At 40.3% G+C, this 72,089-nt stretch overlaps 3 protein-coding genes and 1 long non-coding RNA gene across 4 annotated transcripts; 2 read left to right on the top strand and 2 right to left on the bottom strand.

Annotated features, from left to right (window-relative positions):
* The first annotated feature begins 11,615 nt into the window (after positions 1–11,615).
* LOC110493874 (charged multivesicular body protein 4b) lies at positions 11,616–26,754 on the top strand. Its single transcript, XM_021568434.2, has 5 exons — positions 11,616–12,001; positions 21,581–21,758; positions 24,273–24,387; positions 24,921–25,050; positions 25,369–26,754. The coding sequence occupies exons 1-5, from the start codon at positions 11,818–11,820 to the stop codon at positions 25,422–25,424; spliced, it is 663 nt and encodes a 220-aa protein (XP_021424109.1). The 5' UTR covers positions 11,616–11,817; the 3' UTR covers positions 25,425–26,754.
* LOC110493876 lies at positions 15,680–21,141 on the bottom strand. Its single transcript, XR_005036979.1, has 2 exons — positions 20,670–21,141; positions 15,680–16,094 (listed from the first exon to the last, which is right to left on the bottom strand). It is a non-coding gene; the product is annotated as an uncharacterized LOC110493876 (long non-coding RNA).
* Positions 26,755–32,435: 5,681 nt separating the features above from the next.
* On the top strand, positions 32,436–51,138 carry ahcy (adenosylhomocysteinase). Its single transcript, XM_036948393.1, is given in 11 exon segments — positions 32,436–32,581; positions 32,983–33,071; positions 39,650–39,793; positions 40,577–40,680; positions 40,881–40,951; positions 40,953–40,974; positions 41,113–41,320; positions 41,611–41,698; positions 45,314–45,431; positions 45,551–45,738; positions 48,160–51,138. Coding segments are annotated over 11 exon segments (1,230 nt in total). The 3' UTR covers positions 48,212–51,138.
* A 6,305-nt stretch (positions 51,139–57,443) lies between these two features.
* On the bottom strand, positions 57,444–62,687 carry asip1 (agouti signaling protein). Its single transcript, NM_001184778.1, is given in 4 exon segments — positions 57,444–57,707; positions 58,281–58,324; positions 58,593–58,785; positions 62,634–62,687. Coding segments are annotated over 3 exon segments (369 nt in total). The 5' UTR covers positions 58,750–58,785; positions 62,634–62,687; the 3' UTR covers positions 57,444–57,539.
* Positions 62,688–72,089: the final 9,402 nt, after the last annotated feature.

The raw sequence follows: 72,089 nt of genomic DNA, 5'->3' as shown, positions 1-72,089 counted from the left end.
TAGAAAGGTGCCAGTTTCCGAATTGGATGACCATTCAAAATGATTTTCCCAGTCGGATCTTGTTTTTTTTTCAGTTCCCAGTTGTCTTGAATGCACTGAAGTCGGGAGTCCAAGATTTCTGTTCCGAGTTCCGAGTTGTTTTTAACTTGGCATTAAAGTCTCAGTGGAGGGAGGGAGAGAGCAGCAGAGGGTCTGCCTCTTACGGTCCCTGCTCTTTCCTTCCTTTCTTTCTTCCGGTGAGACCAGAAAGAGGGGATACATTCTTCCACCTTCCCTTCAGGCACAAATTTATGTTGTTCCGATAACCATAGAAAGTGAAATACTCCTCGATATTAAAGTAGACACCATGAGCTGCTAATAATAATCAAAACGCTGGTCTATTGATACACTTGGCTACTCATTCATTGCAGCTGCAGCGCGAGTGGAAGTAAAGAGAAGCACATTTTATGTTTTGTAAAAGTGTTGAATAAAAAACAGTGTTGACGGTGTTAAATTAAACTTAGACATGAACTCACTCATAAAAACATCAGCTCTTTGCTGTATTCTTTGACATTCTCTCATGTTTTTAAAAGTTATGAAATCTCAAGTAGGCTAGTATGAAACTTTTCTGTGTCATGGGTCGTGGAAGCTGTAGGTAGGCACGGTTATATGAGCTATCTGATTGGCCAGCGCAGTAGGCACACTTAATTTAACCACAGATCTCCCAGTCTACCGGGTAGGCAGAGTTTGTCTTTTCAGACAAATTAAATGGTTCAAACACTGACCCATAAACACGGGGCCTCACGTGGGTGTGTGCTTGGTTTCTTCCACGACTTGCATGGCCGTGCACGACTCCAACACCATCATTACGTTTTCACAGAGACAACGGTGGTTGGCCTGACCGCTGACGAGACAGCCTATAGGGAGGAAGTCAGAGACCTGGCAGTGTGGTGCCAGAAAAATAACCTCTCCTTCAACGTCAACAAAACGAAGGAGCAGATCGTAGACTTCAGGAAACAGCAGAGGGAGCATGCCCCACAGGTCACTTTAATAATGTTTTACCCACTTAATATGTATATAATGTATACTCGTCAAGGCCTATTCTATTTAACTATTGCTGTACATATAGTATTCTATCCTACGTATTCTTCAGATATACTACATATTCTATCCATATACTGTCCATACATCCCATCATATTGTAATGACCTGGCTAGATCATAAAGGAACAATTGTCCAGAATTGAATTGAGTTTACGAATTCACGGTTTATTAGCCCAACTCCACACAGGCTACTGTTGGCCGTAGCCCACGCCAAATAAATGAAAGATACCCGTATAAAACAACCATGACATTCTCTTGTGAAGACCAGATGTAAGAGAGTGAACAATGGCTAAACATGGTCTTGAACTTGCAATGCTCCATGGTCTTAAACTTGCAATGGCATGTCGGACCCTGCGAACACTGGGTACTGGTAAGTACAACACAACCAACTAACAGCATAACACACAGCTGTCTGTGTGGGTCACTACAATATATACAGTATCGTTCTAGGTTCCACTGCGCAAGAGGGGGTCCATGGAGTTTTATGAACATCAAGGCACACGTGAATTAAGATTTTTTTTTCAATGTTCTGATTAACCAAAGGGGTCAAACCTCTGACGAGCGTTCGCAGTGCACACACATAGCCTACAGTTCTTATCATTCTCACCACTGCCAGAGAGAAGACTGGGAAGAAACCACCATTTACCTACCTCTACACTGCTCTACATATTTATTTGGTTTGACATTCTATCGTTTTTCATGGAATTTTTGGGGAATTTTTGTGATAATTAACTAGAATTTATTTAGAATTTATCTGAATAAATGTTTCCAGAAATAGTTTTACCAGCTCCATGTATTCTCAAATTGAAAAAGGTGAGGGAGTGCTGCTCCCCTGCACTCCGGCAGCACTACAACCCTGACCATGAGCAAACCTGTAGGAAACTTTATGCTGAAGGACTGAAATTCCCACAAAAGAACATTATTTGTTATGTTCTCTGAACAATTTGAGAATCATGACTTTAAAAAGAACCAATAGGAAACCTCTAGGAAACGTGTTGCTGAAATACTGAAATTCCCACAGAAGAACTTTGTTTCTTAACATCTCTGAACTATTTGAGAACATTCCCAATGTCAACCCAGTTGGAGAACATTCCCATAACATTACCAAAATGTAAACTAAATGTAACCATGTTTGAACTTTTAGGAAATGTTCTGTTAAAACCTGTTATGGATGATGCAAATTTTTGCAGCTTTTTGTTAAAAATCGCGCAACATTTCAAAGTCCTGCTACTCATGCCAGGAATATAGTATATGCATATGATAAGTATGTGTGGATAGAAAACACTCTGAAGTTTCTAAAACTGGTTAAATCGGGTCTGTGGCTATAACAGAACGTGTTTAGGAGTAAAAATCCCTGGTAAAACTGTTTACCAAAAACAAAACAAAAAATATTCGTCCGCCATTCAATTAATTGTTTAAGACGAGAGAATATATATATATATATATGCGAACCCCCTGTAAACGCCTACAGCTTCCACACGATGTCACCATTGCTATCAATATCAGAATCATTTATCCTTGGTTACAACACGAATAGACCCCTCCCTTCTTGTGGCGCACCACAGTATGTTGTGAAACTGAAAAAATGGACGATGTTTTCCAGACTTGCTGCTATCGAATACAGATCGCCCCGTGATCAATTTGATACATCATTAACGTTTATTAATACCTAAAGTTGGTTTAGAAACGTCGTTTGAAGTGATTTGTAAAAGTTTATAGGCGACTTTTGTAATTTTAAAAAGTGACGTTGCGTCTTGTAAATTGACTTTTTGCAGCATCAGACTGGCCTTCAGCAAATGACATTTTGGGTATACAATGACGGATTTAATCGGGAAAAAGACCCAATTGTGATGTTTATGGGACATATAGGAGTGCCAACAAAGAAGCTCGTCCAAGGTAATGAATGTTTTATATTTTATTTATGCGTTTTGGGTAGCGCCGGCTACCGCAAAATCTGTTGTTTACGTGTCGTGCTGGTATTTTGGGGGGTGCATGCTATCAGATAATAGCTTCTCATGCTTTCGCCGAAAAGCATTTTACAAATCTGACTTGGTGGCTAGATTCACAACGAGTGTAGCTTTAATTCAGTACCTTGCATGTGTATTTTTATGAAAGTTTGAGATTTAACGAGTACTAAGTAAAGTACTATAGGTGGCGCTCTGAAATTTCCGCTGAGCGGTCCCTGTACAGGGACCACCTCAATATTAAAGTAATGAAACACCAAGAAAATTGTTTTTTTTTGGTCAAGTTCCTTAAATGTGCTGAGAATGTTCCAAAGCCAAGCAAATATCCTACACCATTCCCAGAAAGTTGTGTATTCAAAAAAAAACATACGATCACCACACTGCAGGATGGTACTGCAGGGTGTCCGCAAATGTATTATTATTATTATTCTCATCATCATCATCATTATTATTATTATGTTGTTTTATGAATATTGCTAACTGCAAAATAATACCACCGTGGATACCATTGTTATGTCTCTGCATCCAGTATGAAGGCAGTTAGAGGTAGATTCATGAGCCAATGCTAACTAGCGTTAGCACAAGGATTGGAAGTCTACAGGAACAGTTAGAATGCTTGCTGTCCCTGTTCATCTGTCTCTGCGGAAGTACATAAATGGCTTCAATGCCAAAATCTCAAACTATTCCTTTTAATATGGAGGAAATAGCACAAATTACAGTTCTTTTTTCTGTATATAAAATTGTTAGGTGGGCCTTCTAAGTGGCAATTTTCAGTTCTGTATCTATGGACATTTTCATTCTAAATGTTCCATTGCCATACTGGCTGGCAACATTCCTAACTCTTGCTGTAAACGCGACCCAGTCGTTCAGTCTATTTGTTCTGTATCTATGGACACGACCAAGTGGTTCAGTCTTTTTGTTCTGCATCTATAGGCACGACCCAGTCGTTCGTTCTAAATGTTCCATTGCCGTACTGGCTGGCAATATTCTTATATCTTGCTTGCTAGCTAGCCAGAATAACAGCAAAGTAGCGGCATTTGCATTTGTTTAAGTTGTTTTCTAGTGAAATTTATTTTTAATACATCCATAACAATGAGCTAATGAGGCACGATTTCGCATGGCATAGAACATGTGCTCACTCGTCAGGACACTGTTGTTCAGAGGAGCTAGCCAACAACACAGCTACAGTAACACAATCACTTCAAATTGAAGCTGGAAAGACTGCAAATTAGCTGCATTTTGTTTGACCTTTTTCAAAATATAAAATATATATATATATCCATAGAAATGATGCCAGCTGATTCAGAATTTTGTCTGGCTGAGAAACGCTGCCTGTCTGTCTCGTCCCAACTCGACAACTCAACAGCAGGAGATCGAATTTGAATATTGAAACAGTGTTGCAAATGTCAGAGAGACAGACAGCAAGGTTTATACAAATCTCTGCTATTGAAAACGAAATGCTAGTCTAAAAGAAATGTGAGATAATGTGTAGATGCTTTTTATAGTGGAGATCAAGTTTATAAATTGCCTGGCTGGGCTGATGAGACAGTGGATTGCGCAGTCAGATGGAACAGACTAAATAGATTTAGCCGGTGGCAATTTGTGGAATAGACGCCGGCTAGAATGCGGTTTTAACCAATCAGCATTCAGGATTAGACCCACCCCTTGTATACTTTTAAATAATACCATCTTTGACAACTAACAATCAGATATTGTTTGTCGTGATGTACAAAAGTACCAAAAAAATTATCCCACTTGAGGCCTTTTGCTTCTTGCTAGGTTGTCATTGTAAATAAGAATTTGTTCTTAATTGATTTACCTGGTTAAATAAAAGGTTAAATAAAACTAGATAGTCAGGGAGTATCTAAAATTCCAAAAACCGGACATTCAACGCACATGCCCATTGATTTTGTTATGAAGTTTGAGCAGAGGAACATAGAATTAGACATGACAAAATGCATAGAATTGCAGAAAATTAGTATTAAAACTGCAACATTTTCTCTCAGCTCAATTATTTATTTTTTTAGCAACTTTTTTTCTACGCCGCCAAGATACCTTTGTAGCTAATAGACTTAGATTTTACACTACAAAATCTATTCATTTTAAAATGTTGATTACTTCTACTTGCCATTATTATTCACTTGATGATAAGACAATATGTGAAATTAATTATTTTGCTAACATATGGTGGTCCCTGGGCAAGAAAAGTTTGAAAACTCCTGCTCTATGAAACAAATGGTTCTCAGAATGTTATGTCCTAGTCCTGTCCTCCAAATGTATTTCCCTATTCTCGCTTCACTTGCTATATATTATGCACATTGATAGCTTGCTAGCAAACCTCCTCGCCTATTAATGTATCATAGTAGCAGGTTAACAGGAGGCAGCAGTAATCTGAAAGATCAGACCGAGACGTGATGAAGTGATCGGGTGAAATAAGAAGCGAGTGAACGGAGACATGACAAAGCCTGAACATTTCAGCTATATTTCTCATTGATTTAGCCCACTATTTCCTACAGGTGTGATACAGATGAAGGCCTATATTTAATCTGGATTTGACAAATAATAGCCTGACTAGGAATCTTTGACTTCTCCATGTGCCATATGTGTTCCCAATTAGGGTAAATGTAGTCCTATTAATAATGTTTGAATGTTTTCCTAATTTGCATCGGCTAACCATTGTGATTAATGATATTGACTTAACAGGTATGGGTAACAAATAATAATTGGTTTCGGTGCTCCGCGTGGGCCCTTTGATTTTTCATTCGTTTTCCATAAATGGCTACTGTAGTGGAAGAATGAGAGGAGGTGATATTCTAACGACTGGCTGGCATGCGAGGCCGAGCGTGATGACTCAATCACGATTTATGACATTGTTTGGATGGCAGACAATCTGGGGGCTATCACAAGGTTCAAACATACCTTATTTGTGGCAAACTCTAATAAGAGAATTCAATTGTCATGTTTGGATTGTTTCAAGAGTTCATAAAGATACTTTTTATATATTTTATTGTACTGTAAGTGCTATGGATTTATTGTCACAGGGAAACTGTTATTCTATTCGTCGGACAGCAGATAGTTCAAAGATGGAGTGACTCAAGGGTGTGCTCCTAACATTTAAATTGAGTTGATTAGGTTATAATCTGGATGTGTTTTCCTGTCTTTTGTTTTAACTAGCAATATGCAAATACATGTTCATTCAGGTTGGGCGTGAGTTTCTGCTTGAATTTGGTTGAAAGGACAGTGAATTTGTTCATACTCTACTTTGAGAACTTGCTACCAAGCTCCTGCGTTCTGTGTGGTTCAGTTGGTAGAGCACAGCGCAAGTGTTGTGGGTTCAAAGATGCCCTAAAGGCCAACATAATCTCACACTCAATTTGTGCAAATATTTACAAAAGTATTTCAGATTTTGTATGTTTTTGTGTGGCTTAACTAGTGTGAATTTTCAAAACATTTTGTGCAACTTAATCCATAGGAAAAGACACATTTTTGTGTGACTTCATACATAGGAAAATACATTTTTGGGGTGCAAACTTTGGAACAATATTTCGAAAGTTATTGGAACAATGCATTTTGGGCAATAATGTTCTACACTGCCTTTTTAGTGTCCCACATTTATTAATCAACCAAGTTGTCCCCGAAATACTTATAATATAATAGTAGCCTTGCGTTTTTTATTTTATTTTATCAATGTCAATTCTGTTTTCTATGCTTGTTTTCACTTAATACTTTGGGATACAAGTGCTATGTCGGATTTTATGAGGGTTGCCAGATTGGAGAAAAAAAGCTGTATTTGTCAGTTTTTGTTGCTATATTGTTGAAGGTATTTGGATGGGGAATGGGGATACATTTTCCTGATGGTAAATTAGTTCCTCCATAAATGTGGAGACACAGAAGACCTGCAAAAAAAATATGTTTGTTTTAAATTCCCCTGGTGCAGCTGCATGGTATTTGCAACTATAATGAGCTTGGGCTATGATCAATTAAGCCATATCAGTGAAATTAACAAGCTAATGTAAAATAATGAATTATGTTGGCTTACACTTATGGCACCTCAAGATGATTATTACGGTCGTGCCAATCATGTTATATACTTAGGCCATCCTTTTTTAATTAAGGATCGGACCCTTTTTTCCCATTTTCGCCTAAAATGACATACCCAAATCTAACTGCCTGTAGCTCAGGACCTGAAGCAAGGATATGCATATTATTGATACCATTTGAAAGGAAACACTAAAGTTTGTGGAAATGTGACATTAATGTAGGAGAATATAACACATTAGAGCTGGTAAAAGATAATACAAAGAAAAAAACATGATTTTTTTTGTTTGTTTTTTGTACCATCATCTTTGAAATGCAAGAGAAAGGCCATAATGTATTATTCCAGCCCAGGTACAATTTAGATTTTGGCCACTAGATGGTAGCAGTGTATGTGCAAAGTTTTAGACTGATCCAATGAACCATTGCATATATGTTCAAAATGTTGTATCAAGACTGCCCAAATGTGCTTAATTGGTTTATTAATGCATTTTTCAAGTCCATAATTGTGCACTCTCCTCAAATAATAGCATGATATTATTTAACTGTAATAGCTACTGTAAATTGGACATTAGATTAACAAGAATTTAAGCTTTCTGCCCATATCAGATGTCTATGTCCTGGGAAATGTTTTTTGTTACTTACAACCTCATGCTAATCAAATTAGCCTTCGTTAGCTCAACCGTCCTGCAGGGGGGACACTGATCCCATAGAGGTTAATCATCCCCCACACTACTCCCACAGGTGTCACCCTTCCAATAGTGTCTCAGAGCCGACGCAAACATGACCTCTTTGCATGACAGATAGTTCGCCTCATCAGATCCTGGGCCTGTTTATACTGAATCAGATGTTGGAAGTTATGCATCCTTTTCAGTACTTTAAATGCCCTGTACTTTAAATGTCCATCCACCATGGGACTGATTTCCTCCTCCTCATCCTCCTCCCTGAACTCTTAGGTATAGCCACGGTAGCTGCCCCCACTAAAGCTGTTCTCTCACAGTTATTCATACTATTCACATCCTCTCTCATTTCCACCTGAGCCATCGCCTGCTCACTCAACTCTTGAAATTGGTCCCACTTTGCCCTTCCAAACACCAACCTGCCTCTTCCCTCTGGCCTACTGTGCATACTATGGGGTAATGACGTTGACTCCTCCCATACCTCCCACTCACAGATTCCTGCCATCGCATTAGATACCAGAGGGAGGTCCAAGGCAGACTCTTTCCCTGTGGCTACATCAATCCTGGTCCTTCGGCCATCATTCAGGCACACCAGAACTTTCAATTCTATCAGATTTTCTATCCTTGCCCTCCACTCTCTCCAGCGCAACCAGGTCCAAAGTCTGACAAGGATTATAGTAGTTCACTACCACTAAATCAAATCAAATCAAATCAAATTCAAATCAAATCTAATTTTATTTGTCACATACACATGGTTAGCAGATGTTAATGCGAGTGTATTGAAATGCTTGTGCTTCTAGTTCCGACAATGCAGTAATAACAAGTAATCTAACTAACAATTCCAAGACTACTGTCTTGTACACAGTGTAAGGGGATAAAGAATATGTACATAAGGATATATGAATGAGTGATGGTACAGAGCAGCATAGGCAAGATACAGTAGATGGTATCGAGTACAGTATATACATATGAGATGAGTATGTAAACAAAGTGGCATAGTTAAAGTGGCTAGTGATACATGTATTACATAAGAATACAGTCGATGATATAGAGTACAGTATTAGCACCCCTCCTCTCAACCACACCACCACCACCACATATTCCTGTTCAATACCTTTGCCTAGCATCTTGTAAGGAAGTCCTTGCTCTATGAAGGTGGCACCTCCCCCTCCCCCTCCATCTCTGTCACTACAAACCACTACATATCCCTGTGTGATAAACTCCAAAGTAGGTTTGAGCCATGTTTCCTGCATGCACATCACATCAGGCTTAACTGGCATATCCACAATGAACTGCTTGAACTCATGCCCATTCGCCAACAGGCTTCGAGCATTCCATTGTAGTATTACCACCATAACTAAGATCCAGTAATACATGACTCCAGCCTCGGCTGATTGAGGTCATCTCGAACCTCTTCCCATGTCAACCCTCTCATACTCAGATGTCTCCCAGCCGCTTTCACTATTAGCTGAATCCTCTCTGTTTTAGACTCTACTTTAGCAGTGCTATTGACAGCTCCTGTTATGAATGTCAACAACTTTCTCTTATCTATGTATACCATATCGCCGCCCACCTGCCCTGTAATCTCAGTTCTAGATGCTCCTACCCATCTCTACCTTGAACCTGTATCTCCCTGTACCTGGACCATCCTCACTGCCTCAGCATATGACACCCTTCTCTCCACTCTCACTTATTGCACCTCCACTGCCTGTTTCCTTGCATCGCACCTACCATATGCCACACCATGAGCCCCCCCATAAGCCCTCACATAATAACTCATATATTAATAATAACTTTATTTGGCAGTACACTGTCCTTGATGTGTAACAGAATAGCCTGGCTATCTACCCTAATCACATCCCTTGTTGCTTGCAATCTTCGAAAATGAACTAGAACGCCTCCTCTTAAGTTGTTGCTTACCTCTTTAGTGCTAACACTCACAGGCACTCCTGTTATCACCCTTTTAATCTACTACTTCCCTGCTTGATCAGTCCAGCTGCTCGACACCACCTTTCACTTCACTATTTGCTTCAATCAGAGATTTTCCCTCTGCACCATGTCCTTACAGAGCACTAAAAAGCTCCCATCTCTTAACACTTTACCATAGACAACTTCCCCGATCAACTCTTTTATCACAGCTGTCAACCTTATCGGACTCATCGCCCCATCTCCCCTTCCTCCCTAAACTTCAGAATCACTTTATGCTCCTCCTCACCTCCATGCTCCCCTCAAGACTTGTCTTGCCCTTCCTTGGCACTCTCTACCTCAGAACTGATGCTGGCATTGGAAACTATGTTGCTTTCCTCAAACTTCCTTTTCTTCATCACCGCCTCCATAAACCTCTCGCTCCCATTCAAACCCCTACTCCCTTTCTCTCCCACTTTCTTTTTCTCTTACCTACTCCCCCCTTGATTTGTATTGCTATGCCCTATACTTCACTTCCTTCTCCATCACTATCACCTAACATCTGTGACCCAACCACCACCACACCATGTAAAGTTTGATTGTATGCTTATCAACAACTGATACCAGAGCAAAATTAATAGTTAGTCACAAACAATAACTTGTAGATAGCCTAACCAGCTCTGATAGGGTGAGTAAAATGGTCAGAGTGAGACGTTCTATCATTTGTCTGGAAATAGCTAGCTAGCAAGCTAGCCAACTTCAGCAGGCAAGCTGCAGAAGGACGAGCCGGCTACAATTCCTCATTGTTTATCAGTGCAATTTTGACGGCCAACTAACTGAAAAAAGTTTAAGAGGGTTTATCTAATGTTCCTTCGTTAGATTTTAGCTCATCTTTCTCTGGCTAGCATTAGTTGTTGATCTTTTTGTTGTTGATGTGCATAACTGACGGGGAGAGACTACCTTTTCATGGTTGTTTGATCAATAGGACTGTAAAGTTCCCAAATGTAAGAGGACTCTCAAGTGGTATTGACATATTTGCAGAAATCCATTCTGGTGTATTTTTTGGCTAATGTGTTCTAATGATCTAAAGTCGCTCTGTTGCAACTGCCTGTAAACACACAATCCAGTTCAAAGTGAATGATGGCAGGCCTGTGTGGAAAATAAAGTCCTACTGTAGCTCTGATTGGCTATGGAACACCTGTCTGCGTAGACTGGATGAGACAGAAGTTCTTATTCAGTTTTATTTACTGCATTTAATTGTCAAAACGCATGTCCGCTTTCCCACTCTGAATTGCTATAGAACTTTCACAAACGCCTCAGTATAAGTAATTACCAAACATTTTAAGAATTTGTGAAAATGACCATATCTAAGTGCTCACTTGTCATCAAATGTTTTTTAAAACGTCATTCTTCCTGGGGGTGTATATGATCAGATCTGAATAAGATTGCATGTTGCTAAAATGCTGTCAGTTCTACTTTAAGTGATAATGTGCTCTGTTGAACTAATAGGAGCTGGCATATTACCCTAAAATAAGGCCTGTTTTTTTTGCAATTACTTCAAAAAGCAAGCAGTTGGGACATATTGGGACGTATTATGAAACTGGGCTTCATGGCAGATGCAATGAATAATAATAATCAGAAAAAGCGTGGTTTTCTATAAGGAATTCGAGCAGCACATTAAGACCATTATACATTATTCTAATACGAAAGCTGTTAAAACAATAAATATGTGAGCATCTTTTAAGGTCTTTGTAGAATCTGTCATTTGTTTATACCCCCTAGCGTATGTTATCGTTGTCTGTTTGTATCCTTCTTATATGTATACTGATTTTTCTCCAATAAAAAAAAATAAAAAAATAAAAAAAGACACAACACTCACTGCCCTCCACTTCTCTATGTGGCCGTCTGTCTTTCTATTTTGTCGTTCTGAGCCGGGCGTCAATTAAACTGCAGTACTAAAGCAAAACTGTAGGAGCAGTCGAAACCGTGCTTCTAGATCGGAATTCTCTCTAACACAGTATCTCTGGCCTGGTCAGAAAGATCAAGAACAAATATCAACAACATCAGTTCAGCTGTGCGAGTGAAAAGATACGAGACTAGTTTCTAACATTGCACTTGTAGTATAAATCATTGTTGTTATTTAGCGCAAATATGTCTTTGTTCGGGAAGTTATTTGGCACTGGAGGTAAAGGGGATAAAATGACTAGCCCTCAGGAGGCGATTCAGCGACTTCGAGACACAGAGGAAATGTTGACGAAGAAACAGGAATTTCTGGAGAAAAAGATTGACCAGGAACTCCTCACTGCGAAAAAGAATGGCACAAAAAATAAAAGAGGTGAGACCTATCAGAGATGCGCTCTTAGTGTATTAGCTGTCTGGCTCGCTTGTTTGCCAACAACTTGACAGGAAGAAGGAAGTTGATAGTTAGCGAGTTAGTTCGAGCTAAAGCTAGCTGCTAACTTAAAGCCTGTGTGTGAGCCTGTAGCTAGCTATTTAGCCGAGTATGGTAGGTTGCCAATTATTGAGCAATATGCCAGATGGTTAAATATCTTACTGATTTGATACCGTAAAAATATTGCTGTTTTATTTATAGGTTAGTAGCTAGCTAGCCTACGTTATATAGCTATGTAGCCTACTGTACTAGCTAGCTATACCCTTATCAGTGAAACTTGCAGGCTAACGTTACTTATCTAAATAGGCTGGACACAATGCCTTTTTCTGATTTAAAACAAAACTACTTAATTGCATCCGCCGCTGCTTGCCGTAGTTTTGAAGTAATCACGAAAAAACAGGCCTTATTTAAGGGTATTTTTCGCCATGCCAGCTCCTATTAGTTCTATTGAGTACAGTGGCACTAACTCGCCTTCCTTAGGTTCTATTCCCAGCCTATTGTGTCACGTCACACTGCTTGTTTTATTATTGTTGGCAATGAGACCTGCCCACGTTGCTGGTCGTTCAAATGTAAACAACAACAAAAAATGACTCATGGAACCCTGAATTCGTATTTTTGTTTCCTATAGGGAAAATAGGTATGTCTCTCTATTTTGCCAAATATCTTGCAATGTGTTTTATTTAGATTTTTTTTTTTTCAAACTGAACACTATTTTAATCATGATAATCTAAGTTTTCTAATTATGTAAGGCTGGGCAGCATATGTATCAAATGCTAGCCCCAAAATACCTTTTGCCATTGGAACGCTGAGCTCCCCCCATTGTTTTCCTATGAAGAGGCATGCTGGTATATTTGCCAAATATCTCACAATGTGTATATTTAGATTTTTTTTCAAGTCGGACACCATTTTTATCCGGATAATCTCCTTTTCCTAATTTACATAAGATTGGGCAGCGCACTCTCCTGTCATCGATCGCTAGACCAGAACTAGTCAACATTTTAAATTTTCCCCCTACTTTCTCGTTATGCAGACATAAGCACACTTGGCACCATAGAGGTGCGGATGTTTACCTTCAACACAAGTGCTTTTTTTTTCAGTTTTGTCCTAGGAACAGATTGTAGTGGTTAAATAAAAAGGCAAAAAAAAAAAAGTTGGTGCCATTTAGACAAAACAGGCTCTGCGAACATTAGATTCCATTCATTTGCTATGGGCTCGCGCCAGTGTTCCAGTTTAGCCAATGTTATTTTGCCATTTTTTTTTTATCCTTGGGTGAATTTTGACTCGTTCTATTGTCCAGCCTACTCTGAAGCCATTTCATGGCCCCTGATGTTGTACATCATGTCATGGACGACATGGTCCTAAGACTTTGTGCCTCTTCCTAAGTGACTTGTTACCTTAACTATTCTGAATATGTAACACACTGTTGTACAAACAAGCCTACAACCTGTCATGAAAGTGGCTGTTCCTGCAAGCCTTTCAGAGAGGAATGTTTGCTTTAGTTAAAACCTAAATGTATCATGTACTCTAACAACCCGATCAAAATTCAGAATAATTGACAACATAGTGTCGAGGTAGACACAAGGAATATTTGGCCATGGAAAGTATTCCCTGAACCAACTCTGAAGCACTTTTCAAACAGACAGTGGAACGCCGCTGAGTACCCCCACTTGTCTCTTGTCGTCTTTGTGGTTTATTGACAAGATGGCGCAGATAGAGATGGTCGCCTTGCTTCGAGTCCTTAGGAAACTATGCAGCATTTAGTTACAAGCATTTCCCTACACTCGCATTAACATCTGCTAACCTTGTGTATGTGCCCAATAAATTTGATTTGGCAGACTAAACTTACAAGGTGTGTTGCCGCCACCTACTGTTTAAATAATGCAAAATCAGTGTTGGAGAAGAAAGTAAAAGTGCAATATGTGCCATGTTTAAAAGCTAACGTTTTAAGTTCCTTGCTTAGAACATGAGAACCTATGAAAGCTGGTGGTTCCTTTTAACATGAGTCTTCAATATTCCCAGTTAAGAAGTTTTAGGTTGTTGTTATTATAGGACTATTTCTCTCTATACCATTTGTATTTCATATACCTTTGACTATTGGACTTTCTTATAGGCGCTATAGTATTGCCAGCCTAATCGCAGCAGTTGATAGGCTTAAACAGCGCTGAAGTCATAAAAAGCGCTGTGCTTCAAGCATTGGAAAGTGCTGTTTGAATGAATGCTTACGAGCCTGCTGCTGCCTACCACCGCTCAGTCAGACTGCTATATCAAATCATAGACTTAATTATAATATAACAAACACAGAAATGCGAGCCGTAGGTCATTAATATGGTAAAATCCAGAAACTATCATTTAGAAAACAAAATGTTTGTTCTTTCAGTGAAATACGTATTTTATCGAACGGGTGGCATCCATAAGTCTAAATATTGCTGTTACTTTGCACAACCTTCAATGTTAGGTCATAATTATGTAAAATTCTGGCAAATTAATTATGGTCTTTGTTAGGAAGAAATGGTCTTCACACAGTTTGCAATGAGCCAGGCGGCCCAAACTGCTGCATATACCCTGACTCTACTTACACAGAATGCCAGAGAAGTGACACAATTTCCCTAGTTAACATTGCCTGCTAATATGAATTTCTTTTAACTAAATATGCAGGTTTAAAAAATATATATACTTGTGTTTTGATTTTAAGAAAGGCATTGATGTTTTATGGTTAGGTGCATTGGTGCAATGATAGTGCTTTTTTTGCGAATGCGCTTGTTAAATCAACCTATTTGGTGAAGTAGGCTGTGATTCGATGATAAATTAACAGGCACCGCATTGATTATTTGCAACGCAGGACAAGCTAGTTAAACTAGTAATTTCATCAACCATGTATAGTTAGCTAGTGATTATGTTAAGATAAGTTCAATGCTAGCTAGCAACTTACCTTGGCTCCTTGCTGCACTCGCGTAACAGGTGGTCAGCCTGCCACGCAGTCTCCTCGTGCAGTGCAATGTAATCGGCGTCCAAAAATGCAGATTACCGATTTGTTATGAAAACTTGGAATCGCCCTAATTAATCGGTGGACCTCTACTACACAGGCTCGGGAACCTGGTAGGTCCCTGGATAGGAGACCAGATGCTGCTGAAGTGGTGTTTTTCTTTTTACAATTTTCTACACTGTAGAATAATAGTGAAGACATCAAAACTATGAAACAACACATGGAATCATGTACTAACCAAAAAGGTGTTAAACAAATCTAAATATATTTTATATTTGAGATTCTTCAAATGGCCACCCTTTGCCTTGATGACGGCTTTGCTCACTCTTGGCATTCTCTCAACCAGCTTCACCTGGAATGCTTTTCCAACAGTCTTGAAGGAGTTACCACATATGCTGAGCACTTGTTGGCTGCTTTTCCTTCTCTGTGGTTACTACATGATTGTATATGTTACTTCATTGTTTTGATGTCTTCACTATTATTCTACAATGTAGAAAATTGTAATTTTTTTAAAGAAAAACCCTTGAATGAGTAGGTGTTCTAAAACCTTTGACCGGTAGTGTGTGTATATATAGTGTGGCAGACCAGGGGGTTTGGTCAAAACGTTTAGACAGATCAGACATGGACAGAGTAGGATTAGCTCGGTTTCAAGAGTGTTTATTTAAATAATAAACCAAAAGAAAATAATAGGTCTCCCCCATGAAACCCTCTCCGGTATACCGTCTTCTGGGCTCTGGGTCTTGCTGTATCCTGTGGGGTACACAAAACTGAACTCCCTCCTTTTACCTCTGGAACAGTCCCCAACTATACGGGAATAACCTTTCTTCCCCCAGTCCCTTCTTCCGTGTGCTGCCCTTCTGGCAGCTTTATGGGACCCGTCCAGCTGGTGAGCAATCAGCCCTTGATTTACTCACAAACCACAATCAGCCCCAATTAGTCCTGGCCGGAGAGCCCGTCTAAACCTGGCACGTCCAGCAGAGGGAGCCATCGCCTCGTGATGTATACTCCGTCTGTAACCAGGCCTCGATGAGTCTCCCTCTGGTGGCTGACCTGCTGTATGTCACAATAGAGATTGTTTTTTAATATTCAACAAATACCCTACCAATTGAATATTGTATATGTATGTATATTACTGTAAATATTGATCATGTTCCTTGTTTATGATCATATGTTTTGATGCATTGAATGTTAATATTGTGAACCTCCTTTTTTTCTCCTGGTTCAGGAAGTGATGTCACTGTGTACTGCCCCTACATATAGGACCTTCCACCCCCACCAGGGATATGGATGCCTGAGGAAGACCTAAGGGTCGAGACATTGTTATAAATAATTATCACCTGGGGGCATGAGCAGCAGTGTACAGTGTTTTCCACCCCTAAAATGAACACTTACCATTACTTTCCCCAATGCTACACATTCCTTTGTCTCATGCCCTTCTGCACACTTCTCACATCTAGGAACCTCTCTCGTACACACTGCTGCCACATGCACATAAGCTTGACACCTGTAACAATGCAATATATTTGGAGCAAAAGCTCATACAGGATAACTTATAGAACATCAAAACTCAAAAGAACAGACGACTTCTGTTTCACCACTCATGCCACCCCGTCTGCATCGCACCAAACGACGAGCATCACAAACACCGGGAAACTTTCCCCTTCAGTTGGTCAACTTTCACATTTACCGCTACCTCCAGTAATCTATTTTCAATGGCACCCTTTTCTTGAGAGCAAAACAATTCACATCTCTTATCCGCATTCGTTTAACGTGATGTGCCTGCTCCCTCTGACCACTAGAAACACAAACAATTATCACCAGACCACTATTGGTTACCTTCACTGATTCCACAACAACAACTCTGTTTTTCCCACCCTGAAACCGCAATGGATCAGCCAAAAGGCAAGGGTACATTTAAAAAAAAAAAAAAAAAATGTCACAGGCTCGTCTTTATCCAGACCCTCGGTGCAAGACTCGTGTTTCGAGAACTTCACCACCAAACCTTCTGCCCTCACTCACTTCCATTTCTCCTCCCGTCTTCGATCCGGCGTACAGCTCACTCTACTTACACTTTCTACTATTCTTCTTTTAACAAACCATCTCCCTTTTTTTCACCATTTTAACTGATTTGAAGTACAGCCTTTTCCTCCCTCTCTTCAACCTCCTCTGCCTCCCTTTTTCCCCCCTCCATTCCTCCTCCATATTCCAAGAGTATGTTACAGCCTTATTCCAAAAGTGATTCAATACATTTTTTTCCCTAATCTACATGCAACACCCCATAATAACAAAGCAAGAACAGGTTTTTAAAAATCTTTGCAAATGTATGAAATAAAAAATAAAAAAAATAAAAATTGACATACGTTTTCAGACCCTGCATCCTGTTTCCATTGATCATCCTTGAGGTGATTCTACAACTTGATTGGAGTCCACCTGTGGTAAATTCAATTGATTGGACATGATTTGGAAAGAAACATACCTGTCTACATAAAGGTCCCACAGTGGACAGTGCATGTCAGAGCAAAAACCAAGCCATGAGGTTGAAGGAATTGTCCTTAGAGCTCCGAGTAGGGTCCAACAAAATGGCCTCCATTTTTAAATGGAAAAAATTGGAACCACCATGACTCTTCCTAGAGCCGGCCACCTGGACAAACTGAGCAATCGAGGGAGAAGGGCCTTTGATCAGGGAGTTGACCAAGAACCCGATGGTCACTCTGACAGAGCTCCAGAGTTTCTCTGTGGAGATGAGAGAACCTTCCAGAAGGACAACCATCTCTGCAGCACTCCACCAGTCAGGCCTTTATGGTAGGGGGCCAGATGGAAGCCACTCCTTAGTAAAAGGCACATCACTTGGAGTTTGCTACAAAGGCACCTAAAGACTCTCAAACCATGGGAAACAAGATTCTCTGGTCTAATGAAACCGAGATTGAACTCTTTGGCCTGAATGCCAAGCGGCACGTCTGGAGGAAACCTGGTACCATCCCTACTTTGAAGCCTGGTGGTAGCACGATCATGCTGTGGGGATGTTTTTCAGTGGCAGGGACTGGTTGACTAGTCATGACCGAGGGAAAGATGAACGGGGAGAGATTAGAGAGATCCTTGATGAGAACTGGGGCAAAGGTTGTTTTTTTTTTCTTCTAACAGGACAACGACCCTAAGCACACAGCCAAAACAACATGAGTGGCTTGGAGACAAGTCTCTGAATGTCCTTGTGGCATTCAGATGTGCCAAGCTTGTAGAACCCAAGAAGACTCTGTAATCGCTGCCAATGGTGCTTCAACAAAGTACTGAGTAAAGGGTAAATGTGATATTTCAGGTTTTTTTAAATACATTTTGCAAAGATAAAAAAAAATAAAAAAAAAACTGTTTGCTTTGTCATTATGGGGTATTGTGTGTTGATTTAAAAAATATATTTTTATTTCCATTTTAGAAAAAGTCTGTAACGTAACAAATTGGGTAAAGTCAAGGGGTCTGAATACACTGTACGTCTCCTTATGATAATACTGCACTTCTCCTGACATCCTGTTCTTGACTTCTCAAGGGATGCCATTTTCCTTCCTCCACTTGCCCTACTCCCTTCACAGAACAGTGCAAACTGGCTCTAACCAGAATAGAAAGAGGAGTGGGAGGCCACGGTGCACAACTGAGCAAGAGGACAAGGACATTAGCGTGTCTAGTTTGAGAAACATACGCCCCACAAGTCCTCAACTGGCAGCTTCATTAAATAGTACCCTTAAAACACCAGCCTCAACGTCAACAGTGAAGAGGCGACTCCGGGATGCTGGTCTTCTAGGCAGAGTTGCGAAGTAAAAGCCATATCTGGCATATAAAAATAAAAGATTAAGATGGGCAAAAGAACACACACTGGACAGAGGAACTCTGCTTAGAAGGCCAGCATCCCGGAGTCGCCTCTTCACTGTTGACATTGAGACTGGTCAACTAGTCTAAAGAAGGCCAGTTTGATTGCTTCTTTAATCAGAACAACAGTTTTCAGCTGTGCTAACATAATTGCAAAGGGTTTTCTAATGATCAATTAGCCTTTTAAAATGATAAACTTGGATTAGCTAACACAACGTGCCTTTGGAACACAGGAGTGATGATTGCTGATAATGGGCCTCTGTACGCCTATGTAGATAATCCATAAAAAAATCACCCATTTCCAGCTATTATAGTAATTTACAACATTAACAATGTCTACACTGTATTTCTGATACATTTTATGTTATTTTAATGGTCAAAAAATTGCTTTTCTTTCACAAACAAGGACATTTCTAAGTGACCCCAAACTTTTGAAATGTAGTGTATATTACACTAGATGACAAACAGGAGGCACTGTTTTGAAGCCACAGTGCCTCCACCTTGACACTCCCCCACCATCATGGAAGCTATAGAAATGCATTCATTAATGTCTACATTTGTTATTGCCACATTTATTCTATTACATACACCTTAATGCATACTTTAAAATTATATTATGTGAGTTTAACATAAAAATAAAAATAAATCCTTCAATTATCATGTTTAGCAAGTACTAATGTTACTGTCCCCACATATTCTTTTAAATATGTAATTTTGTCCTTAACATTTAATTATTCTAGAATCCTGATAGAGTACTGCTCTTTCCCAGGAGTGCCAATATTGATGACCGGTGGTTTCAAAGCCTATCATTGGCCATAAATAGCAATCGAAATCCAGGGTTTATATGTACATCATTGTTTAACGCATGAGCGACTACCGCCAGTGACCACGACGACAAAATTAACATTATCGACATGCAAAAAGTGAATCGTTATAACACCATAAGCATGCATAAAAACCAATTTACATGCAAGATAAATTATGAATCAAAATTTAGATTACAAAACAATGATTTTTATTGTTAAACGTGACTCTGTAAACTGATAGTTAGCCAGCTAGCTAGCTAGTGTGGGCAAGTTGGATGTACGTGCTGAGGTATCACCACACAGGCTACATTTTCTACTGTGATTTGGTCAAAGACGGCGCCGCCGCTTCAATAATAGAGAATAAACCAGATAGGTGCTTACAGATGGGCCGCAGTAAACGGCGAAGGTCTCATAAACTTCAATGGGAGGAGGGCGGCTACACGCAAGCAGTTTTGCAAGCGGTGCGGTTCGCCTCTGGCACAGGGCCTAAAGATTTAATTAGCGGAGTCTTAAGCGGCTGCAGCGCATGGTTGACCAATGAGCGGAGTTCATCTTGACATCCAATCAAACAATGTTTTAATGACCAACATTCGAGCTGACAACAAACGGGATCGTTGGTCTCTACACAATGTAGGCGTATTTTGTCGGGCTCAAAACCCGTACTATTTTCTCCGCCCTCAGCTGAGTGGCTTCCACAGACAGGAGCACCGCAGAGCCCCCCTGCCTAGGATTCATTAAATCAATGGGCCAACCCGCCCGCCGCTCTGCGTGCAACTTAAGGGGCACAATTGCAACTTTGGACCCTTTCCCCTCAGGCCAAACATTGTTGAGGTGTAATAGTAGAGCAGCTATGATTGGAGTGGTGATTAGACTTGACACATAACACGATTAGGTTGTGTGCAGTAAAAGAGAGGCCTACGCTCTGTCAGATAGTAAAACAACATTAAAGCAATAGAAATAGACACACCTCAGTTTTCTTCTAGAAATGCGATTAAGCTGTAACCGATCTTGGACGGTCGATTTCCATGTTTCTGCTTCTCTCTCTCTAAGGGAACTTTTGATGGAGGTGTTATGCAGTCTAGCTCACGCAGTCCTTCAAACTATGTGACTGTTCAGATAATCAATAGAGTTGATTCTTTCAGTGCTTAATGATTGGTAGTCTCGCGTTACCATTCTCCTAAGTCTCGTCCGCATTAACATGCATGCAGGAAGCATGGAACTGAGGCTAAATGATAGGTAACCACATGCTCGAGTGGACTATATGGGGTGGTAGTGAAGCTGGTGGTAGTGCCTTCAGGTTGCCTTAGTTGTAGTAGCAGGGGAAATATTTGCACATCAGGTGATGTCCCTGACATGTCAATAGGTCATTATGCTAGCTAGCCTATGTTTATGGAGTAGCTTAGCTCAACCCAAAAAACAGAAGCAAGCTGAAGCCACAGGACAGTAAGACATAATACATATTTTGTATAATTTTTGGTCACAAATGTTGCAGGAAAATGGTGTCTTCAAAAAGTACTTTCAGCATTTTTTAAATGTAAATTGTCTGGAGTGACAGATGTGCTCAATCAAATAAGATGTGATGCAGAAATCTACAAGCTACAAAGTAAAACCATCTTATCACATCGAAGATACTTCAGCCTGTCTCACCTCAATTAAGTACATATTGTAAACTTGTGTAAGCTTTCTTATTATAAGCTTATACATGGTCACCCAGTGAATACTGACTTAGCCAAAACCAACCAAAGAAACGAATCAGTTGAACAACAATGTTAGATTTTCTATTTCCTCTTGCAGTGCTTTAGGGCTTTTCTGCTCCATTAGTATTCCCATCCCACAACCTCTCACAGTCGCTTCTCCTTCCTCTCCTCTTGCATCCAGCTGCTCTGCAGGCCTTGAAACGGAAAAAGCGGTACGAGCAACAGTTGGGCCAGATCGACGGCACGCTGTCCACCATTGAGTTCCAGAGGGAGGCGCTAGAGAACGCCAACACCAACACCGAAGTGCTGAAGAACATGGGCTTTGCCGCCAAGGCCATGAAGGCAGCCCATGAAAACATGTAAGGGCCACCGTCACTTTTATTATTATTATTATTATTATTATTATTATTATTATAATAATAATAAACTGAAAAAAACTTTCGTAACCTGAAAGGAAATCATTTACAAACCCGTTTTGAAAAACTAAAACTATACTGAAACTTAACTTTGACTCAAACTAAATTAAATTTAAACCATCATGGATTATGTTCAGCTGTAGATTTTTTTTCTGTAAACTTTTGGCCAAAATCAAATGTGGTTTTCAAGCTTTTTTTTCTAATAGGGTTTGCAAGCTTCTGAATCTGGCGGGTAAATGCTGCCAGGAGATAGGCTTAGCTTCTGCATCACTATCACCAGCTATCACTAGCTAACAGGGAAGAAATCTGCTAATTTCTTTCCCTAACTCTAAAACTAAAAACAAAATAGTACAAGCATACAATAGAAATGTAATAAAAACTCAAACTAAATACAAACTATTAAATCAGGCTTGAAAACTTACTGAAACTTAACAGAATTTTTAATAGAAATAAAAAACTAATTTAAACATAACTATAATAACCTTGGCGCGCACACACACACACCTCTGAGGTGCCTCTGACCTAGGCCAACATTAATGTTCTACTTCACGTTTGTCTAGGATTTTTTGTGTGTGTGACTAAACCTTGAATATGCAATGAAACCCATTTAACTTTAACCGTTAAAGTATTTTTTACGTGTGCAACGTCCTCATACACAGCCTTTTATCTGCAACAAGTCAATTTGATGGAAACACATCACTAGTGGGAAAATTTTCATATTTTAATTTAGCAGAAACCTAGCTAATGAGTGAGACAAGGAGTCCAAAGAAGTGGTAAAAAGCCATCGACGGACCCCCCCCCCCAAACCAATCCCACCCTAACAACGAGTATATAGTATCAGTTCTCTGTTTGACAAGTAGTATGGAGCTGCGGCTTGGAGTATTTTCTTCACCCAAATGACAAAATTACATATGGACTTAATTACCCTGTGAGCAGTCTATGGACCAGGTATGAAAGTAACCAATGCTTTGGTTTTGTTTATCTGGCCATTGTTTCAAATGCACATTTTTTATAATTTGTGTCACAATTCCAATGCAAGTCAATGGTACATATTGAGTGTGCAAAACATTAGGAGCAACTGCTCTTTCCATGACAGACTGACCAGGTGAATGCAATGATCCCTTATTGATGGCACCTGTTAAATCCACTTCAATCAGTGTAGATGAAGTGGAGGAGACAGGTTAAACCCCTAGAGTCGATTTCCGCCGCGGAAATCTAATTAGCATAATCAAAATCAAATCATTCTGTCAGTTTAAGCTAAAGATATTTGTTTTTTTGCATTGGCTGCGTCTCAATCCACCCCACATCCGCCGATGTCGCACTTCCGCATCTGCGGTGAAACGTGCCAGAGCTAGAGCGGTGTTTGTCAGACCATGAGACATCCCGAAAATTGGTCTTCTCACAAAATCATATGTGGTGTTCAAACGTTTGACCTATAAACTATTATGACCCCTCTATGGAAAGATGAGACTCTCACAAACACCATGGTGTTCCTTTTGCTCTACAACCCTCACAAGCATGTTGGGACTCTTCTGAAGTCGATACAGCTGATCTGCCAACTTCTGTCTGTAGCGTCCGAACAGTTTGGGCTGCACACTAATATGAAAGATGCGACTCTCACAAACATGCCGGTTGTTTTGCTGTAGGACGCCTCACAAGACTCGTCTGAAGTTCCCCCGGTACCAGTAAAAAAAAAAAAGAATGGATTAAAATAGTAAGGCCTAATGTAATTTATCAAATCATTGTTTTATATATTTTTTTACAATTCTAAATCAAATAGCTAAATGATCCTTGGTATGACCTTCTTAAAACAATTCCATATCGCTTAGTAGAACCCGCCCGGCATTGATGGGGCTTAGTCAAGAGAGACATAAAGAAGAATTTTTAAGCCTTGAGACATGGCTTAAATGTGTGCCATTCGGGGTGTGAATGGGCAAAACAAAGGATTTAAGTGCTGTTTGAGTGTGTCAAGAACCCTAACGTGGCTGGGTTTTTCACACTCAATAGTTTCCCGTATCAAGAATAGTCCACCACCGAATGGACTTCCAGCCAAGCATTGGAGTCAACATGGGCCAGCATCCCTGTGGAACTCTTTCGACATCTTGTAGAGTCCAAAAAAAATTGAGGCTGTTCTGAGGGCAAAAAGGAGTGCCACTCAATATTAGGAAGGTGTTCATAATGTTTTGTACACTCTGTTACGCATTTTCACACTTTATTATACATGCTTCATTATTCAGAATGCAAAGTAACTTCCATAAATATCTGCAGTGAGGTTGATTTTCCATATCTCTATCCTACATCCTCTCAATGTAAATGTTTGGAAATCGCATAATTTCACCTTATGGTGTAGTAATATCATAAAATGGCTTCTGCCAGAAAAACGTTCAAAATGTCACTATTATTCTTTCCTGAATTTGCTATGAATTATTAAATGGTCTTTTGTGTTTTTGCCCATAGGGACATAGACAAAGTGGATGACTTAATGCAGGACATCACAGAGCAGCAGGAGCTGGCTCAAGAAATCTCTGACGCTATTTCTAAACCTGTAGGGTTCGGAGAGGAATTTGATGAGGTAAGCTGAGCTAGGATGTTTCCTTTACCGCAGTGCTTCCCAAACTTTTTCAACATCCCCATTTGAGAAGGTCTGGTCACACCACACATTTCCTAGGTGGCAATGGTCTGGATGGATATTGTCATTTATTGGCTTAGTCCCAAACCTCCACCTCGCGACCCATGAGACCTCAGCAACCTGTGCCACGTTTATTTCTATGGGTACAAGCTCTGTCCATGACAGAAACTGCACACTGCTCTTGTTGCCAGAAAGAAAATGTTGCAGCTTTAAAGCTCCTGAAATTCTACACATTTTACCATGGCTTATGTGTATTCATGTGATATCATGTGATACCCAAACATAATGGGTTAAAAATGTTAGCTGACATGGGTTAGTTGAACAACTGAACATTTCTGACACCCCAATTTTGGGAACCACTGCCTTACCGAATCAGACTAAAGGTGTTCGTCGTTGTTGTTTTGAAATGTATCCTTATCTTATTTGGACGTTATAGACCTGTCTAACCCTTAATTATTTTTTCTTTCTTTGTGTAGGATGATCTCTTAGCAGAATTGGAAGAACTGGAACAAGAGGAACTAGACAAAAATCTCCTGGAAATCACTGGCACAGATAATGTACCGCTGCCAAATGTGCCCTCCACATCCTTACCTGTAAGACCAGCAGGTAATGGATATATTGGCTTAGCCACTAAAGCTTAGCCAGCTTTAATGCTAGCTCATGTCTCTGAAGTACACTGACGGGAATTGATTTGAAATGATAAAATACTGTCTACACACACACACATTTTTTATTCTGAAAACATCTACCTGTAAACGTAGTCTTCCCAGTAGTATAAGGTTTTTACCGTTTCCAACCAGTATTTCACCAGTCAGTGTAACGCTACCTGACTTCTATTCAAACCTGAACGTTTTTTTGTCGATCTTTATAGGCCGATTAAAAAAAAATCTTACTAATTTTATCGAATGTGGTTCATTCTTACAGCAAAGGAGGAAGATGATGACGAAATGAAGGATCTGGAGGCATGGGCCGCCAACTAGTCACTGCTTTTACTCCATACCTTCTATGGTATGTGTTTCAGAAAGGAATAGGAAAAGTCTGAATAAACGGAGACTTAAAAAAACTTGACAACCTTTCGCTTACTGTCAAGCTCAGCCTCCTAAAGAGGGACAATGGCATGTTGTACCTTCAACCACTGAAAACTCCAAATCTCTGGAGCGACCAAACTGTTCTTGAAGTCCCCCAACTCGTTCTCTACTGTAAAGCATTGCTTCACTCCTTCCACCCCCCTTCTCTTAGTGCACAGAATATATTTTGAAAAGAAAGTGTAAAAATGACTCCTCAACACTGACAATAAGCTTCAATGTAGAATTTCTAATACCTCATACCCGTTTTATGTGTAGTGCGACAATACGTTGGAAGATATTACAATACCCTGTATACATTTTTGTTGTTGATGCACAATATCCCCTTGGCGTCATGTGTTCACATGGCAATCCGCTGTTATTTAATCCATTTATCAAAATATGCACTTAAAATATACCTATTGTACATTATATTTATTAATAGCGATGTCCAGCGGGGAGAATTTGATTCCCATCTTTAGGGCTATTGGTGTTGGTCTTACATTTTATTTGGGCAGGATTTATTGAACTATATCATGAATATTCTTCCAGATACTCTGGCTTTCAAACGTGCACATATCTATGAGGGCAACTCCACAAGGTTTCCTTGAAATGCTTCTCTGGGTGATGGTTCACACGGTTATCTTTCTTTGATGTGACAACCTAACCAACTATTTACATTTTGAAAACACAATGACATTTCTCATTGTCTATACTGTATCTGTTCAAACTGAAGTGACTGAGTGAGATTATGTCTGCCTCTGTGAGTGTTTGTTCATTTTCATATTTAAGAAACATTAACAATATAGGAGGTAAAAATATATATATTAGGGTGTTTGGGCTTCTCAGAGTAATGGAATTTGATGTGTGTGTGAAGCGAGAATAAATTGATTGTATTCAGACTCCAAATTACAGGCAGTGAGGTTTATTTAACTTATGGCTTTCCTGAGTTTGTCAACTTACCCCACTATTTTGTAATTTGACATGCTGCTTCAGATTTCATATTTTCTATGTTTTAAATGTCAATTTTGTCTAAATTCCACCTTCAGAAGGGGAAATTAACTAATGTATGACAGCATTATGTTATGTTTGACATGCTCTGATATACCATAGGTTGTGTGTTTTTGTACACAGGGCTGTCCCTTGCGATCTGGTTCCTGTTTTTCTTTGGTCCGTCTTCCTACCCTGCCTATCACAACTTTCCCTTGTTTTAACGGAACACCTAAATTAAACATTTTGCCAAGTTGTGCACTGTTTGTTTCCTTTTTTAAGCTAAGACAATCTGTGAATTCCTTTATCAAGAACTGTTGGTCAGAGTTATGGCAAGCACTTGTGATGAGATCAATGCTATTGAGAGGGCCAGGGTTCGTGTAATAGTAAGTGTTGGGTCAAGGGTTATGGTTGGGCAAGGGCTATTCTTAAACCACAGTCATCTGCTGAAAAAGTCTGATCATGTACCATGTTTTAACCGAAATACTAAAAGTATTATTGTTTGGAATGGAAGGGAACTACAGTGGTAGTTATTACCTTATTTTTGTCAAATATTAATAATTCTGTTGACAAGGTCCAAGTTAAAAAGTTTTCATTTGAATAAATTATATTATTGTATGCTGAACAAATGTAAATGCAACATGCACCAATTTCAATGATTTTACTGAGTTACAGTACAGGAAATCAGTCAATTGACATTACTTAATTAGGCCCTAATCTATGGATTTCACATCACTGGGCAGGGGCGCAGCCATGGGTGGGCCTGGGAGGACATAAAACCCACCCACTAAGGAGCCAATAACACTTTAGTTTTTCCAACACAAAAGGGCTTTATTACAGACAAAAACACTGTTTCATCAGCTGTCCAGGTGGCTGGTCTCAAACGATCCCACAGGTGAAGAAACCGGATGTGGAGGTCCTGGGCTGGCGTGGTTACACGTGGTCTGTGGTTGTGAGGCCGGTTGGAAATACTGCCATATTCTCTAAAATGACTTTGGAGGAGGCTTATGGTAGAGAATGTAATGTTCATTTACAGTTGAAGTCATTAAAACTTGTTTTTCAACCACTCCACAAATTTCTTGTTAAACTATTGTTAAGTTGGTTAGGACATCTACTTTGTGCATGACACGGGTCATTTTTCCAACAATTGTTTACAGACAGATTATTTCACTTGTAATTCACTGTATCACAATTCCAGTGGGTCAGAAGTTTGCATAAACTAAGTTGACTGTGCCTTTAAACAGTTTGGAAAATCAAAAGAAATCAGTCCAGACCTCAGGAAAAAAATGTAGACCTCCACAAGTCTGGTTCATCCTTGGGAGTAATTTCCAAACACCTGAAGGTACCACGTTCATCTGTACAAACAATAGTACACATGTATAAACACCATCGGACCACGCAGCCACTCAGGAAGGAGACGCGGTCTGTCTCCCAGAGATGAATGTACTTTGGTGCGAAAAGTTCAAATCAATCCCAGAACAACAGCAAAGGACCTTGTGAAGATGCTGGAGGAAACATGTACAAAACCATCTATATCCACAGTAAAATGAGTCCTATATCAACATCACCTGAAAGGCTCAGCAAGGAAGAAGCCACTGCTCAAAAACCGCCACAACAAAAGCCAGACTACGGTTTGCAACTGCACATGGGGACAAAGATCGTACTTTTTGGAGAAATGTCCTCTGGTCTGATGAAACAACAATATAACTGTTTGGCCAAAATGACCATCGTTATGTTTGGAGGGAAAAGGTGGAGTCTTGCAAGCCGAAGAACACCATCCCAACCATGAAGCACGGGGGTGGCAGCATTATTTTGTGGGTGTGTTTTGCTGCCTGAGGTACTGGTGCACTTCACAAAATCGATGACATCATGAGGAAGGAGAAGTATGTGGATATATTTGAAGCAACATCTCAAGAAATCAGTCAGGAAGTTAAAGCTTGGTCGCAAATGGTTCTTCCAAATGGACAATGACCCCAAGTATACTTCCAAAGTTGTGGCAAAATGGCTTAAGGACAACAAAGTCAAGGTATTGGAGTGGCCATCACAAAGCCCTGTCCTCAATCCCATAGAAAATTTGTGGTCAGAACTGAAAAAGCGTGTGTGAGCAAGGAGGCCTACAAACCTGACTCAGTTACATCAACTGTCAGAAGGAATGGGCCAAAATTCACCCAACTTATTGTGGGAAGCTTGTGGAAGGCTACCTGAAATGTCTGACCCAAGTTAAACAATTTAAAGGCAATGCTACCAAATACTAATTGAGTGTATCTATTTTGCTAAGGTGTATGTAAACTTCCGACTTCAACTGTATCTGGCAACAGCTCTGATGGACGTTCCTGCAGTCAGCATGACAATTGCACACTCCCTGAAAACTTGAGACATCTGTGGCATTGTGTTGTGTGACAAAACTGCACATTTTAGAGCAGCCTTTTATTGTCCCCAGCACAAGGTGCACCCGTGTAATGAATATGCTGTTTAATCAGCTTCTTTACATGTCACACCTGTCAGGTGTTTGGATTATCTTGGCATTGGCTAAATGCTCACTAACACGGATATAAACACATTTCTGCTCAACTTTTGAGAGAAATAAGCTTTTTGAGTATATGGAGGGGGGGAGGGGGGGTCCCATTATAGCTAGGTCAGCATTGCTGTTCAACCTCCACACTGCAAACAGTGTTTTACTTTTTCATCCATCGTCTTTGCCAAACTTCTTTCTTGATGTAAAATGCCTTAAGTGCATAGAAAATATGTCTGCACATAAATATGTACACATCCACATAGAGGCAATGTTGATTTTTAATCCCTCCCTGTAGGTTGTTTTTAAAGGGAATTTCATGACTGGAATGGAAATCTATGGTCAATCAAACAATGTTTCACCATGACACACAGCCAGTTTGAGGTTATATCATGAATGGGGTGTTGCAGTTCAAATGTGTCATGTGATTTCCTCATGAATTATAAACCCATTTATCAAACACAGAATACCTAAAAAGGGGATATAATTAAATAGAACACTTATCATAGACCTACTACATTAAATGATGTATAAGGGGATTTTGGTACTGAAGGTAGGTATGTCGTGATTTGTTTTTGGTTATTACTATGTAATAGTAGTGCTATAAAACACATGTTTATTGTCACATACACCAGATAGGTGTAGTGAAATGTGTTGTTTTACTGGGTCAGCCGTACTAGTAAGGCACCCCTGGAACGAATTAGGGTTATGTGCCATGCTCAAGGGCACAGACAGATTTTTCACCTTGTCAGCTTAGGTATTCAAACCAGCAACCTTTCAGTTACTGGCACAACACTCTTGCAACTAGGCTAACTGCCACCCAATTATGAACTATTCAATAAAAGAGGTTGTGGTATGAAACTGTTTTTGGCTGCCACTCTCTGTGGCTAAGAGCCAGTTCGTTTTGCATGGCCCTTTACCCCGGGTCGAGATTTTACTTAACGACCAATGAGAATTGTCTTTATTTCCAAACTTTCTCCCGTGGCACCGGTCCATGCAAAACGAACTCGCTTTCTTTCGTACGGGGCAGGAACATTCTCAGCCATTCTCAGCCAATTGGAAGCGTGAATCATGAATATTACAAGCAAGCAAATTGACTGATACTTAAATTCAAGTTCACAAATATTATACCCTCTCTGTCCAAAGCCAGGTAGCAACAACCACATATATCAAGACGGTGACATCAAAAAGAAACCATAATGTCTGAGAAACTTCACTTCAAATTCGGTCAGTATGAATGTACATGATTTATATTCTTTATCATACAGGCGAACTTCAAGCCCTTCATTGATTGTGGATTAACGGGTGGCTAACCAGTAAGGCTAATGTCGAGTAACAGATTTTAGACTGCACATTTGGCTAGCTTGGCACTATTTTAGCTGATTTATATCAAGTGATGGCTAGCTAATTAGTTATCATTGGACAGTCGGCTAACCAGACATCTGCAAATGTGCACTGGCATTTATAAACTTGTATAATCCAGTTCGGACGGAACACGGTCCATTTACCTGCAGGCTTTTGTTATTTTTACAAAGCCGTGCCCATGCATAACCAGTAACAGCAGTTTTGGCATGCAATTCACATATATGTTGTAGAAGGTAAAGAGTTTTGTTACATCACAAAATAAATCGAGTCGACATGCACACAACACTTGTCCTCAGTCAAGCATGGTTTATTTCAGAAGATTGAACTATGTTCTCGGTGGTTGTAATCCATTTAGTCGAGCATGGCGCTTTCGTTTGTTTTCTGAGCTCGGTACTAAGTTACCTACGTTGTTTTATTTTTCATTTCACCTTATTTAACCAGGTAGGCCAGTTGAGAATAAGTTCTCATTTACAACTGCGACCTGGCCAAGATAAAGCGATGCAGTGCGACAAAAACAACAGTCACACAAGGGATAAACAAACGTACAGTCAATAGCACAATAGAAAAATCTATTTACAGTGTGTGCAAATGTAGTAGATTAGGGAGGTAAGGCAATAAATAGGCCATAGTGGCGAAATATTTACAATTTAGCATTAACACTGGAGTGATAGATGTGCAGATGATGATGTGCAAGTCTTTGCAGTGTGCGACGCCGCCAAGTTTTCCTTGATTGACAGGCAGTATGTCACCCTGGAGTCTGGCACAGGCAATGAAGGGAAATATTAGTGTGATATCTTCCAAAGACAGTACAGTATGAAGATGGGCAGAATATGCTTCTCCACAGGATAACGCTTGTAGGCGACGTAGGCTAGTTAAACTCATGCGCATAAACACGTCAGCGAATATAACGCTCGTATAGCGCCGAACTGCGCATGTGCATGTTGTCAAATCAAAGGTAGGCTGGACACACCGAGGAAAAAAGACAGTTTCAAGTTGGATTTTCAACGGATATTCGCGCTTTCAAACCTCAAAGCTTTCAAACCACTTAAGCCACAGTCTCCAAATAAGTGTCATTACGTTGGAAAAATTTCGCACAACATTCCACAGGTCATATTTTCACGATTTGGACATTAATTCGCTTTCCAAAGCTAATAAACATGTGGAAATGTGAGCAGCATTTTGTATTCCTAGTTGAATTAGTTAGGGAGCGTAAATAAAGTACAAACGTTTTTTACATTCGAATTTCAATAGCTCATTGGTCATGTGACCTAATGACTCAAACAAGGTAGAGAATGTCCACTGACTACCCTTCGATATTGCACACCCTTTAGTTTGTCCATTTTCCTCTCACAAGATTTTACATGAATTTTTCAAAATGTAAAATTTCAATAGCTCCTTGGTCATGTGACTTTCTGACTTCAAACAAGGTTCAGAATGTCCACTCAGTGGGCCTACACATTGCACACCTTTTAGTTTGTCCACTTTCATCTCACACATTTTTACATTCATTTTTCAAAATGTTACATTTCAATAACTCCTTGGTCATGTGACCTTCTGACTTCAAACATGGTGCAGAATGTACCCTTCTATATTGCACTCTTGTTTGTGTCACACCCTGACCTTAGTTATCTTTGTTTTCTTTATTATTTTGGTTAGGTCAGGGTGTGACGAGGGCGATACATGTGTTTTTATCCTGTCTAGGGTTTTTGTATGTTTATGGGTTTTTTCCAGTCTAGGTGTTTTTATGTCTATGGTTGCCTAGATTGGTTCTCAATCAGAGGCAGCTGTTTATCGTTGTCTCTGCTTGGGGACCATGTTTAGGTAGCCATATGCCTTGGATAGTTTGTGGGTTATTGTCTATGTGTAGTTGCCTGTGTCTGCACTCGTTGGTCATAGTGTCACATTCATTTAGTTGTTTTGGTCAGTTTGTTTAAGTGTTCTTCCTTCATTAAAAAAAAAAAAGTTGCGCTTTGGTCTCCTCTTTACGACGAACGTCACAGAATAACAGAATAACCCACCAAACCAGGACCAAGCAGCGTGAAAAGGAGGAACAGCGATTAATGGGAAAATGGACCTGGGAGGAGGTATTAGATGGAGCAGGACCCTGGACGCAGCTGGGAGAGTATCGCCGTCCTAAGGAGGAGTTAGAGGCAGCGAAAGTGGTAAGGCGATACTACGAGGAGAAATACAGGAGAATAGAGGAACAGTGACGATATGAAGGTACACGGCTTGCACGAGAGGCAGCCCCAAGATTGTTTTTGGGGGGAGGCACACAAGGAGATTGGCTGAGTCAGGTAGGAGACCTGAGCCAACTCCTCGTGCTTACCGTGGGGAGCGTGTAACTGGTCAGGCACTGTGTTATGCAGAGATGCGCATGGTGTCTCTAGTGCGCTATTCTTGCCCGGTGCGCTCTATTCCAGCTCCTCGCATTTGCCGGGCTAGAATGGGCATCCATCCAGGAAGTATTGAGCCAGCTCTATGTTCTGGATCTCCAATGCGTCTCCACGGTCCAGTGTATCCTGTGCCTCCTCCCCGCACTTGCCCTGAGGTGCGTGTCACCAGCCCAGTACCACCAGTGCCAACACCAGGCTTCCTGTGCGCCTCCAGAGCCCAGTACGCCCTGTTCCTCCTCCCCGCACTCGCCCAGAGGTGCGTGTCCTCAGCCCGGTACAACCAGTTCCGGCACCATGCCCCAGGTCTATAGTGCGCCTCGGCAGTCCAGTACGCCCTGTTCTAGCTCTTCCTGCTTGCCCTGAGATGTGTCCCCGTGCCGGCACCACAGTGCAGCCTGTGTCTGCACTCGTTGTTCATAGCTTCACGTTAGTTTGTTTAAGTGTTCTTCCTTCATTAAAAGAAGAATGTATTCTAATCATGCTGCGCTTTGGTCTCCTCTTTACGACAAACGTGACAGTTTGTGTACTGTAAAATCACACGGTGTAACGTACATTTTTCATAGTTTTAAATTTCAATAGCTCCGTGGTCATGTCAATTACACACCTAAGAAGCGTGCAGTGGATATACACCCATATTGCATAATCTCTAGTTATGTCTCTTCTATATTGTTGTACATTAATATTAGTTTGACAATTAGGGTGTCCAGTGTTGTTTACCCTTTTTAATATTTAGCTATAATAATTGGTAGTTCTAAGTACTTATTTTCCCTGTTTTTTATTTTTCCACAGTATTTAATAGCGGTACACAATAGGAGAGAGACATATCTCCTTTCGTCGTTAATATCAACCATAAAGGAAAAGGGCAAAGTACGAGAGTCGTGCTATTAATTGTCCAAAGCAGGGATGGAGAGTGAACTAGTGAGGTAGGCTGCAGTGGGTTTGTTGGTCAATACATATACTGTATTGACCATTATACATGTAACCACAGTAATGGTGGCCAGTAAATCAATTAATACAAATTTAATATTGACAAATTAAACAAATTGTAGACCTTTAATCTTTTCCAGCATGTCAACAGACACTTAACTTCAAATAAGTATGAAACATTTCAGTGTTAACTTGGTCTTTATCCCTGGTTGATGTACATTTCAGAGCCTCTTCAGTGTGGATGGGGTATAGCATACATTTTCAACAACAAAGACTGCACTTCCAGTTTGTTCTTTACTCTGTTGAACTATTTTGTCTTCATTCCTAGTTACAGCACATGGAACCACCGTTGGCAAACAAAACAAAGCGTAACACGTTATAAATAATATCAATGATGAATTAGCCATCCATTGTGTTATATCATAAATTGTCTTACATGCCGTCACTGTTGTCAGAAGATTATAAACATGTTAAATTAAGTTACTAACCCAGTCAGTCTTTGGGCCACATTCAGATTCTTTATCAGTGGCACACATGAAGCAGTTGTTGGCTTTGTTGAACTCTGAAAATCAAAGGCATGAACTGAACATATGGCTGTCTGACACAACTACATAAAAATGAAGAATTTACTTTGAGTTAAATGTCATTACATACCAGACATTTTTAGTATATCCTCAGCCATTTCTTTTTGCAGTTGCTCCATGTGTCTTTGAAGGTTCCATATCAATTTGGGAGGGGATGTTGGAAGTTCTGTGCAACTTTTTTGGCCATCTAATTGTCACATAACAGCTAACCATTCATTATTGAAAATATAACTAACAAACCTGCATTACAAAGACTGAAGGTGTCCTGCTGCATGGTGTGAGTTATTTCCCCTCCTTTACACTTTGTCCACCCAGTCATCTTTTCCATGGCAGGATCTTCTCATTTTGAAGTACTCTCTTTTTTTATGTAAACATAATGGAATTCTGATTAGTTATAGGTAAATGAATACACAAGCCACATTTGTATGCTGTTTTTGTATACTGTTTTCACTATAATCTAGTAGTAATTTAGTAGTAGAGGTAATTTACTTTATACCCCATTCTACACACAGCCTAAATTATAGGCACTGAACCATTTACAGGACAATAATAAAAGTAGCAGCCCTATTATAGAGTGAATAAATGTCAAGTGTTTGTAGACTTTACAAAACATTTTTTTTTGACAGTTTCATCAGTACGTGCTTAAAGAAAATAATATCACAAAGATCACAGATGACAGTGCCCACCAAATATATGACAATAGAGAATGAATTGTAAGCACCAAAGTGTGTTTGTCAAAATCATATCTGAAAATGTCAGTTGAACATAACACTTCTATTTTCATAGCAATTCATGACATATGCAGTTGAGGAATATTCCATGTACCAACACTAAATGTAAAACCGACATAAGACATTCCCACATACAGTATTTTTTTATTTCACCTTTATTCAACCAGGTGAACAAGTTCTCATTTACAACTGCGACCTGGCCAAGATAAAGCAAAGCAGTGTGACACAAACAACACAGGGTTACATATGGAATAAACAAACATACAGTCAATAACACAATAGAAGTCTATATACAGTGTGTGCAAATGAAGTAAGATTAGGGAGGTAAGGCAATAAATAGGCCGTAGTGGCAAAATAATTACAATTTCGCAAATAAACACTGGAGTGATAGATGTGCAGAAGATTAATGTGCAAGTAGAGATACTGGGGCGCAATTAAAAATATATATATAAAAAATAACAATATGGGGATGAGGTAGTTGGATGGGCTATGTACAGGTGCAATGATCTGTAAGCTGCTCTGATACCTGATGCTTAAAGATAGCGAGGGAGATATGAGTCTCCAGCTTAAGTGATTTTTTGCAATTCGTTCCAGTCATTGGCAGCCGAGAACTGGAAGGAAAGGTGGCCAAATGAGGAGTTGGCTTTGGGAGTGACCAGTGAAATATATCTGCTGGAGCGCGTGCTACGGGTGGGTGCTGCTATGGTGACCAGTGAGCTGAGAAGACGGGGCTTTACCTAGTAAGGACTTATAGATGACCTGGAGCCTAGAACCTAGATTTAATTTTGGATTGGAGATTAATGTTTAATGTGAGTCTGGAAGGAGAGTTTACAGTCTAACCAGACACCTAGGTATTTGTAGTTGTCCACATATTGTAAGTCAGAACCGTCCAGAGAAGTGATGCTGTGCAGACGGGCATGTGCGGGCAGCGATCGGTTGAAGAGCATGCATTTAGTTTTACTTGCATTTAAGAGCAGTTGGAGGCTACGGAAGGAGAGTTGTATGGTTAGTTAACACAGTGTCCAAAGAAGGGCCAGAAGTATATAGAATGGTGTCGTCTGCGTAGAGGATCAGAGAATCACCAGTCACAAGAGCGACATTATTGATGTATCCAGAGAAGAGTCGACCCTAGAATTGAACCCTGTGGCACCCCCATAGAGACTGCCAGAGGTCCGGACAACAGGCCCTCCGATTTGACACATTGAACTCTATCTGAGAAATAGTTGGTGAACCAGGTGAGGCAGTCATTTGAGAAACCAAGACTATTGAGTCTGCCGATAAGTTCCTAACTTCCCTGAAAAGTTGCATATCGCGGGGGCTATTAGATGCTAATAGATCTGCATTTTTTGAATGGGGAATGCTTATTTAAGATGGTTAGGAATGCACTTTCAAAGAATAACCAGGCATCCTCTACTGATGGAATCAGGTCAATATCTTTACAGGATACCCGGGTCAGGTTGATTAGAAAGGCCTGCTCGCTCAAGTGTTTTAGGGAGCGTTTGACTGTGATGAGGGGTAGTCGTTTGCCCGCGGACCCATTACGGACGCAGGCAATGAGGCAGTGATCGCTGTGATCCTGGTTGAAGACAATAGAGGTGTATTTAGAGGACAGGTTGGTCAGGATGATATCTATGAGGGTGCAGTACAAACTCTGAACTACTTATGGCTTAGATCCCGCTACCGGGATCGATATGACAACAGCCAATGACAGTGCAGGGCGCCAAATTTAAACAACAGTAATCTCATAATTAAAATTCAGGTCAGGTCAGACGAAAAGTCAAAAATTCCATTACAGTTCGTAGAAACATGTCAAACGATGTAAAGAATCAATCTTTAGGATGTTTTTAACATAAATCTCCAATAATGTTTCAACCGGAGAATTACTTTGTTTTTAGAAATGCACACAGGTCACTCTCACGGCAGCACGCGTGATCAGCTCATGCCAGACACCTGATTGAAAGAGCTCTCATTCCCCCCTCCTTCATAGTAGAAGCATGAAACAAGGTTCTAAAGACTGTTGACATCTAGTGGAAGCCTTAGGAAGTGCAATATGACCCCATAGACACTGTATATTCGATAGGCAATGAGTTGAAAAACTACAAACCTCAGATTTCCCACTTCCTGGTTGGATTTTGTCTCAGGTTTTTGCCTGCAATGTGAGTTCTGTTATACTCACAGACATCATTCAAACAGTTTTAGAAACTTCCGAGTGTTTTCTATCCGAATCTACTAATAATATGCATATCTTAGCTTCTGGGCCTGAGTTGCAGGCAGTTTACTCTGGGCATCTTATTCATCCAAGCTACTCAATACTGCCCCCCAGCCATAAGACGTTAATGTACAGTATATGAAAGTGATGCTATGAAAAGGATTCTTTCACCTTATCAAGCTCACTCTGACTGACAAATCCCTGCCTATTACTGTGATTAAAAAGAGCATATGAAACATTGTTTTTCATTAGACCTACCTGTGCGCCTTCCTTTAAGCACCTCTGTTCGAACACCTCTCCTGTCCTTGATCCATACCACATACAGCCATTTGCGGATCTTTTCAGTGTCCATGTGAAAGATAGTTATTGCGAGGTTGGAAAATGCTTAATACCCATATGAAATAAAGGCCTGCAAAGCTTACGGACCCATTACGGACACAGGCAATGAGGCAGTGATCGCTGAGATCCTGGTTGAAGACAGCAGAGGTGTATTTAGAGGGCAGATTGGTCAGGCTGATATCTATGAGGGTGTCGTGTTTATGGATTTGGGATTGTACCTGGTGGGTTCCTTGATAATTTGTGTGAGGAAAATGAGTTAATCTAGCTTAGATTGTAGGAAGGCCGGGGTGTTGAGCATATCCCAGTTTAGGTCACCTAACAGTACAAACTCTGAAGCTAAATGGGGGGCAATTAATTCACATATGGTGTCCAGGGCACCGCTGGGGGCTGAGGGGGGTCTATAACAAGCGGCAACAGTGAGAGACTTATTTCTGGAATGGTGGATTTTTAATAGTAGAAGCTCGAACTGTTTGGGCACAGACCTGTATAGCATAACTCTGTAGGCTATCTCTGCAGTAGATTGCAACTCCACCCCCTTTGGCAGTTCTATCTCGGCGGAAAAGTTGTAGTTGGGGATGGAAATTTCAGATTTTTTTTTTCTTCCTTAGCCAGGATTCAGACACGACTAGGACATCAGGGTTAGTGGAGTGTGCTAAAGCAGTGAATTAAACAAATTTAGGGAGGAGGCTTCTGATGTTAACATGCATGAAACATTTCAGGTAAAACAACAACCCAATGTTTATATCCCAGGACAAATTAGCTAGCAACAGCAGGCTAGCTAGCTAAATTGCTATAAATGTTTAATGCTTTTCAACCTGTCCCCAAATTTAATATAATTGGTTGTTTGTTTTGATATTTCATCCTGCGTGTCCTGATCGTGTCTGGTGTGGGGGTACAAAATCAACATGCGCGCATCTGGTTTGGTCAGCATGTAAGCCTGTTGTTCACTCTATGGACTTGTATTGTGATTGGTTAATTATAGAACTCCCCCTCGATAAACCAGAACATGTTTACCCAAACGGGGAGTGTTGCACAGTCCAATTCCTTTTAATTTGTGAGTAGGCCTATATTCCTTGCCAAACATTCATCACTCCAGAGCGCAATGTTACCCCTGCTGTAGTGTTTCAATCAGTGAAATACTAGAGGATATTTGCTGAGTAACTATTTGGCCCTGAACTTGCCAAACTGATTTTTCCACATGTAGTACTTGGGGGGTGGTGTCCTGGGGGAGAAGTTACAAAGCCAGAGGAGTAGCAGCGTCTTCATCACAGTGGGGTGCTTATTTGGTTTGATTTATAGCAGAGTTTCAGCCACTCACTGTTCTACGGCTTGAATGTCATATGTTGATTTGATTCCTGAGTAGCACTGCTCCAGTTTTCATCTGCACAGTGTGACTGCTAAGAAATTGCCTGAAACGTGGCCATTATGTGTGAAACAAGTGTTGGAAAGCTCTTCACACTTCAGTTGTCAACGACAATAGTTTGATTTTCAAGGCCAAGAATGTATAACTTGCTTCACTAAAGTTAACTTTACCTTGTTTCAACTCAAGACATGATTATCCGTCTATGTTGGTATTTAAGCTAAGGTAACTGAGCTATAGGTGATATCTCTGCGCTTATCCCTCGTCAGTATTGTGGAATAATTATAATATTAAGGTACAATTTTAATGGAGAAGGCTGATCCGAGAGCAGCGCTGACTTTCATTTGATCCTATTAGTTTTGACACATGCCTCGACGACGCACTTAGTGAACATTTCTCTGAGTGGTGTTTTGGGAAAGACATGTTACATCTTCGGAAGGATGCATCCTTAACACTCGCAAGCCTAAGTTCCATCGCTATCGGAAACCAGGCCCTGGTGTGCACTCAAATGTCTGTATTATTGTCCTATTGCCCGGGTTACATTCATTTGGTACAATTGGTATAGCGTTTTAAAAATGGAATATGAAAATGAACTTTCCCAATTGGTAGTGCCTGCTTTGTTAAAACATTTTTTTTTATCCTGCTTCATCCTCACTGAATGCATCCATTGTGTCTGATGCCATTGCAAAACGCTCATCAACCCTGATTCTCACGCTCCTCTCTCATTGCAGTCTATGCCTGGAAGGGGATGACCGACGAGGAGTACGTGTGGTGCATTGAGCAGACCGTCTACTGGAAGGACGGCCAGCCCCTCAACATGATCCTGGATGACAGCGGCGACCTCACCCACAAGAAGTACCCCATACTGCTGTCAGGTATGGGACCTAGCTATCTCTGACTTACAACTTTCAGGGCCTCAGGCCTCTCATACTGCTGCTTAATTAAAGAAGCAGGGCACCATATTGCTGCAAACATTGAAGGGCTAAGGAGGACCGTGGTATTCACATGTCCCAATTCGCTCCCTCCCCCTTGGCCCTAACTGGATCCGAAGGGTACTGAAGTGAAATACCGTGTAGTAGTGGAGCTCCCATTTTGCTTTCACCTTACAAAAATGTAAACATGAGGTTTGATATTTAGCCAATGCCCCTGCATTTGACTTGTCACAGTTATTTGTCATAATCATTTACCTTATCCGGTCAAGCCTTTGTTGGTTTGCCTTTTTTTTGTTCAGCTGTGTGGCAAGTTAAGTTTGATTTTAGCGTGTGTTGCATCCTGTAAGAGCTTTTAAAGGAATGACTGTTCCATCCAGAGCAAAGAATTAAAGGGGAAGTTCAGTATTTAACTTGATGTTTTGTATTGGCTGGGAGACTAATCCATGGTTTCTATTTTCTTTAAACATCAAAGACACACTTTAGCCAGCAATCTAAATAAATGAGTGATGGGGTAACCGTGCAATGTAAAATTGGTTTACTTTATGCCCCAATGCGAAACACTAGAGGTATTTTAATAGGCACAGCCTTTCCACACTAGTCCTGTACACTAGTATTCTCAGATCTAATTTAGTGTGGTTCAGCTATGGAAATATGCCTCCCCCAAATTGCAAGGGTGATACTGCTAAGGTTGTCAGCAGGGCTGTATTTCTCAGTCTTGTACACTAGGTGGCGGCATTACTCCAGAGTCAATACTGAGAACTGCGGATGAACTTAAGGTGCTTGGTAAGCAACATGCAGCAGGAACTCTTAACTTTAAACACAGTCCCTTGGTAATGATGTTCCTAAGGAGGGAAGTCTTGACTCCTGTTTGAAATGTTAACCTGACATTCATATTAGTTCTCTGAGAAGAGATCAGGCTAAGGCCCTGATAATTTTGTGACCTTTATGATGGTGCCACCTACCACATGTGGATGCCATTTAAAAAAAGTGCTAATTAAAGATTGTCAAATTGTCTCCTTTGGGAATCAAGGTGTCTGAGGGGACCACCACAGTGGTGCACAACCTGTACAAGATGATGAAGAACAGCGAGCTCAAGGTCCCAGGTCAATGACTCAGTCACCAAGGTAGACCCCATCATCCTCCCTTAGTAGGGCCATGCTTGACTCATCAGTTCAGTGCCATAAAATAATGGTACTGTACGTGATCACCCTCCTGAGTAAGCAGCAGTATTGACTCCCTCATTTCTCTCTCTCTCCCTCCAGAGCAAGTTCGACAAACTGTATGGCTGCAGAGAGTCTTTGATTGACGGGATCAAGCGGGCCACCGACGTGATGATTGATGGAAAGGTGGCGGTTGTTGCTGGCTACGGTGACGTTGTCTAGGGCTGCATCCAGGTCCTCCGTGGGTTCGGTGCCCGTGTCTTCGTCACAGAGGTGGACCCCATCAATGCCCTGCAGGCTGCCGTGGAGGGTCTGGATCCTTTTCAGTTTGATTATGTTATTGTTCAGATTTAATTTACATTCTCAAAATATTATTGGAGATTTGTTATAGGTGTGCGTTCAGTTATCTTGGGTGCCTAGCAAATATGATCTGAAGAATTTGTTTTAAGTTGAAGTCCATTTATAATTGCTGTACATAATATGCAAACATTTTCTGTTTGACCCCATGTCATTTGTTCACTGCAGCAGAGGTAGTATCAAGCTTAAGTGTAAAAGCAATGTTGTACATTGCTTTTGTGTTGGCTTTTGTGATTGTTGTAGGATATGAAGTCACCACCATGGAGGAGGCTTGCAAGGAGGGGAACATCTTTGTGACCACCACTGGCTGTGAGGACATCCTTTTGGGCAAGTAGGTATCATTTTGGAGTCTAGTAGAACACCATGCAACCCATGTTAAACACACGCAGTCAAGTTGGGCTAACTCCATTTAATCGCTTGTTTGGGCAATAGGCTGTTGGACGAGCAGTCGCAAATAGATTGTTTTTGTTCATGGCACACAAGACACCTGTCTGATTTGCTCCTGTCTCTTTGGACTAAGCCATTGTGGAGGCCACGGGGATGACACGGTCCAATAAGAAGTGTGGCTAAGTTGCACAAGGTATGTCTCTCTCTCAGAATTCGTTCTCCCGCCATTTTGTCCACATTCATTGTTTCATAACTTAATTGTGTGAATTGTTTGCCCTTTTATTGTTAGTCTATCAATTCCCCATTACATAGATCACCAGGAAGTAGTACATTGTTTCATTCCATTTATGAGTTCTCAATTTATTCATTGTATTTACTTTGGAGCGCTCCTGTCAGTGTTGAGTAAGGACACGGACCTGATTACGCATATAGAAGTAGGTCTATGCCACCTGGCCTGCACGCAAGTGTAGACCTATATGTTTGCACATTTGGGACATCTGTCTTAACTCAAGACCACTAATGACCAGTGGCGCTTCTTAAAGTAATTTTTTCTTCACTTCAAACCACAAGTAAACCAAGTCTGTTTATAGAATCCATTGAGAATGACAGTAGTTCAATGTACTTGAGCAATATTTCCATCTCTCTCCCTTTCGATAACCACTGCATGAAAGGGGAAAAATGTTATGCTCTGATCCAGGTGAAACGCCATAAAATACCTGATTTACTTCTTATCCCTTGCACAAATAGCCTACAGCTGTGTCTGCCCTGAGCTCACTGGATACGAGGGCCTAGAATATTTTATACAATGCTGCACGTTTCCTAGCGAAAGGTTCGGGCCGGACCAAGTCAATACGTTTTTTTGCAGACAGGCCATGTGTTGCAAATATGTTTTTTAATTTTTTTTATATAGGATTAATTTTTATAGGCTTTTTTTATTAGGCTGTTTTTATATCTGCAGGCTGCAATGTTTTTATTTGTTTACTTTATGTAGGCTATTTCTACATGGATGGCAATAGAAGTAACTTTTAGATTTGTCACTATCATTTAGATATACTTTTTTTTATTAACCACATGACAATGACACTTAAATGTCCTTGTTTTTCCATGAAAACATGCATGAAATGAATAGGAAATGTAGTCAAGATGTTGACAAGGTTATAAATTATTTTTTATTAAAATAATAATTGTGTCCTTCAAACTTTGCTTTCGTCAAAGAATCCTCCATTTGCAACAATTACAGCCTTGCAGACCTTTGGCATTCAAATTGTCAATTTGTTGTGGTAATCTGAAGACATTTCACCCCATGCTTCCTGATGCACCTCCCACAAGTTGAATTGGCTTGATGGGCACTTCTTACGGTCAAGCTGCACCCACAACAGCTCAATAGGGTTGGGATCTGGTGACTGTGCTGGCCACTCCATTATAGACAGAATAACAGCTGACTGCTTCTTCCCTAAATAGTTCTTACATAGTTTAGAGCTGTGCTTTGGGTCATGTAGGAGGAAATTAGCTCCAATTAAGCGCCGTCCACAGGGTATGGCATGGCGTTGCAAAATGGAGTGATAGCTTTCCTTCTTCAAGATGCCTTTTACGCTGTACAAATCTCCCACTTTACCACCACCAAAGCACACCATCACATTGCCTCCACCATGCTTGACACTCCAGCATCTTACATTTTTCTGCGTCTCACGAATGTTTGTCTTTGTGATCCAAACACCTCAAACTTAGATTCGTCTGTCCATAATACTTTTTTCCAATCTTCCACTGTTCAGTGTCTGTGTTCTTTTGCCCATCTTAATCTTTTATTTCTATTGACCAGTCTAAGATATAGCTTTTTCTTTGCAACTCTGCCTAGAAGGCCAGCATCCCAGAGTCGTCTCTATACTGTTGACGTTGAGACTGGTGTTTTGCAGGTACTGTCTCTCCTTTTCTGGGGAGTTTCCCATTGCTTGGAAAGCAGCCACGGTTCGTCCTTATTTAAAGGGGTAGATAAATCTGATCCTAACTATTATAGGCCTGTTTATTGACAAGTTTTTCCAACACTTTTGATAATCAACTGACTGGCTTTCTTGATATCTATAGTATTCTCTTGGGTATGCAATCTGGTTTCCGCTCAGGTTATGGATGTGTCACTGCAACCTTAAAAGTCCTCAATGATGTCACCATCGCCCTTAATTCTAAGCAAATTGTGCTGTTATTTTTTTGACTTGGCCAAAGCTTTTGATAAGGTAGCCCATTCCATTCTTGTGGACCGGCTAAGGAGTATTGGTGTCTGAGGGGTCTTTGGGCTGGTTAGCTAACTACCTCGCTCAAAGAGTGCAGTGTATAAAGTCAGAATCTGCTGTCAAGCCACTGGCTGCCACCAAGGGAGTACCCCAAGGCTCGATCCTAGGCCCCACGCTTTTCTCAATTTACATCAACAATATAGCTCAGGCAGTAGGAAGCTCTCTCATCCATTTATTTGCTGGTGATAGTCTTTTACTCAGCTGTCCCCTCTTCGGATTTTGCGTTAATTGCCCTAAAACAAAGCTTTCTTGGTGTCCAACAAGCTTTCTCTACCCTTAACCTTGTTCTGAACACCTCCAAAACAAAGGCCATGTGGTTTGATAAGACGAATGCCCCTCCTCCCACAGATGTTATTACTACCTCTGAGGGTTTAAAGCTTGAGGTAGTCACCTCATACAAGTACTTGGGAGTATGGCTAGATGGTACACTGTCCTTCTCTCAGCACATATCAAAGCTGCAGGCCAAAGTTAAATCTAGACTTGGTTTTCTCTATTGTAATCGCTCCTCTTTCACCCCAGCTGCCAAACTGTAAACTGGTCATCTCTGTATACCTGTCGCAATACTCACTGGTTGATGCTTATTTATAAAACCCTCTTAGGCCTCACTCCCCCCTGTCTGAGACATCTACTGCAGACCTAATCCTTCACATACAACACCCGTTCTGCCAGTCACATTCTGTTAAAGGTCCCCAAAGCACACACATCTCTGGGTCGCTCCTCTTTTCAGTTCGCTGCAGCTAGCGACTGGAACAAGCTGCAACAAACACTCAAACTGGACAGTTTTATCTCAATCTCTTCATTCAAAGACTCAATAATGGACACTCTTACTGATAGTTGTGGCTGCTTTGTGTGATGTATTGTTTTCTCTGCCTTGCCCTTTGTGCTGTTCTCTGTGCCCAATAATGTGTGTACCATGTTGTGTTGCTACCATGCTGTCTTGTCATGTGTTGCTGCCTTGCTATGTTGTCTTAGGTCTCCATTTATGTAGTGTTGTGTTCTCTCTTGTTGTGATGTGTGTTTTTGTCCTATATTTATATTGTATTAATTTTTTATCCCAGGCCCCCTTCCCCACAGGAGGCCTTTTTTGCCTTTTGGTAGGCCGTCATTGTAAATAAGAATTTGCCTAGTTAAATTTAAGGTAAAAAAAATGATATATTTATATTTAATGAAGCTGCCAGTTGAGGACTTGTGAGGTGTCTTTCTCAAACTAGACACTCTATTGTACTTGTCCTCTTTCGCAGTTGAATTAATGAATGCACTGGTGTTCTCCCCAGACACTTTGAGCAAATGAAAGACGACTCCATCGTTTGCAACATCGGCCACTTCGACTGTGAGATTGACCTGAACTGGCTCAACGCCAACTCCGCCGAGAAGATCAACATCAAGCCGCAGGTTGGACTAACCCCCCCCCCCCCACACACACACACACACCCTAGATGTGCTATGTACGTTATGTTGTCTTCTGTAATTTAGTTCTCCAGTTTTGTCCTAAACTACCGTTCTCCTGCCAGGTGGACCGCTACCGCATGAAGAGCGGTCGCTACATCATTGTCCTGGCCGAGGGCAGACTGGTCAACCTGGGCTGCGCCATCCCCGGTTTCGTCATGAGCAACTCTTTCACTAACCAAGTGTTGGACCAGATTGAGCTGTGGAAGAACACTACCAAGTACTCCCTGGGAGTCCACTTCTTGCCAAAAAGGTGAGCTATTTATAAGAGAAGCGACGTAAATGCATTTGTCTTTTCATCATTAGATTGACAGACCTGTATTCTGTAGCTATTTAGTTGTGAGTATCCTATATATGCTTTTTTCACAACCTGTAAAGAGTTCTAGGTTTTCTTTGCCTGCAGTTTAATAGGGAAAAATGTAGTGTCACTGTATTCTGAAATTGACCCCACTAACTCCTGGTTGAAATACAGTGGGGCAAAAAAAGTTTTTAGTCAGCCACCAATTGCAAGTTCTCCCACTTAAAAAGATGAGGCCTGTAATTTTCATCATTCATCACTTCAACTATGACAGACAAAATGAGAAAAAAAAATCCAGAAAATCACATTGTAGGATTTTTGATGAATTTATTTGCAAATTATGGTGGAAAATAAGTATTTGGTCAATAACAAAAGTTTATCTCAATGCTTTGTTATATACCCTTTGTTGGCAATGACAGAGGTCAAACGTTTTCTGTAAGTCTTCACAAGGTTTTCACACACTTGCTGGTATTTTGGCCCATTCCTCCATGCAGATCTCCTCTAGAGCAGTGATGTTTTGGGGCTGTTGCTGGGCAACACGGACTTTCAACTCCCTCCAAAGATTTTCTATGGAGTTGAGATCTGGAGACTTTGAAATGCTTCTTACGAAGCCACTCCTTCGTTGCCCGGGTGGTGTGTTTGGGATCATTGTCATGCTGAAAGACCCAGCCATGTTTCATCTTCAATGCCCTTGCTGATGGAAGGAGGTTTTCACTCAAAATCTCACGATACATGGCCCCATTCATTCTTTCCTTTACACGGATCAGTCGTCCTGGTCCCTTTGCAGAAAAACAGCCCCAAAGCATGATGTTTCCACCCCCATGCTTCACAGTAGGTATGGTGTTCTTTGGATGCAACTCAGCATTCTTTGTCCTCCAGTTGAGTTTTTACCAAAAAGTTATATTTTGGTTTCATCTGACCATATGACATTCTCCCAATCTTCTTCTGGATCATCCAAATGCTCTCTAGCAAACTTCAGATGGGCCTGGACATGTACTGGCTTAAGCAGGGGGACACGTCTGGCACTGCAGGATTTGAGTCCCTGGCGGCGTAGTGTGTTACTGATGGTAGGCTTTGTTACTTTGGTCCCAGCTCCCTGCAGGTCATTCACTAGGTCCCCCGTGTGGTTTTGGGATTTTTGCTCACCATTCTTGTGATCATTTTGACCCCACGGGGTGAGATCTTGCGTGGAGCCCCAGATCGAGGGCGATTATCAGTGGTCTTGTATGTCTTCCATTTCCTAATAATTGCTCCCACAGTTGCTTTCTTCAAACCAAGCTGCTTACCTATTGCAGATCCAGTCTTCCCAGCCTGGTGCAGGTCTACAATTTTGTTTCTGGTGTCCTTTGACAGCTCTTTGGTCTTGGCCATAGTGGAGTTTGGAGTGTGACTGTTTGAGGTTGTGGACAGGTGTCTTTTATACTGATAACAAGTTCAAACAAGTGCCGTTAATACAGGTAACGAGTGGAGGACAGAGGAGCCTCTTAAAGAAGAAGTTACAGGTCTGTGAGAGCCAGAAATCTTGCTTGTTTGTAGGTGACCAAATACTTATTTTCCACCATAATTTGCAAATAAATTCATAAAAAATCCTACAATGTGATTTTCTGGATTTTATTTTCTCATTTTGTCTGTCATAGTTGAAGTGTACCTATGATGAAAATTACAGGCCTCTCATCTTTTTAAGTGGGAGAACTTGCACAATTGGTGGCTGACTAAATACTTTTTTGCCCCACTGTATATTATATGATGTCTTGTGACGATTCAAAGAAATTGAAACTAGGCTGAATGGGAATAATGGCTTTGATTAACCCTGTAATAGGTAACCGAAATGAGGCTCTTTGTACTTGGAGCTGAAATTGAGCACTGCGCAGTCATTTTAAATTGAGTGACACATGGGTTGTGGTGAACATCTTAAGGCCTTTAACTGAAGCCATACACTCAGAGCTGAGCGCAAGAGATATGCTTGTGGGAAGTTGGGAACAAAGCCAGGGATGGTTCGAGGTCAGTCTATTGCCTTAAGAATGTAGTTTTATTTATTTATTTATTTATTTATTTATTTTGTTTAAGAGTACATGGTCTGTCAAACATAAGAACCACCACTGATATCCCTCATTCTTTTCCTGCTTGACCTGTTCAGCCTTTTTTGACAGCTCCTTTTTGAATTATGTCTGTTCTTGAGACTGGCATTGAGACCAGTTTTGGCATTTTTCCTGCGATTTTGACCTAACTGCTTGGGCGCAACCAAGCATGTTTTTGTTTTCAGGGGAAAATGTGATTTGCGTGACGATTGAACCCATTACAATACGTTTTCTCCCCGTGTAAGATAACTTTATTCTGAATTTGACTTGTAATGTCCTTTTTCTCTTCTTTCTGCAGCTGGATGAGGAGGTGGCTACCGCCCATCTCGACAAGCTCGGCGTCAAGCTGACTAAGCTGTCAGATAAGCAGCCAAATGCCTGGACTTAACTGCGAAGGACCCTTCAAGCCCGACCACTACCACTATTGAAAAGTTTGTCAGATAGGTGGCCAAGCAGCGGCCCAGAGTCATGGTGCAGTCTGGGTAGGGGTAGATTCCCAGGAGTCTTCTGGTGGCTAGGACATTTTTGCTAATGCCCTGCTTCAACTTGCATTCAACTTTTCTTGCCCACTGTATGCACTTGCCTTTAGATTCTAACCAGAGCTCCATTGCCTTTCAAGTAACAAGTGCTAAATGGCTTCTAAAAGCCCCAATCTTGTTATAGATTGCATTCCCTCTTTAAAAGCCTGGTTTTATTTTTAGTTGAAAGCCCCAATCCCTGTACTATTCAGGTTTACAATGTAGTGGCTAATATGGCAATAAGTGCTGATTTCATATTGTCTTAAGGAAAATCCACCAAAGTACCACCAAAGCAGTTCTTGCCTGGCTTCAAGTATACTTACTCAGTTCTAGAACATCTATAGTGACTTCCCTATTCTGTTTTTATTTAGCTTTATCTTGCCAGTGTTGTGAGCTGTGAGAGAATGGGGTGTGGTCAGGTCAACTATACTGCCATGTTTTGCGGTTACATCATGAATATCTCAAGTGTTGCATTTCATACAGGAGTTGTACTATTGTGAAATGTGATGCAATAACGATCACATTTTACTGGGTTGTAATTCTCTTTTATTTACTTTTGTTGGATTACTGTTGAAATAATGCAATTCTGGCAGCAATGCAGAGGGCAACTCCACGCAACCTGCCGGACCCCTCAATTGAAAATGACAGATTCTGCCAGGACACTTCATTACTGCAATTTGTCTGCCTTTTGCTTAAGTCTATTCCAAACAGGTGAAAATTGCCATGTTTGAACCAAACTGGAATTATGCAAAGCTGTTCGTTGGGGGATTGCGTGGATGAACGCTATTAATTCAAATGTACACTGCAATCTCCCATCAACTTACAGATTTTGCTTTTGATTCAATGCTACTTGGCTCCGGAGGATCCATCAGCTAATTGAATAATGGCGTTTTTTTTCTCCGTTATTGGCACCAACTCAGTGGCCTGGTTAGTGTCCGCCCTGAGATTGGAAGGTTGTGAGTTTAATCCCTCGCCGAGTCATACCAAAGACTGTATAAATGGGACCGGATGCTTCTCTGCTTGGAACTCACCATTAAGAATATAGATTGGAAGGCCCTGCAATAGACTAACGTCCTGTCGAGGAGGTGTATTTCTGCATCAAGCTGCCTCGTGCTACAGAAATATGAACCGTTCCGGATCGCGCAGGGCTTGCTTACCTTTGCTTACCACCTAAAGGTGGTTTATTAAATGTTTCATTACTTTGTCAATCAACTTGTTCGCAATATAAATTATCAATATGGACCTTTTTAATTTACTTTTTTTTATTTATTTTTTTTACTTTGAGGTCATTTTGACCCCAGCTAAAATAACTTATTTTTTGTGCATATAAAAATCAGCCCCTGGTATAAATACTGCAACACAGAACTCTGATACTCAATCTACACCCACAGCTGTATTGGTGCGTATTCTCTAAAAGGTAGTCGTTCTTGTAAAAATCTAAACCCAGGTTTCTCTAGAGACATTAAGTTATCCATGCCACCAGAGGGTGAAGGGGGACCTTTATACAGTTCACCTGCAGATATGGAACACCTTATGTACACACCTATGGTAATAACTAGGTAAGACTGTGAACAAAATCGATATTACCTTACATACAGTGTACAAAACATTAAGAACACCAGCTCTTTCCATGAGACTGACCAGGTCAGCTACAGGTTAATATTGGTTCATTATTTGGCAGGCACTGAACAGACAAATGTGACAACTAGCTAGATGGTTACAGTAGTTGCCTTAGTAACCAAACAAATAGACTTACTAGTTAAGCTAAGCAAACCATCATCCAACTTTACTATTATGAAAATCTAATTCAACAATGAAGTTAAGGTTTCCAATTTGACTTTTGCTTTCAAAAGAAGTTCAAATAGAACATGTAAGAACTTAGCCATTGAATTACATCATGCAATAGGGAAATAATGCACACTCTAGAATGCCCTTCAAGACAGTCAGAAATTAGTATTCAACAATGCCATGGTGTAATCAAAGATGATCTATCTGTGGTAAAATGGTTTTAAATATGCATTGATAAATGATTAAATACACATTTACCTCAACCTTTATAATGGGTACCTTTAATATAAAGTGTTACAGGTTGTTTATTTGAGCATTTTAAACATCTATCAAAAGACCACGTACATACGAAAAAAGATTGCAGTCAGAGTGCAGTATAACTGCAGTATTCTGCAATTACTGCGTCCAAAATACTGCAGTTACTGCACTTTCAAAACTGAAATCTTTTTTTGTAAGGTTGGGAATGCAAGGGGTAACTTTAGGGATAACCAAAGTACCCTGTGGGCCATTAGACATACTGAACCGTTGAAATTGCTGCCAAAGTGTTTTCCTGGGGCACGAAACTGCTCAATCAACCTTTTTCTAAGATTCTTTTCTTTTGCCTGTGAATGGGAAACAGCTGCTGCCTGTGGTACCCAAAGTGTCACTCCCTCCCGTTGATGTGTTTTGGCTCCTCACTTTTATGACTTGTACTGGCTGGGCCTGGTCAATGTTTACAGCCCAGCTCATTACACTGCTCTGAGCAGCTCAGTCCTCTATCATGAGAGCCACTGGTCTGACTTTGATCTACGCAATGCTGTTTTACCGCAAGGTTTTGTCATTGAAAGTGTCTGAGTCTCCACAGCAATGTTCTAGAATATTGGACAATTGGCTTTCATACTTTCTTAGTTCTCTGGGAGGCAAACTCAGCAAAAAAAGAAACGTCCTCTCACTGTCAACTGCGTTTATTTTCAGCAAACTTAACATGTGTAAATATTTGTATGAACATAAGATTCAACAACTGATACATAAACTGAACAAGTTCCACAGACGTGACAAACAGAAATGGAATAATGTGTCCCTGAACAAAAGGGGGGGTTCAATATCAAAAGTAACAGTCGGTATCTGGTGTGGCCACCAGCTGCATTAAGTACTGCAGTGCATCTCCTCCTCATGGACTGCACCAAATTTGCCAGTTCTTGCTGTGAGATGTTACCCCACTCTTCCACCAAGGCACCTGCAAGTTCCCGGACATTTCTGGGGGGAATGGCCCTCACACTCCGATCCAACAGGTCCCAGACGTGTTCAATAGAATTGAGATCCGGGCTCTTCGCTGGCCATGGCAGAACACTGACATTCCTGTCTTGCAGGAAGTCACGCACAGAACAAGCAGTATGGCATTGTCATGCTGGAGGGTCATGTCAGGATGAGCCTGCAGTAAGGGTACCACGTGAGGGAGGAGGATATCTTTCCTGTAATACACAGCGTTGAGATTGCCTTCAATGACAACAAGCTTAGTCCGATGATGCTGTGACACATCGCCCCAGGCCATGACTCCACCTCCATATCAATCCCGCTCCAGAGTACAGGCCTCTGTGTAACGCTCATTCCTTCGACGATAAACGCGAATCCGACCATCACCTCTGGTGAGACAAAACCGCGACTCGTCAGTGAAGAGCACTTTTTGCCAGTCCTGTGTGGTCCAGCGACGGTGGGTTTGTGCCCATAGGCGACGTTGTTGCCGGTGATGTCTGGTGAGGACCTGCCTTACAACAGGCCTATAAGCCCTCCGTCCAGCCTCTCTCAGCCTATTGCGGACAGTCCGAGCACTGATGGAGGAATTGTGCAATCCTGGTGTAACTCGGCAGTTGTTGTTGCCATCTTGTACCTGTCCCACAGGTGTGTTGGTACAGGTGGTCTGCCACTGCGAGGACGATCAGCTGTCTGTTCGGGCTCCCTGTAGCACTGTCTTAGGCGTCTCAAAGTACGGACATTGTAATTTATTGCCCTGGCCACATCTGCAGTCCTCATGCCTTCTTGCAACATGCCTAAGGCATTTGGGGTATCTTTCTTTTGGTGTTTTTCAGAGTCAGTGGAAAGGCCTCTTTAGTGTCCTAAGTTTCCATAACTGTGACCTTAATTGCCTACCGTCTGTCAGCTGATAGTGTCTTAAAGACCGCTCCACAGCTGCATGTTCATTAATTGTTTATGATTCATTGAACAAGCATGGGAAACAGTGTTTAAACCCTTTACAATGAAGATCTGTGAACTTAATTCATAAAAATCCAAATATCTTTGAAAGACCAGGTCCTGAAAAAGGAACGTTTTGTTTTTGCTGAGGCTACCTATACACAAAAAGTGTATCATTGTCACCCCCTGATCTGTTTCACCTGTCTATATGCTTGTCTCCACCCCCCTCCAGGTGTCGCCTATCTTCCCCATTATTATTATTTTTACGAATTATCTTTGAAAGACAGGGTCCTGAAAAGGGACATTTTTATTTTTTTGCTGAGTTTAGTTACAATATGTCATAATGGGCTGCTGGTCTATCACAGCTCTGCGGCTGTGGATTCTGAATTGTGCCTAAAGAGTTTTGATACCAGTAACTATTTCACTGGGAGGACAATGGCACCGGAGGTGATGGCTGCTGTTTTACGGGCTCCTAACCAACAGTGCTGTCTTGTGTGTTTTTTTTTTTTCGCGTTGTTTGTAACTCATTTTGTACATAATGTTGCTGCTAACGTCTTATGACCAAAAAAGAGCTTCTGGATATCAGAACAGCGATTTACTCACCTCAAACTGGATGAAGATATTTTTCTGTAATGAGTCCGATGCGAATGATATACTGCTTCTCCGAGACCAGGCCCAAATCCCGTTATTCGTGTGAAGAAAAGACGGGGGTGGAGATCGGGTGCCTTGTGAGAATTAGTCAGCAAGTGGGTTACACGCCTCTACCATCTGTTCTATTGGCCAACGTGCTATCACTGGAGAAGAAACTGGATGATCTCCGTTCAAGATAATCCTACCAACGGGACATTAAAAACTGTAACATCTTAACATCATTCAGCCATTCACAGAGTAATGGCTGAACGATGACACATAATATACAGTTGGCTGGGTTTTCCGTGCATCGACAGGACAGAACAGCTACGTCTGGTAAGATGAGGGGTGGTGTTGGTGTGTCTTTGTCAATAACAGCTGGTGAAGGATGTCTAATATTAAGGAAGTCTCAAGGTATTGCTTGTCTGGGGTAGAGTACCTCATGATAAGCTGTAGACCACACTATCTACCAAGGGTGTTTTCATATATATTTTTCTTAGACGTCTGTTTATTTAAGGCCATAAGCAAGCAAGAAAATGCTCATCCAGAAGTGGCCCTCCTAGTGGCCGGGGACTTTAATGCAGGCAAACTTAAATAAGTTTTTACCTCATTTCTACCAGCATGTCACATGTGCAAGCAAAGGAAAAAAACCTCTAGACCACCTTTACTCCACACACAGAGATGCGTACAAAGCTCTCCCGTCTCCATTTGACTAATCTGACCATAATTCTATCCTCCTGATTCCTGCTTATAAGCACAAACTAAAGCAGGAAGTGCCTGTGACTCGCTCAATACGGAAGTCGTCAGATGACGTGAATGCTACGCTACAGGACTGTTTTGCTAGCACAAGACTGTAATATGTTCCCGGGATTGATCCAATGGCATTGAGGACTATACCACCACAGTCACCAGCACTGAGCTAAAGGCTAGAGCTCAATGCCCTTTCCCATGTGGACAAAGGGAACACCTATGTGAGAATGCTATTCATTGACTACAGCTCAGCGTTCAACACCATAGAGCCCTCAATGCTCAGTGGTGCATGCTTAGTCCTCTCCTGTACTCCCTATTCACCCACGACTGCGTTGCCAAGCACGATTCCAACACCATCATTAACTTTGCTTACGACACAACAGTGGTAGGCCTGATCACCAACAAAAATGATACAGCCTATAGGGAGGAGGTCAGAGACCTGGTAGTGTGGTGCTAGGACAATAACCTTTCAACATGACCAAGACAAAGGAGCTGATCGTGGACTACAGGAAATACGCCCCTATTCACATCTACGTGTCTGTAGTGGAGCGGGTCGAGAATTTCAAGTTCCTTGGTGTCCACCACGCCAACAAACTGTCATGGTCCAAACACACCAAGACATTTGTGAAGCGGGCACAACAATACCATTTCCCCCTCAGGAGACTGAAAACATTTGGCATGGGTCCCCAGATCCTCAAAGTTCTACAGCTGCTCCATCGAGAGAATCCTGACTGGTTGCATCACTGCCTGGTATGGCAACTGCTCGGCATCTGACCTTAAGACGCTACAGAGGGTAATGTGTATGGCCCAGTACATCACTGGGATCAAGCTTCCTGCAATCCAGGACCTATATACTAGGCGTGTCGGAGGAAAACCCCAAAAATGGTCAAAGCCTCCAGTCACCCAAGTCTGTTCTCACAATGCAACTGGTACAGATACCGGAGCGCCAAGTCTAGGTCCAAAAGGCTCCTTAACAGCTTTTACCCCTAAGCCATAAGACTGCTGAACAATTAATCAAATGGCCACCTGTGCTATTTACTTTGCTTTGTTTTTACACTGCTGCTACTCGCAGTTTGTTATTTATGCATAGTCACTTTACCCTTACCTACATGTACAAATTACCTCAACTAACCTGTACCCCCGCACATTGACTCGGTACTGGTACCCCCTCTATATAGCCTCGTTATTGTTAATTTATTGTATTACTTTTTATTTTAAATTTACTTTATTTATTTTTACTTTATTTATTTAGTAAATATTTTCTTAACTCAATTTCTTGAACTGCGTTGTTGGGTAAGGGCTTGTAAGTAAGCATTTCACAGTAAAATTTGATACCTCAAAGTTCAAGCAAACTAAAAGGTGACATATAATCAGCTGAATCCTCATACTATCCTCATACTGAATCCTCATACCGGGGTTCAAGCTTTAGCCCCATAGCACCACCATCAAGACAAATGGGCGTGGATGAGCTGCTTCTGTACTCCGTATCACGCTTGCCAAATATCTGACCTTAACATCGAACAGATCATGCAATTTGCTTTTGATGCATTTTGAACCATTTTCAGTGATGTTGACTACTTTAAATGTATTTTCTCCAGAACCGTGGGACCGTTGGCACCAAATGTTCTATATAGAATCTATGTACCCATGTCTTTTCCAGGACACTAGCTCAAACTATATGGCTGCTATGAGCTTGTGAACCTGCATGAATAGTTTTGCCTGTCTGACAGTGCCACCATGAAGCCAAACTGAAACGAACTTTACAGGTTAGCTAGACTCATATCCCTGAGTGTGTGCCAAATTCCATGTGGTCGATCTGAACGTGCTTGCAAATGTTGAGTCTTGACAATGTTTGGAACATGTGTACCAAGTTGTTACAATACTAATATCCTCATATACATTTGTGCCAGGTCATGCCCACTTGAATGTTTATTGGTCAGTATTGTTTGACATACTAGTCTAGAAAATGTTGTGTTAAGAGACTTTGGTTAATAGATGCTATATATCAAGTTTAATTCAGATCGGTCATTCTCTGCCAGAGGAGTAGCGTTTTAAGTGTTTTTCACAAAATTCTTAATGGCGGAAAATTCTAAATGGCGGACCTTGTGGGTCCTTGAGGCAAATGTGTTCCTTGTGAGGAGAGGGAACTATGTACCAAATTTCCGGATTCTAGGTTTCATGGGGTGAGCGGTGGGACTTTTCAGAGTTTGCATCTTCAATCACTTGTGGCCAATTTACATAGCATTGCTTGAGAGGGTGTGGCCCTTGGTCGTTAACCTTTTTTGCTCAACCTTGTAAGTCTTACCATCTCATGGGAATTTGCATGGGAATTTCTTCTTACAGAAGAAGAATAAAAAGAATGCCAAAAAATAATATAAGGTTTAACCCAGCTTCGCTGCTTGAACCCCTAAGGATAAACTGATGAGATGGGTAATATTTTTGTAGCATTTGGGCTTTTTTAAGTGTAGTCATAATATTCCAAAACGTGTATGCTTATGCACAGCAAATTCTCAGAGCAGCTCAAGCAATTTCTCCAACTGTCTACACATTCAAATGAAGAGGACACATACCGGAGCTGCGTTGGTTGCGTATTGTGGGGAGGTGTGCATTTGGCCTTTGCTCCTGTGGATGTTGGTCTCAGAGCTGCGTAGTTAAGTCGCAATGAGACGCAGGACTATCCCATTTCAGCGTCTGTGGACTATGATTTACGCTTTCGTGGGTGCAACACAAGTGCAATAGAAACCAGGCGTCCAGTACTGCTGCAGTATGATGATTCACAGCCATGATCTAAACAAGCGCAGCAGTTCAAATGAGTTTAAATGTGAAGATGACTTCAATGCACATAAATAAAGTTACCAAAAATGTAAATAGAAGTTTATTTCAAAATATGTGTTGATTAGATTTTTCGTTACATCAATAAAATAAGTGTTAATACAAGCCATATGCCATAGAAAAATTCAGTACTAATGGCCCTCAGTAAATGCCTCGTAGTAAATATTGTACAGTTATATTTTTACTTAAGAACAGACATTTTGGCTCCTTGAGTGCTTTTGCCAGTTTGTCTTTCTGTAAATAACATGTCATATTAATATAGAACTATAAAACATTTGTATTTCTCCAGTGCTAGTTTAATTTCTGCTGTCGGACAAGTGATCACATGCATGCAATACAACACTGCTGATCATTATGAGGTTATGAACACTAGCAGCATCAATCTTTGAAAACCAGGTAGGGGAACACAATTTGTGCTTCTTTTAAGGTGCTTGCCATGTTTTATCAAAGAGCCAGACAATTTGGCCCCTGGACTACTCAAGACAGTAAATCCAACACACTGTCTCTTTTACAGCACTGGCATGATGTGTAAGCTATTGCTTCATGTACATGTTTCACAACAAAGTCTTTATTAATAGAATATAATTGAAAAATATATATCCACTAATATAGGCTATGATTTAATAGGCCTTGGACTAGGACAACTTCTCCATTTATGGAAAGGTAGCCTACTTAAAGGACACAAATGTTTAATTGAACAGATTTGCATGAAAGGGTCAACTAGTCTCTAGTACACCATTATGGAACTTGTCTGGTGCCGCTTTTTATTTAATTTTTTTTTACCTCATATGAGAAATATTGTTCCAATTATTTGGAATGATAGTTGAAGGATTTGTGTGGTTTTAGGCCTACACATGTAGGCTCTGTCCTCAATTAATCTTGGCCATTATCCTCAGAAGTGAGACATCAAACAAGATGGTATGATAAGCCTACTCAGACATTTTCTCTCCTTGTGAATATGCCAAAATTCTGTTATGTTTCTTTCATGTCTTCAACACCGCGGATTTCCCATTCGACAATAGCACACAGTCTTGAAAAGGCGGCAGTGGCAGAAAGCGCAGTACTCACAGCACACATTATTAGGGGTTTTGCAGCTTCCCCACAATGGCACGCAGTTGGCGGGAGGAGGTGGACGTTTGTTTTTGACGCTGAATTTGTTCTGTGAAAGGAGGTTAATGATTTAGCCTTGCCTGCACTTGCACTAAGGGTACATCAATGAACATGAATGAATGCCATTATTAATGATGAATAGCCTACAACAAAGTATTAATAGTGTTCCCTTTACAATAGGGCCCTCCTTAGTAAATTCAGAAAAGTTTCTACTTTACGTAGGGCCCTGCAAAGTGACTAAACTAATATTTAGATAACATGAACTTAATTAGCATACAAGCTATTTGTAGCAATTTTCACCTCTTTGCTAATATGGTCATGAATGTCTTTAGCAATAGTCTAGTCAATTTGTAAATGCATTAATATATTATGTATTCGTGTTAACTCCTGCATTTACTCATGTTTAATAATGTACCCTTATTGTAAAGTGTTACCACTTGACTCATACTTTTCGTCAAGTAGAAACATGCCTTCATTCACACTGAAATGTTTTTACATTCAATGTCACAATAAGCTTCTTTTTTTTACACTATTGGCTATGTGTATTTTAGACTTATTTCCACCAACTTATCAATATGACACAAACATTAATAATTTTGACTTATTTTCAGAACATAGTTACCTTTCTTGGTTTCTTGATTTTTTTCTTTGCCGTTTTGGGCAACTCTGAAAAATAAATGTATTTGACATATTTTCATGTTTTCATTTCACAAGATTGGTGTTAGTCATTTTGACAGCTTTGCTTTTGAAGTCAACCTTGGAATACTTAAAATACCCAAGCAAAATATATCTGCATTTTACAATAATATTTCCTGCATATAACAGCAAAAGGGCACAAGATATCAGCACATATCAAAGAATGGAGTGATTTTTAGCAGCCCATTTATTTTTATTCCACACACTGATTATATGCCAGACCTAATGATTAACTGACCTACAATGACGATGGGTGGAGCATCTGACAGGCTCCCATTCTGTATACTCGAGAAAGAAGACTTATTGGTGGATAGCTTGTCCTCCAGTACCATGTGCGAGTATACCAAGAGAAACCAGGTGGAGCTTAGACAGCTCAGGAGAAACAGGGAATTCATCTCTGTGTTTTTCTGTCGGCAAGGTCGGCCTAAAGACTGTAGTGAGGACAGAGTGTTAGAAAGTAGGCCTATGGAAGACTATTAGAGCCCATTTTGATTGTATTGTGGTTGTAAACATATTCATATCAGATAAAGAATTTGAATGTCACAATTTACCCAGCAGTTCAAGCTTGTTATTGTATGGAAAATCAAATATAATTGGCACAAAACTGACCGCATGCACAGCAAAAAAAATACAAACATCTAATAATCAGCACATATCAATTTCTTAAATAAAGCTTTACATAGATTTTTAAAGATAGATATCTAGATCAATTCTGTAATTGTATCCAACATGCAAGTGCTACAATGGGAACATTTTGAATACAATCTCAGGCCTTGGATTGTTTTGACTGTCCTCAGCATAACTTCTCTATATGGTTTCTTTCAGCTTGGATGAAGATTTCTGTGGGAGCCTATACATAGTCAAGCTGAGCTGCTTCTTGCTTATAAAATTAGTTCAACTTTATGAAAAGGAAGTAGTCTCAATAATAGTCTTCAAATAGACATCTAGGGGCGGTTTCTAGGACACAAATTAATCCGAGTGCTGGACACAAAATCCAACTCAATGGAGAATACACGATGGTGCCGTACTGTATCGCTTCCGTCTTGCATGCTCCGACCCAACTTTGCAACTGCATTGTTGGGTAGGGCTTGCAAGTTAAGCATTTCACTGTACTTGTGCATGTGACAAATACAACTTGAATCTCCATGAAATAAATGCTTTTAAATCCTAGATAAGTCTTAATATGTGTCTGGGATACCGCCCCCTTAAGTGCCTTCAATACTTGTAAAGCTAGAATAAATGTCATGATTGATTAGCAATAGCATTTCCTCTAAATGTCCCTAGTTCCGTTAATTTTAAATTATATTTTATTTGGAATCATAATACCTAGTTGTTATGAAATTTACAAAAGACTGAGGTTAACAGTTACAGGAAATTAACATAAAGACATTTCAATCTGGATGATCATGGTGGATTATAACCCTGTGTGAGTATAGGGTTATAATCATGTACAAAGTGTTATCTGAAGTAAAATATTCACAAACAAATCAAATCAAAGCTGTCTAACATAAATCAATTGAATCGTGTGGTACTTATTAAATACCTTGTACAGTTTGAATTGTATTGCCATGAATTTATATGAAGAAAATATACCATTAAAAAATAAGATAATTTAATGTATGTCAAAGTTAAATTAATGTGCTCAATTTAAGATGTGAAATTTTCAATTAAATTAATTGGTTTATATTATCTTTACTCTGCAGGTAATTTGCATTATTTGCCCCATATGCTGTTTGAGACCCCCAAAAAATTAAGGAATGCATGCAAAGCCTTTTGCTTTTTATATAGTCTTAACTATCCAATGCGTAAATAGTCTCCACCATACAAAAAGCATTTTAAACCATTCATAATATGTATGATGAAATAGCTTTTTGACCAGAGTTTAAAATAGTACATTTTTTGTGACAAAAAATGTATTTATTTAGCCTTTTTTTCATTGGGGTGGTAGAGGTACATAAACACAAAGTATTGATCATTATGATCATATTATGTAGTGAAATGTTGTATCAAAGGAACAAACAGAAGTGAGCCTTCACCCCCAATCTCATTCCCCCAACCCCACCCATCCAACATGTCTCCCCCTCTGCATACCACCCCTTCCCCATGGTCCTGAAAGCAAAAAATGTGTGTATATATTTTGTTTGTATATATATATTTTGTTTGTATGTGTTGGGCTTTAGCGGAGATTATTCATTAGAGTCAAGTGTATTTGTCCAGGCCTCAATTGTTTCTTGACTAGCGCCATTCATTCTCGCTGTTGATATTTCAAACGTTATAACTTCTAATAGTAACTGTATCCACTGGCGAATTGGGAGAGAGTAAGTTAAATGCCCTCTAATAGCCAACATCTTTTTTTTTGCGGCAGTGCTGCCAGCCAGCAGTAATCGTCTCTGATTAATTTAGATACAAGGAGCTATCATCGTTAAGTAACATATTAGATGCAACGCACTGAATATTTACATTCATGCACTTCTAACTGCAGGGCACTTCCACATCATATGAAGGAATGTGCCTACCTGATTTAGGGGACACAGTGAACATTTGAGGCCAATTTCACCGTAAAACATTTCCTTGGTTTTAAATCAATTCTGTGAACAAACTTCAAATGTATAAATTGATGGTTCGGATTATTGGATGCCAAGGTCATATTTTTCCATATACTGTTCCAATTAAAGGGTTGTTCAGATTCACTTAGATCTGTGGACCATACTTTTTGTCCTCACAACAGACTCCAATGCTTCCCACATCCTTTGAGTGGTGGAGCATTTTTGATACATATGGGAAACTGTTGAGTGTGAAAAACCCAGCAGAGTTGCAGTTCTTTACACAAACCGGTGCACCTGGCACCTACTACCATACCTCGTTCAAAGGAACTTAAATATTTTGTCTTACCCATTCACCCTCTGAAAGGCACACATACACAATCCATGTCTCAATTGTCTCAAGGCTTAAAAATCTTTCTTTAACCCGTCTCCCCTTCATCTACTCTGATTTAACAAGTGACATTAATAAGGGATCATAACTTTCACCTGGATTTACCTGATCAGTCCGTCATGGAAAGAACAGGTGTCCTTAATGTTTTGTACCCTCAATGTATATTATAGAGATTAGTATTTTCGGGAGCCCAAATATAAATATAGAAAAAATGAGTTGTCTGGTAATGTGTATGTGCCTTTCAAATCATGGAATATTCTTAAACCATTACTATCCATGATATCAGCAAGGGTACGGCTGCCATATTTGGACCATTGGTGGATGCAAAAGGCTGCCCTACAGATCGCAATATTGGTGTATGGGCATGCCATTTCGATGGCATTTTCAATTTTGCGCCAAATAGAGATTGTGTGAGCAATAATCGGATCAAAGCTAGTTTACATTGTTTAAGGGATGAAGACTTTTACAGAGATTTAGAGAGATGTATTAACATCATTTTAAGGAGTAGTATTAATTTGACAAAAGTGCTGCGTTGATTTTGTGTCACATGTCAATGCTAAATTTGCTATTTTTAAATTTTGCTGTCAGTATTAATGGTTTTACTTTTGTACATCCACATAAATATTTAAATTGGAAATTCATTTAATTGGAAATGTCAATTATCAGTTAATCTTACTTCTCTCATCATTGATTTTATTGACCTATTTCAGCTATTTTAATGTTACTCCTTAATCACTATTGATAAATAAAATAGTTTTTCTTGAGTGTACTTTCAAAGAGCTGAGATTGACTTTGAAGTGCAAAGTGTAGCAATACAGGTGAAATCAGTCATTGACACCGACATGGTGGCGTAGCAAGAAGATAGGATTGCCGTGAATCAAAAGGTTGTAAGTTCAAATCTCAGGTGAGAACACGTTGAATATGAATTACTGTATAAATGAACATGCTCAATGTAATCATGTATGTCAACGTGTCAAATATGTAAGTTGAAAACATTGTATGTGTGTAGCAAATTCCACTGCCTTTTTTTTGTTGATAAGATGCCCCATTAGCAATTTCTAATTGAGACAATTTGAAAAACGCATTTTAAGTTGACTGAATTCTTGCCAACGTTTTCTCAAATTGTCGCTAACAAAAAAAATCCTGTGGAACCAGTTACTTAATAATAAATAATAAGTTGAAACAACTCAATCTTTTTTACAGTGTTAAAGTAAATGCTATTCTTGAATGATATAAAAAAAAGCTGAGCAAATGTGCAGTTTCATGACTAATGCTTTTGTTGGTTGATTTGTCTTCCATATCCTTCAAAGACAGAAAAGCCATTCAAGCTTCCAGAGTTACTTACCTCTGTAGTTTTTGATTGACAGGATCAACGTTTATCTTCCACTTTTTCCTGCAGGCTAAAAAGCTGCTCCTCACTCGTTGTCTGCTAATCGACAGAGAAATACCAGCCAGATCATGTGCTCGGGCAATGTTTAAGATATGGAATCAGGCAGGGGCGGATCCACATCTTTAGAAAAAAGTCTAAAAGAAGTCTACCAAGCAGGCCAGCCTTTTTGGGAAGATGCATGGCTACGCGCTGAGAACCAGTTAAAATTCATTGTCCTCTTTCGAAGGAGCCTTTGGGATTACTGGGCCAGGGCATGCATCTCCACGACAGGGTTTTACATATGCGTCAGAGGAGTTGCAGGATCTAATGTTTACAACTGTAGGTTATGACCTTATGGGGACGCCTGGGCTTCATTATGTAAAACATTGTGAGTAGTCACATAATGAACGTAATGAGCAGTCACAGAAAGCTAATGCTATATTTTTAAGTGAACAGGTGCCCAATAATTTTACTGATATGACCAAACTGCATTTCCCAGGATACAAATCGTAAAGTTGCTGATGATCGGCCTCAAAATCACACTTTGTAAAAACACTTTTACCGTAGGCCAGGCCCTGTTGTTACGTCATATCCCAGCAATAATGCCTTGCATTACACCTGGGAAGAAAACACTTAATTTGCTCAACTTGCCATTGACTCAAATTACCCCATGGCCATTGCTCAACTTAGCCCCAAGACAAACAGTTGGACTACATTAGCCCACACAGCTACAAGGATGTACTTTCATGCTAGGGTTATGACCTCATATTGAAGCTTATTGAGACCCCAACTGATGTATAGAACTATCTACTTTGATTTATTTTCTTTCTTTTTTTCAGATTTTTTTTAACTAGGCAAGTCAGTTAAGAAACAAATTCTTATTTTCAATAACTGCCTTGTTCAGGGACAGATTTTTACCTTGTCAGCTTGGGGATTTGATCTTGCAAACCTTTCAGTTACTAGTCCAACACTCTAACCACTAGGCTACATGCCGCCATATAGATACAAGCATCATGAAACCTAACACAATAAATTAATTTGAGTTGGTGAAAATACATTTTTTTGACCTAACTTGCCTACCACTTTTTCCAGACTCTTAAAATGATGACCTCTTCCTAAATATTTGGTCAAATTATTAATTATAGTGTGGCTCAACTTACCTCACTCTCCCCTACAGCCAAATCAATGGAGATAAGTGGACCCCCTGCTTATCATCCACACTCCATGGATAATTGTTATGACAGAAAAAGGGGGGTTTCATGCTCAAACAACTGGAGTAGAGGTGCCATGTTAGAAAACCAAAAGATTCATTAGAAGTTGAGGTGCGACACACTCTCCATTTGAATAAAACAAAAACAAAATTTAAACATTTTAAATTATTAACGATAATGTATTTAACTTTTTCCGAGAGACGATTGTAAGTAGAAATGCGAAACTCTGTAAATGTGCTCACTGAGGTGTAAACAATTGGGTATCGCTTTGAAGTTGGATGTCACACACTCCAAGGGCAGAGAGCCATGATAAATTGTTTCATGCTGTTATAAAGCCATGAGGGAAAACGCCAATGAGGCATTGATTATAATAAACTCTGGATTTCCTGTCTCCTATTTTGTACTGGTTATCCTCCTTGTCCAGGGTGTGTGTATGTGTCTGTGTGGAGGGGGGGTCACCACGACACCTCTTCTTTAACTACGTTTAAATGTCAAAACCCATTATTCTATTTATGTTCCCTTCACTGGGCTTGGCTAGTATATGGTCTTGAATAAATAATTTCTTATACACAATTAACTTAAAAGGAGTCAAGGCAATCTGAAATCCAAGTCCAGAAATCTCTTACTTGACTACACAATTTAAAGGGATACTTCAGTATTTTGGCAATAAGGCGCTTTATCCACTTCCCCAGAGTCAGATAAACTTGTGGATACCATTTTTATTTCTCTGTGCTTTGAAGGAAGTTGCTTACTAGCGCAATTGCTAACTAGCGTTAGTGCAATGACGGGAAGTCTATAGGTATCTGCTAGCATGAAGACGACGTCCAGTCATTCTGCTAACACTAGTTAGCATTGGCTCGCAAAACTACATCAAACTTCCTTCATACTGGACACAGAGACATAAAAATGGTATCCACAACTTCATCTGACTCTGTGGAAGTAGATAACGAAAGTGGTGTAAAAAGTTACCAATTGTCATACTTTAGTAAAAGTAAAGAGACCTTAATAGAAAATGACTCAAGTGGAAGTGATAAAAGTGATACCCTGAAAAAGTAGTACTTAAAGTATTTTTACTTAAGTACTTTACAACACTGGATAAAGGGCCTTGTTGCCAACATCCCAAAGTATCCCTTTAATTGGAGTATTAATTCAGAAAATAATTCAGTGACAGTCCAAATATAACTTTTCAATATGGATCAAGCAATAGTCTTCAAAATAAACCAATCAGTATGGCATCATGCTCAAGCAATAGACTTACAAAATACAACAACTCATTGTCATTCACCATAAAGTAAAAAACATGAACATTCAATAACCTGGTGCAACCTTATTCAAAGGTGGGCATATAGTGGTACAGAGAAAGGTCAGATCTACAGTCTCAATTCACTTAAACGCACCAAATACCTGTTTACCGCTGTCACTGCCAGAAATAACATTTGGGCATATTGTTTTCCTATCTATGGTATCCAGCTTCTCCTACGATATGACAGACAGATGTCAATCTGCTTTGTGCCTTTATTGAGCGCAGCAACATCTTTAACCTCCTTGATAACCAAATTAAATCAGAATGCAGGCAACAACATTTGTTATGGCACTTGGGCTACAGTCAGCAAAGATGAGGAGTTGAACCGATAGTTCCAATCTGTGTGCGATGTAAATTGCTGTGCAATATGCTTTACCAGACTGCCTTAACTCAAATTCCAAACTGTCACCTGATGACCTGTTCATCCTCTCTCTCTGCCTCAACATGGGCAGTTCTCTCTCTCATCTTTGAGCTCTGCAATAATCATGACCAAATACCATTATCATATGACAAAAATGGCTGGTCTTAACAATGATGGGGTTAGCTTATTAACATGAATCAAATGTAGCTTTTTTTTTATTAGCAAAATGATTTATTCACTAGCTAGCTGACTACATAATGCCAGTCTATTATGAATTGTACAGTGTGGTTAGCTAGCTAGCTAGCTAGCTACATAGCCATTCATTAATTTACTTAAAGTCCTCTGCACTCCACCCAAAATGTTTATGTCCTGCACTTTCATCCTCTTTGACATTGGCACCTCCACTAAGGGGGCACTATCTCCCTTTTCACTAGGGTAAACACTGACTCACTGAGTGCTGCTCATCTGAAACTGCAGTTGAAAAGGAAAAGATCCAGATATCTAACATTTACCTACCTAAAATAGTCAACTTATCATTGCATCACTGAGTATTTAAACAAAATTATCTCATCACCAATAGCTTGCTAGTTACACAACATAGGAATACATTAATTAACTGTTCATGGACTTTTACTCATTTTAAACTTTCAAAACATTTATACATTGGAGAGCTCGTGAATATATATTAGATATTTCATATTCAATACATTTGCTAACATTTCAAAAAACATAATTCCACTTTGACATTATGGGGTATTGTGTGTAGGCCAGTGACAAAACAAATCCTAATTTAATAAATTTTTAATTCAGGCTGTAACAAAACGTGGGGAAAAAATCAAGGGGTGTGAATACTTTGGATTAAATAGCTTTTTCCCTCATCAATCTACACACAATTCCCCATAATGACAAAGCAACAACTGGTTTTTAGAAATGTTTGCAAATTAAAAATGTCAAACTGAAATATCACATTTACATAACTATACTACTTAGTACTTTGTTGAAGCACCTTTGGTAGCGATTACAGCCTCAAGCCTTCTTGGGCATTACGCTACAAGCTTGGCATACCTGTATTTGGGGAGTTTCTCCCATTCTTCTCTGCAGATCCTCTCAAGTTCTGCCAGGTTGGATGTGTTTCTTCGCTGCACAGTATTTTCAGGTCTCTCCAGAGATGTTAGATCAGGTTCAAGTCCAGGCTCTGGCTGGGCCACTCAAGGAAATTCAGAGACTTGTCCTGAAGCCACTCTGTGTTGACTTGAAAGGGGGGTTGTTGTCCTGCTGGAAGGTGTACCTTTGCCCCCAGTCTGAGGTCCTGAGCACTCTGGAGCAGGTTTTCATCAAGGATCTCTCTGTACTTTGCTTCGTTGATCTTTCCCATGCTCCTGATTAGTCTCCCAGTCCCTGCCGCTGAAAAATATCCCCACAGCATGATGCTGCCAGCGCCATGCTTCACCGTAGGGATGGGGCCAGGTTTCCTCCAGACGTGACACTTGGGTTTCAGGCCAAAGATAATATTTTTTCTCATAGTCTGAGAGTCCTTTAGGTGCCTTTTGGCAAACCCCAAGCAAGCTGTCATGTGCCTTTTATTGAGGAGTCTGGCAACTCTACCATAAAGTATGTTAGTCAAGTCAAGTAGTGTGTTTTTCACGTACTCCTTTTGCTATTCTCTTTTTGCTAGTCTTCTGTGTTTTGACACCTGCCTGACTCTGGACTACTTTCCCGCATGCCTGATCATTCTGTCTGCCCTGACCTTGATTCTGCCTGCCCTTCGGTACCTTTTGGACTCTGAACTGGTTTTGACCCTTTTGCCTGTCCATGACCATTCTCTTGCCTACCCTATTGGATGAATAAAAACTAAGACTCCAACCATCTGCCTCCTATGTCTGCATCTGGGTCTTGCCTTGTGTCATGATAAACTGACTGTTAGAACTGTTAAGGCTCCATGGATCAGGAATTGAAAAACTATGGTTGAAAGAGATGGGGCAAAAGGAGTGGCTAATATGTCTGGCTACACATTTGATTGGGTGACATGCTGCAAATTGAGAAATTATGTGACTAAACTAAACAAAAAGAAAACTGTATTATGAAGCCAAGGTCAATGATATTAAATTAAGTTATGAGCATAAAATAAATTCAACTATATATTTAATCGAAAACCATTTGATTTTGCCAAATACTTTTATAATTATTTCATTGGCAAAGTGGGCAAACTTTGGCAGGAAATGCCAACAACAAACAGCGAGCCAGCATACTTATGCATAGGTGGAAAAATGATTGTTATTGATCAATAATGACAAACCTGGCATTGACAACTTAGATGGAAAGCTTCTGAGGATGGTACCTGTCTCTATAGCCACTCGTATTTGTCATTTAATGTGAACCTAGAGGAATGGCTTTGTCCTCCCTGGAGGGAAGCCAAAGACAGTATGCTACGCAAGAGTGGTAAAGCAGCTTTTACTGGTTCTAACAGCAAAGATATCAAAACAATGCCAAATTAAAAAGAGATCATCAACATGTTTATAGAGAAGGGCACCCAACACCCACTGACACAAATGACTGATGATTGGTTGAAAGAAATTGATAAGAAGATTGTGGGAGCTGCACTGTGCAGCCTTTGATATTATTGACCATAACCTGTTGAGAAAACATACACAACCGTTCAAAAGTTTGGGGTCACTTAGAAATGTCCTTGTTTTTGAAAGAAAAGCAAAGATTTTGTCCATTAAAATAACATCAAATTGATCAGAATAACAGTGTCACAATCGTCATCGTGGAAATGACCGGACCAGGGTGCAGCGTTGTGAGCGTACATTTTTCTTTATTATTGATGTCGCCAACAAAACAAGAAACAACAAAAACGAACGTGAAGCTTACCAGGGCTATACAGGCCACTGACAAAGACAACTACCCACAAAATACAAAAGGAAAAAAGGCTGCCTAAGTATGATTCCCAATCAGATACAACGATAGACAGCTGTCCCTGATTGAGAACCATACCCGGCCAAAACAGAAACACAGAGCTTAGAGTTTCCCACCCGAGTCACAGCCTGACCAACCAAACATAGAGAATAAAAAGATCTCTACGGTCAGGGCGTGACAAGTGTAGACATTCTTAATGTTGTAAATGACTACTGTAGTTGGAAACAGGTGATTTTTTTATGGAATATCTACAGTACATAGGCGTACAGAGGCCCATTATCAGCAATCATCACTCCTGTGGTCCAATGGAACATTGTGTTAGCTAATCCAAGTGTATCATTTTAAAAGGATAATTGATCATTAGAAAACCATTTTGCAATTATGTTAGCACAGCTGAAAAATGTTGCTCTGATTAAAGAACCAATAAAACTGTATTCTTTAGACTAGCTGAGTATCTGGAGCGTCAGCATTTGTGGGTTCGATTACAGGCTCAAAATGGCCAGAAACAAAGAACTTTCTTCTGAAACTCATCAGTCTATTCTTGTTCTGAGAAGTGAAGGCTATTCCATGCGAGAAATTGCCAAGAAACTGAAGATCTCGTACAACGCTGTGTACTACTCCCTTCACAGAACATCGCAAACTGTCTCTAACCAGAATAGAAAGAGGAGTGGGAGGCCCCAGTGCACAACTGAGCAAGAGGACAAGTACATTAGAGTGTCTAGTTTGAGAAACAGGCACCTCACAAGTCCTCAACTGGCAACTTCATTAAATAGTATCCGCAAAACACCAGTCTCAACGTCAACAGACAACTACAAATACCTAGGTGTCTGGTTAGACTGTAAACTCTCCTTCCAGACTCACATAAAACATCTCCAATCCAAAGTTAAATCTAGAATTGGCTTCCTATTTCGCAACAAAGCATCCTTCACTCATGCTGCCAAACATACCCTCATAAAACCTGACCATCCTACCGATCCTCGACTTCGGCGATGTAATCTACAAAATAGCCTCCAATACCCTACTCAATAAATTGGATGCAGTCTATCACAGTGCCATCCGTTTTGTCACCAAAGCCCCATATACTACCCACCACTGCGACCTGTACACTCTCGTTGGCTGGCCCTCGCTTCATACTCGTCGCCAAACCCACTGGCTCCAGGTCATCTACAAGACCCTGCTAGGTAAAGTCCCCCCTTATCTCAGCTCGCTGGTCACCATAGCAGCACCCAACTGTAGCACGCGCTCCAGCAGGTATATCTCTCTGGTCACCCCCAAAACCAATTCCTCCTTTGGCCGCCTCTCCTTCCAGTTCTCTGCTGCCAATAACTGGAACAAAATATAAAAATCTCTGAAACTGGAAACACTTATCTCCCTCACTAGCTTTAAGCACCAGCTGTCAGAGCAGCTCATAGATTACTGCACCTGTACATAGCCCATCTATAATTTAGCCCAAACAACTACCTCTTCCCCTACTGTATTTATTTATTTATTTTGCTCCTTTGCACCCCATTATTTATATTTCTACTTAGCAAATCTTCCACTGCAAATCCACCATTCCAGTGTTTTAATTTCTATATTGTATTTACTTCGCCACCATGGCCTTTTTTTGCCTTTACCTCCCGCATCTCACCTCATTTTCTCACATTGTATATAGACTTATCTTTCTATTGTATTATTGACTGTATGTTTGTTTTACTCCATGTGTAACTCTGTGTTGTTGTGTCGAACTGCTTTGCTTTATCTTGGCCAGGTCGCAATTGTAAATGAGAACTTGTTCTTAACTTGCCTACCTGGTTAAATAAAGGTGAAATATATATATATATATATATATATATATATATATATATATATATATATATATATATATATTATATATATAATATATATATATATATATATATTTTAAACAGTGAAGAGGCGACTCCGGGATGCTGGCCTTCTAGGCAGAGTTCCTCTGTTCAGAGTCTGTGTTCTTTTGCCCATCTTAATCTTTTATTTTTATTTGCCATTCTGAGATATGAGATATTTGCCATTCTTTTTCTTTGCAACTCTGCCTAGAAGGCCAGCATCCTGAAGTCGCCTCTTCACTGTTGACACTGAGATTGTTTTTTTGCGGAGGAAGTGATTGCCTACTTGCCAGAAGAATTTAAAAGCTACCCAGACACGCAGGTTATTGTTGAAGGCACCAAGCTTAGGTGTCAGACACTGTCCGCTCTTCCGGAATAGCTCCGTATCAACCTGTCACATTTGTGTTCTCACTGTATGCAGTGTCCATCAGCGACAGATACAGTCAGACATCCAACACCTTCTCTCCGATGTTAGCAGTTGATGTTATTCTTCAATAACACAGATCCTAAAGCAAATCAGGGGGAGAAAATATATGTATTCAAAGAGAACAAATCATTATGTTATGTTGGAAAGTAGGTGGTCATTCTTCCCTGTCCTCAGTGTTTTCTCCACTGAACAAAGAGACGGGGTGTAGTTTATAACCCAACCCTAGCCTGTGGTTGACCAATTATAATTCCTTGCAGTATAATTGGGCCAATGGCCAAATAACAAGTATCCCGTTTCAGGCTCAATGTATAGACACCAACATTCCCCTAGCTATTGCAGGCAGCATCAACCAGCTCTTCACTGTGGCATGCCTGCTCTCCAACTATCAGTGTAGAACTCTTGTCAAGAAATGGGTCATGGAGGTGTGAGATGCAGACACATGCGGTTGGTGTGATGACACCAGTGGGCAATCAGTTGGTTGCTTCAGCATGGAGGGAAAAGGAGCAAAATCCAACTACTCATCATTTATAACGATGCTGATGAATGTATATGTGATATTGATATTGACATGGAATTTTCATACTTTATTTGTGATACCATCATTGACATGCTGTTTTAAACCTTGATTATCAGTTGATTACCAAGCACCAGCTGTGAATAAATATGCTGGCTTTTCTACTTTAAAAGTTTGCTTACAATTTTATTAATCCTCCTAGAGCAAACCTATCTTGATTAAGAGTATCCTAGCCCAGTTGCATATATACACTGAACAAACATATTTACACAACATGCAATAATTTCGAAGATTTTACTGAGTTACAGTTCATATCAGGTAATCAGTCAATTGAAATAAATTCATTAGGCCCTAATCTGAATATGCAACTGGTGGTAAAAGATACCTTTAAAAAAGGTAGGAAAATGGATCAGAAAACCAGTCAGTATCTGGTGTGACCATTTCCCTCGTGCAGCGCGACACATCTCCTTTGCATAGAGTTGATCAGGCTGTTGATTGTGGCATTTGGAATGGCCTCTTTTACTCCTATTCAATGGCTGTGGGAAGTTGCTGGATATGGGCGGGAATTGGAACACGCTGTCGTTCACATCAATCCAGAGCAACCCAAAAATGCTCAATTGGTGACATGTGTAGTGATTATGCAGGCCATGGATGAACTGGGACATTTTCAGCTTCCAAGAATTGTGCACAGATCCTTGTCACATGGGGCTGTGCATTATCATGCTGAAACATGAGGTGATGGCAGCGGAAGAATGGCACGACAATGGGCCTTTATTTATATTGAATCACGCTTCACCATCTGGCAGTCCGACAGACAAATCTGGGTTTTGCGGATGCCAGGAGAAAGCTACCT

The sequence above is a fragment of the Oncorhynchus mykiss genome, chromosome 17 (genome assembly GCF_013265735.2).
Source record: "Oncorhynchus mykiss isolate Arlee chromosome 17, USDA_OmykA_1.1, whole genome shotgun sequence".
Classification (NCBI taxonomy): Eukaryota; Metazoa; Chordata; class Actinopteri; order Salmoniformes; family Salmonidae; genus Oncorhynchus; species Oncorhynchus mykiss.
Note: the sequence above shows the minus strand (reverse complement) of the source record. Positions and strands in the feature narration are given on the sequence as shown.

Bases quoted from the DNA above. Each gene is read 5' to 3' on its own strand.
- LOC110493874 (XM_021568434.2), top strand. From the start codon at position 11,818: ATGTCTTTGTTCGGGAAGTTATTTGGCACTGGAGGTAAAGGGGATAAA. The intron at 12,002-21,580 runs GTGAGACCTATC...TCTTGCATCCAG, and splicing joins TGGCACAAAAAATAAAAGAG to CTGCTCTGCAGGCCTTGAAA. The intron at 24,388-24,920 runs GTAAGCTGAGCT...TTCTTTGTGTAG, and splicing joins TCGGAGAGGAATTTGATGAG to GATGATCTCTTAGCAGAATT.